At 36.5% G+C, this 72,089-nt stretch overlaps 3 protein-coding genes and 1 long non-coding RNA gene across 4 annotated transcripts; 1 reads left to right on the plus strand and 3 right to left on the minus strand.

Annotated features, from left to right (window-relative positions):
• Positions 1–5,005: 5,005 nt before the first annotated feature.
• LOC101246555 (uncharacterized) lies at positions 5,006–7,895 on the minus strand. Its single transcript, XR_182293.5, has 2 exons — positions 7,737–7,895; positions 5,006–5,297 (listed from the first exon to the last, which is right to left on the minus strand). It is a non-coding gene; the product is annotated as an uncharacterized lncRNA (long non-coding RNA).
• An 11,242-nt stretch (positions 7,896–19,137) lies between these two features.
• LOC101246078 (transmembrane emp24 domain-containing protein p24delta9) lies at positions 19,138–24,749 on the plus strand. Its single transcript, XM_004228324.5, has 4 exons — positions 19,138–19,556; positions 20,325–20,540; positions 24,295–24,371; positions 24,469–24,749. The coding sequence occupies exons 1-4, from the start codon at positions 19,344–19,346 to the stop codon at positions 24,611–24,613; spliced, it is 651 nt and encodes a 216-aa protein (XP_004228372.1). The 5' UTR covers positions 19,138–19,343; the 3' UTR covers positions 24,614–24,749.
• Positions 24,750–26,358: 1,609 nt separating this feature from the next.
• On the minus strand, positions 26,359–38,553 carry LOC101245786 (serine/threonine-protein kinase VIK). Its single transcript, XM_004228322.5, has 11 exons — positions 38,186–38,553; positions 32,677–32,751; positions 30,500–30,616; positions 29,667–29,761; positions 28,969–29,089; positions 28,802–28,881; positions 27,962–28,021; positions 27,689–27,810; positions 27,510–27,595; positions 27,313–27,428; positions 26,359–26,720 (listed from the first exon to the last, which is right to left on the minus strand). The coding sequence occupies exons 1-11, from the start codon at positions 38,480–38,482 to the stop codon at positions 26,597–26,599; spliced, it is 1,293 nt and encodes a 430-aa protein (XP_004228370.1). The 5' UTR covers positions 38,483–38,553; the 3' UTR covers positions 26,359–26,596.
• A 22,410-nt stretch (positions 38,554–60,963) lies between these two features.
• Positions 60,964–64,890, minus strand: LOC138340887 (uncharacterized). The gene is made up of 4 exons (XM_069293060.1): positions 64,540–64,890; positions 63,834–64,022; positions 62,667–63,458; positions 60,964–62,376 (listed from the first exon to the last, which is right to left on the minus strand). Exons 1-4 carry the CDS (start codon positions 64,888–64,890, stop codon positions 60,964–60,966), a joined length of 2,745 nt encoding a protein of 914 aa, XP_069149161.1.
• Positions 64,891–72,089: the final 7,199 nt, after the last annotated feature.

Below are 72,089 nucleotides of genomic sequence, written 5' to 3' on the forward strand. Positions count from 1 at the left end.
TACTTGCTTATACCAGAAATAGTAAAGCCCTAGGCAATTTGCCTTTATCTTCTAGATATTATTTTGTTTTCCTTCAAAACAGTTTTGATTTTTTTTTCAAGTTCTCCATCAAATGCAAGCCTCCATCTCTTCCCTTTTTTTCTTGCATTTTCATCACTGTTTCAGCATTTAGGACTTCAATAATTCTTTCAAGCTTTGTCCACTTGATCTTCCTCTTGTGGATCAATATCTGCCACAATTAATGTGTCCATTTATAGTGCAAAAAGAGATGTTTGACTGTCTCGACATGTTATTCACATAGATAGCATCTAGAACATTGATTGAATTCCTCTTGTTCAAGTTTTCATGTGTCAAGACTGACTCTTTCGCTAAGTGTCTTTGAAGTAATTCACCCTATGGGAAATTTCTTTTCTCCAAATCGTCTTCTAGGACCATCTTGCATACTGCACCTTAGTGGAACAAAAATCTTTATATGTTGATTTTACGTTTAATTTCCCCACCCCCTTTCTCCCTCCTTCCATACTACTCTATTTTCCTCTCTAGTTAGATTGGTAGTCACGTATTATGTCATGAAATTTTAGTATGATTTTCATTTTTCAATCATTAGGTTTCTTCTAATAAACAATTTCCACCCTTGTTTTGTCCATAATTATGTGGTTTTCACTTCTTGTGCTTGGCTTAGACTATGTAGTACAAGATAAAACATGTTTGAGTTCCATCCACACCTAATGTCATTTCAAAAAACTATTTTTTCTCAATTGCGCACTTTGCAACTTGTTCTCTTCTTGACAAGTTGAAATAGTTTTCTTAGTATCCTGATAAATATTAATACGCTACACTTGTAAGGGGTGGTCACTATCTTCTTCATTCGTTTGTCCTTCATGACATAGATTTTGATTTTTACTTACTTTCATAGAGATACTTTTTTTTCACGGCTATTTCTTCATCAAGCTCTTGTTTTTGGTAATCTCTCTCTAATATTGAGTCTACCCCTATCTTTTTTATCAGCAGTTCCTCCCCATTTGACCGAATGGCACTTTCTACTATCTTTGCTTTCTTACCATAAAAAGTTTCTTCTAATTGCATCTAGGGGTGGGCATAAACACCGGAAAACCGAAACACCGAACCGAACCGAATTTTTTTAAAATTTCGGTTTCGGTTTTTCGGTTTTCGGTTCGGTATTCGGTTTATTTTTTTGTATTTTCGGTATTTCGGTTCGGTTTTCGGTACGTATTAGTTTGAAATTCGGTATTTCGGTTTAAACCGAAATATTATTATTTTAATTTATAAATTATATTATATTTAATAATTATTAATATTAAATAATTTTTTTAAAAAAATAAAAAACTCTAAATCCCTAATACCCTAATCCTCTTCACTCTTCAACTTCATCCTCTCTCTTCAACTTCATCCTCTTCCTCTCTCTTCAACTTCATCCTCTCTCTTCAAGACTTCAACTTCATCCTCTTCCCCTCTCTTCAACTTCATCCTCTTTTCTTCACTCTTCAGCCGCCGTCCTCGTCGAGCAGCAGCCGCCAGCCAGCTGCAGCAGTAGCAGCCGTCGAGCAGCAGCCAGCAGCAGCAGTAGCAGCCAGCCGCAGCAGACAGCCGCAGCAGCCAGCCGCAGCAACCAGCCGTAGCAGCCAGCCGCAGCAACCAGCCGCAGCAACCAGCGCCCAGCAGGTCAGCAGTCAGCACTCAGCCGCAGCAGGTCAGTTTTTTTGATTTTTTTTTTTTTGATTTTTTTTATCTGATTTTGTTTTTATTACTAGTTAATAGTTATTGCCTATTGGGAATTTATTATGATTTTTTTATATATATAGATGGCTGAACAAACAGAATTAAATATGGGTGTAGCTGATCAAAGTCGAATAAGTATGGCTGATTCTACGGATAATACACCTACTAATAGCAATGATTTGTCGATTGGTACAGAAATAACAAAAAAAAGAAAAGAAATGGATCCTAGGTCTCTTGTTTGGCAACACTTTGAAAAGGTTTTTGAAAATGGTGTATTAGTTAAAGCAAAGTGCTTACATTGTAAACAATATTATGCTGCCAATACAACAAGAAATGGAACAAGTGGACTAAAACAACATTTGACTTATCGGTGTAAAGTGTATAAACCTCCGACTGTTGCATCCGGTATTCAAAAATTATTAAATATTCAAAATAACAATTTAGAGACTTGGAAATTTGAGCAAGAGGTATGTAGGAGAGCTTTAGTTGAGATGATTATTTTGGATGAACTACCTTTTAGTTTTGTTGAAAAAGAAGGCTTTAAGAAGTTTATGAGTAAAGTCCAGCCTTTGTTTCATATTCCTTCTCGTAGAACCATAACAAGGGATTGTTATGAAGTTTATGGTGAATTGAGAATAAATTTGAAACAATCTTTAAGAGAAATACAACCAAGAATTTGTCTCACAACAGACACATGGACTTCAGTGCAAAGAATCAATTATATGTGTTTGACTGCTCACTTTATTGATAGGGATTGGGTGCTTCATAAAAGAATATTGAATTTTTGTCCTATCACTAGTCATAAAGGTGAGCATTTGGCTGAGTCTATTAGTAATTGTTTACTTGATTGGAAGTTGGATAACGTTTTTACTGTTATGGTTGATAATGCTTCTTCAAATGATGTGGCAGTTTTAGAGTTGTCCAAAAAATTAGATATGTGGGGAACTAATTTGATGGAAGGTAAACATCTCCATGTGAGATGTATGGCTCACATACTTAATCTAATTGTGCAAGATGGTTTGAAAGAAATTGGTCCTTCTATCAAAAAGGTGAGACAAATGGTGAAATATGTTAGATCATCTTCTTCAAGGGCAAGAAATTTCTTGAAATGTGTTGAAATGCAAAAGATAGAATGTGATAAGATGTTGTCTTTAGATGTGCCTACTAGGTGGAATTCCACCTATTTGATGTTAGACACAGCAGAAAAGTTTGAGAAGGCTTTTGAGAGGTTTGATCTTTATGATGGTAATTTTCATTCTTTTCTTGCTACTGATGTTTGTGAAGATGGAAGTATCGCAGGGTCAATTCAATATGAAGATTGGGCTAATGTGAGGAATGTCACAAAGTTTCTTGAAAAATTTTATGAACTCACTTTGAAAGTTTCAGGTTCACGGTATGTTACTTGTAATGTTCATTTTGAAGATATATGTGAACTTGATGCTTATTTGAAATTATGTGTAGCAAGTGATGACCTCGATTTGAGTAAAATGGCTTTGGGAATGAAAGAAAAATTCAAGAAATATTGGGGGACTCCTGAAAAAATGAACAAAATGATTTTTATTGCTTCTGTTTTGGATCCTCGCAATAAATTTGTCTATGTTAGTTTTGCTCTTGAAGAATTACTTGGGGAAGAAACGGGAAATGTAGTGAATACGAAAGTAGAGGCTTACTTGAGGGATTTGTTTGCGATATATGTAAGTAAGTATGGAAAAGGTTCCAAAAGTCAACCATCTTCATCTGACTCATCTGATTCTTCTGGTAGTGATATTTCTCAAAATATGTCCAAAAATTCTTTGAGAACTAAGTTGCACATGAAGAAACAAAAGAATGATTCTGGAAGTTTAGGTGTGAAATCTGAGTTGGATAAATATCTTCTTGAAGACCAAGAACCTGAATATGAAGATTTTGATATTTTGAGTTGGTGGAAAGTTAATTCTCCTAGATTTCCAGTACTTTCACAGTTGGCTCGAGATGTATTGGCTATTCCTATGTCGAGTGTGGCATCGGAATGTGCATTTAGCACCGGTGGTCGAATTCTAGATCCCTTTAGAAGTTCATTGACTCCCAAATGTGTGCAATGTCTTATTTGTGTCCAAGATTGGCTTAGACAAGAAACCAAGCCTATTTGTGTTGAAGAAAGTTTGGAGTTTCTTGAAAAAATTGAACTTGGTAAGACTTTTTATTTTTTATTTATTTATGGAAAAAATAAAATACTTATTGTGTTGTATCTTGTATGACATGTTTCTTTTTATTAATTGTAGAGATGGCAAATAGTGGAAGAAGCTCTTCCATTGTTGATCTATGATTGACTTGCAAGCGGTGAGTTTAATACATCATTTATTTAATCATATCATTTTTTAATCTTAAAAGTAGTATTCTAAGTTTCTAATATTTGATTTTATCTTAAAAGGTCCAAGGGTCAAGAGAAATAATTTTGTTGGCACGTGACACTTGAAAGTTGAAAGCGATCTCATGGAAGAAAGTCAAGAAACTCATTATTGTTGTTTGTTATTGTTGAAAGTAATCTCATGAAAGTCAACATTGTTTGTTGCTTATTATTGTTTATTATGAGTTAATGAGAGACTTTATTGTTACTTGTTAGATTCTTAATATGTTGTATTTGTGAAGACATTAAGTTATTAACTACAAATCTACAAAGACTACAATGCAACTTTTGTTTTAGTGTCATTGTGAATTTAAAATTTGCGGTGTTAATGCCTAATGACATATTGAAGATTTGAATCATTGATAATTGATATATTGAAATTTGGTAGTAAATTAGTAATGCACTCCTTTGATTTATTGTCTATTTTTACTTTTTAGCCCATTAAGTTGAAAAATCAAACAAAAAATTGTAAAATTTAAAATTTTAAAAAGCCCACTAAACAGGCCCATTAAAAAACTGAAATAAAAAACCGAACCAAATTAATAAAAATCGAACCGAATTAACAAAAACCGAACCGAACCGAAATATTTTGGTTCGGTATTCGGTACGTAATTTTAAAAAACCGAAAACCGAAAAAAAAAAACCGAACCGAACCGAAATACCGAATGCCCACCCCTAATTGCATCCAATATTTTGGTTACCTTGGCTGATATAGTGAACAATGACATCATGTATGAGGAAAGCGCATCAAAGATACTATTTAGTGGAGTTAGTGTCACTATCGGAGAGCACCCCTTAGTCGTAACATGGCGTACTCGACCTCAAATAGGTCTTATACAAGCTTCACAGCATTCATAATGTTCGACCATAAGTAAAAAATGGCTAGGAATTAAAACTTTTCATTTAAAAACCCTTCACTTCAAGAACACGACATTCAAAATCATAGCGGAAGCCAACATCTCACATGGCCATCTAACCAAGACACGGAACCTAAAGATAGGGTCACGACCCTTCACAATCAAAAGACTTAAACAAAACTAGACATAACCTATTATGAATTAAATACAAGAAACTTCTAAATACTTGTCCCCGCATCATGAGGACATACACTTGGTCTTGGAGAACTCTTCCCAAGCCCTTGAATCTAGAGAACTCTATCTCTTGCCGAAATCTACACTTGTAGTAAAAAGTAGAAGAAATATGGGTTAGCATAATTAAGTACTAAGTATGATGACCATGCAAAAACATGCTTAGAAAGGGACATTTCGTTTGAAAGTCATGCATATGTCATTTTGGTAAAACTTCATAATTAAGAGCATATTAGGCATAATCTCTAAAACAAATCAACATACTAATCATATCTTCACATTAGGACATATTCAACATACAAGCTTTGGACAGTACATATTCATAAGAATAATAAGCATTACATTCTTCACATAAACACATTAAGACCATCCCCTAAGGACAATTCTAAATCATACTTGTGCAATGTATGAGTAGCATAACATAATACTACTCACTCTTAGTATTTCTTAAAGTCACCCTAGACTAGGCACGTTCATAATCATTAAGTATACACAAGGAAGTAACTCGTAATACAACCCAAGAAAGACATACATTATTACATAAATTACATAAGTCAACATTCTATATTAACTTTATTAAGAGTTCCATCATTCATTAGACATTATGTCAACATCCTTAATAGCATACTCATAAGACATAATAACAAAATCACATAAGTAATCCTAGATTGCACTTGTGCTATGTGTACATAAGGTCCTAAGTATCATCTTTGGACTACCATGATCATACCTATCATACACATTGTAAAGAGACATTCATAATCATGTTCATGTTCATAATTCATAAACATACTTCATCATATTCATAGGAGACATGCTTCATGTTCATAGCACATAACATAATGCATATTCATAGTGCATAAACATAATGCATATTCATAGTACATAACATAATGCATATTCATACTACATAAACATAAGAGGAACACACAATGACTACTCTCAAAGTTCACTTGTGCAATGTATGAATGACATCCCATACTACCAGTCATACCAAGTAAACCATTTGAGGAACCATAACATATAACTCACTTTCGCATTCATAATTCATATTCTTGTTCATTAGAGGGAATATAGTCTTAACCGACACAGACCATGTGCTACATGAAATCTGGTGTCATATGACCCCACACCAAAAAAAGGCATCCTACTTGCCTAAATTAGAACTAACATTTTTAGCTTTAGTATGGATTCACTAGCTAATACCTATGCGGACACATAGTTATGGGATAAGTAGATTTCTTTTAGAATCGCGACCTAATTACTAGCGGGAGAGTTTCCATCTCATGAGAGAATATGTAGAAGACCCAGCCTAACTAGTGGGAGAGTTTCTACGTCATTTGTCATATTCCCTCGCTGCTAAGCATTAATCCCGAACTTATACATTAGCAGTCTTTAGATTGTATCTACACGTGTAAAGGAATACTTTGGCCTTCATTCAATACAATTCATAACATAACTCGCTGATTCAATAAGGTGAGAACTACATTTCATCTTTAGAATTCTAATATACATGTGAGAAATCCTTTTACATACATTCATAGTGTTTTCATGAGAACTATCTTTCAATCAATACAATAGGATCATCATAGACATGTAAATTTCATATTTCATAATGCATAAAGGTGCATATGAGAACTGTACTTTCAATCGACACCATGAATACATCATAATTATATTTATACATGGAGTGTGTGTTTAAATATCCCTACTATGACAAAACAACAACAACATTATCATCGTAGACACTTCCCTCTCAAAGTGTTCATAAACATGTACATACTATCATAATTATGCATAATCTTCATATATTATTTATAGACCGTGCAACTCAACACATCCACATTCATTATACTAGAAATGTACATAATCGTAATTGAATCAGTTAATTCATTCATTGCATGTATATACTCATATAATCATATTGCAAATCATGTAGGTATAACCCTTCCGCGATAGCACTAGATACAATTCAACATATATCATAATGTAAGCTCATCCACCATAAGTGGATCTATCCATTCATATTCACTAACTAAACACCTCCACCATAAGTGGATCACACATCAATCTATCATAATTTTATATCATTAAAGATCAATCTCAACCCATAGATTCGAGATACTACAAGAGGCAAGACAATTGACATCATTCATCATCCACATAATCAATTCATCTCACCAATACATCAATAATTCACCACAATAAGATATAATTAATGTCATGACTTTATAAAGAACTTCATACAAGCAATTACTATCCATTATAAATCCATAACTAACCAATTTCCAAAATAAAAGAGTTTGGGAAAAATCATGGGTTCTTTAAGAAATTCAATATAAAAATCAACTTATAATTATCAATTAAACCTTAATTCATCAATATAAATGCTTTAAAAATGTTTTAGCATTGAACCCATGTTTAAATTAGAAAATCGGATTTTGATCTTTGAAAGATTTTGAAATTCTTTTTGATTGGACTCCTTGAAATAAAGATTGATCGAGGATGAAGGACCACCATACCTTTATTAAGAAACATTGAAGAAAATTGATGAAGAAACTCTTCTGAAATCCCCAAATCCAAGCTTCTATGACTTCTTCTTCTTTGAGTTTAGAGAGAGAAATATTGGAGGAAATGAACTTTTTGATTTGAAGTGGGTCTTTGTGAAAGTGATTTATTTTGGGAATATTTGAATATAAAATACCTTATATAGTTATTTATAAATACTATAAAATATACCCACATTTTAATTTAACTTAAAAATAATATTTACAAAAACGTCATTCCACGTATGGACTTAACCAAATTTTTTTGGATCTTTTTATATTTTCAATTTATATATAAACTTATAAAAGGTAAAAGGGACAAAATTGCCCTTGGACTATGCGAAATAGACCACTTATACCCTCAGTTAAATTTTAGGATAAAAATTGCCCCTACCGTTATTTTAATAGATCACAATTACCCTTAAGACTTAACAGAAGTGATTTGGCAAGCCACATGGCACTAATTTGCCACATATGCTTGCCAACTAGGATACTCACTAAATTTTTTGACCCAAATAATAATTTAACCCTACCCCATTTTTGCTAAACCCAACCCACTCAAATTAGGAGGAAACATCATCCTTTTCACCTCAATGTTTTCACTATTCAATTTACCACATGGAGAAGAATTTCTTGAAGAACGTCTTTGCATTCAAATAAACAGAAGTACTGCATTTTTGCCGCAAGAAATCGACCAAAATTTGATACATCTTTGCTGCAAGAATCTCAGGAGTATCGTAATAGTCAAGAATATCCAATTTTAAATTTGAGTTTGTTCATTTGTGACCCAAAATTGATACATATCCATGACTGTTGATGTCAAATATTTTACAGGTTTAGTGGCAGCAATTCACTCTGTTTTCAAGCATTCATCTTGCCCAAAAAAATATTTATTTTCATTTTTGTGGCTTCGGAGAATAAGGATTTTCAAGACCTGAGAAAGATGGTGAAGTTTATATTTCCATCTATGAATTTCAAAGTTTACAGCCTTAATGCATTTCAAGTGAAGAAATTGATATCATGCTTTTGATAATCCATTGAACTATGCTTAAACTTATTTAGTTGAGATCATCCAGTCCTGTGTTGAAAGTTGTAATTCATTTTGATTCTGATGTTGGTTTAGTTGATGACATCCAAAAGTTATGATCGATTTCTTTAACTGGTTTGAAAATTATTGGAGCTCCAGAGTACTGTCAAGCAAATTTCAGACAATGCCTAGTTTGAAAGCTAGGATGCAAAAATGTTCTTAAAAAAATTCTCTTATGTATGGTGAATTGAACAGTGAAAACAATTTAGGTAAGATGATGTCTCTCTATTAATTTGAGTGAACTGGGTTAGCAAAAATGGGTTAGGATTAACTATTAATTGGGTAAAATTTTTTAGTGGATATTTGGCAAGCCTATGTGGCGGAATTTGTGTCATGTGGCTTGTCATATCACTTCTTTTAAGTTTTAAGCATAATTGTGGTCTCATAAGATAACAGAAGGGGCATTTTTTATCCTAAAATGTAACTGAGGGTATAAGTGATTTATTTCGCATAGTTCAAGGGTAATTTCGACCCTTTTCTGCTTATAAAAATATATGTTAAGCTCTAGTTCAACCTATCATTTTTCGAATCGTTACAAGTAATCTGCCACTTGAAGATAAATACTGACACTTTCAGCTTGCAAGATTCTTTTCACACTTTTCAATTACTGCACTCCATTTTTTTAAAACTTGCTCTTAGCCGCTGAAGGCATATTCAAGTAAGTTGTTAGTGATGTACCCACTTTTCATCCTAGATTGTTAGCTTATAAGTCTTCGATATTTATCATTGAGTTGACTATATATATGACAATGTTGCTCCAGTAGATGCAGACTCGAAGAAATGTAGAACATATTAAAAATGACCCTCAAAATCAGCATTTGCTCCTCCACTGCATCGTAAAATACTATGAGTGTCATCTACATACTGTGTCGATGGGTAATGTAGATTGTTTCTTGTATTATTCCCCATTTGGGAACCTCTGATCCAACCCTTGACTTTTGCAGTCTCAAATAAGTTGTTTAGCCCTTCAATGGCAAAGATAAACAGAAAAAGCGATAAATGATGAGAATAAGCCACATGGGCTTCTATTGATTAGAATAGAGCATTTCAGTAAGCTTATGCATTGTCTAATCCATTTTAGCCATTTTGACCTAAATCTCATCCTCTACAACATATTTGTCATAAATTTCAATTGGAATAATCATATGCCTTCGGGATATCCAGTTTACATAAGATCCATGATTATTTATCTCTATCCCTGGAGTCAACACATTCATTAGCTATAAATATTGCATCCATGATCTACCTATTCTTGATAAATATTATTTGTTTTCCATCCGCTAGATTATGTATCACTTTCTTTTGTCGACTCGTTTTACAATTATCTTGTACACTCCTCGTACTAGGCTTATTGGTCTAAAGTCATCTAGTTCCATAACCCTTGTCTTATTGGGTATCAAAACCATAATGTAGAATTTATACTCTTCTCAACAACCCTTTTCTCAAAGAAGTTTTGAGTTGTTGCCACCACTTTTTTTTTGATGACTATCCAACACTAGCCAAAAAAGTCCATGGAGAAGCCATCTGGGCCAGCACATTTGTCCCCAGAATATGCTTTGATGCTTTTTTCTATGATTCCAAGGGGAACATCGGTTGGTTATTGTCATTTTTATCAATCAAAGGACAGTCTCTCATTTCTAAGTTTGGCCTCCAAACCTCATTTCAGCATATAACTTCTCAAAGTATTACTACAACAAATATGATATATAACTACGAGATTAATAGCTACGACATCAAATTCGTCACTAATTATTCGTTTTTAGTAACAAAATTTACTTTTCGTGCTTTAATATATGAGAACATACTTTTAGTGACAAAACAAAAGAATTTGTAGCAAATTTTTATCCACTAAAGTTTCCTAAAAAAAATTATTTGGCGCCATTTTGTTAAGTAGTGTTAGTCACGAATTTAAAATTATCGGTGACACATTATTTCGTCACTAATAGTGTATGTAATTCATGAGAAACTACGACATCAAATTCGTCACTAATTATTCGCTTTTAGTGACAAAATTTACTTTTCGTGCTTAAATATATGAGATACATACTTTAGTGACGAAACATAAAAAATATATAGTAAAGTTTTGTCCAATAAAGTTTCCCACCAAAAAATTAATTGGTGTCATTTGTTAAGTAGTGTTAGTCACAAATTTAAAGTTATCCGTAACACATTATTTGTCACTAATAATGTAGCTAATTCATGACAAAATATTTTTTGGCTTATAATTTATTAAATTCTGGACACAAGAAAATTTAATATAAAAAATATGTTGTTACAATATCGACAAATTAGAGTTCGTAACTAAATATTATAAATTTTAGCTATAAAAATTTATATTTAATTATGACATTGTATTTCGTCACTAATAATATAAATAAGTGGTGACAAATATTTTATTGTCTCTAATCAATCTATGATTTAGTGTCAACAAAAAGATTGTCACAAAATATGTAAGGTGTTAAATGGCGATAACTTAAAATTTGTAGTGAATAATTAAACTATTTGCTACGGAAAAAAATCATAGCTAAATACAATTCTTTTTGCTACAATTATTCATAATTACAAGTGACAACTTACAAAAAGAATAATACAAATGTTTCATAAGAAGTAGACAAAGTCCATCTGTTATAATTGACAAGTAAAAATATTAAAACCAATAAATTCGGTCGATTTTGTATAAACGAAAAAGTTCAATACATCAATTTTCTTAAATTACGCAATTATAAAATGCATCATTTAAAAAATACAATTCGAGTTATAAGTATTGTGATTGGGCACTGTTCTATCATTAAATCACTAATATTTGTTGGTTTAGCACTACTGTTTTTATTATTTGATACACTTTCATTGATAAACACGATAAAAAGAATAATTTGTCAAGTCTTTGTGCTAATTTTTGTGCATGTCTATTGATTTGTAATTGGTAAACTACATAGATTAAGTCGATCTATTTGCTTCTTTCTATAAATATGTCCATATTTAATATAATTCCACATACGTACGTAGAGTAACTATATAGAGATAAAATCGACTTATAAACTTAGACTTTTGCAAAGGTGCAATATATTTCATGAAAATCTATTAACTTTTCCCATCAATGTGAAAATTGAAATAAGCTAAAAAATAAAAACACAAATAAAAAAAATGAACTAACGAGGATTTCAAATATATTATGATGAAGTACTATAGTTATTGGTATCGATGTTGAACTTTAACCAATTAATCATTTTTTAATAAAATCAAATGTTTAATTTTAAATAAATTTATCATTGTACTGAATAATTTTTAAAATTTACAAAAATAAATAAATAAAATAAAAAAATCGTACTGAATATGTATTTAAAGATATTTAAAAAAATAGACAATTTAATAAAATATAATCTACATTTAAATGAATTGTGGGTGGTAAATTTCTTCATTTTTGTATGAGTATATATTCATATAATATATTGTTTCTACAAAAGTTAAATTTGAAAGAAGTGAATGAAATATAGAATAAAACAAAAATGAACGACAAGAGAGAGTTGGATGATAAACACTCTTCACTTCCAACCTTAAGGTTGTGTGTGTGTGTGAACCATTTTTATAATGATTAATTTTATTATATATAAATTTAAGAACAAAATAATTTTTTGTATATAAAATATTGTCATTAGTGACAAAATTAGATTTTGTTTAACTACGAAATACATACAACTTTAGAGACAATTGATTTCGTCATATATTGAAGTAAAATAATTAGCAACGATATAATTTTGTCGGTAGTAATAACCTTTTTAGTGACAAAGCTCACTATTAACTACAAAAAATATACTTTTTACGATAAATAAATTTGTCGCAAATGTTTAAGCATTTGGGGACGATTTCTCTTTTTGTAGTTAATATAATATTTTTAGTGGCGAAGCACTAAATCGTCTTTGAATACTTTTAGAGACACAAATTTAGTGACGACTGAGTGACAAATTATTTTTTGTCACACAAGATTTTTATTGACGAAATATGATTTATTAATGAAGAAATTATTTCTCCCTAATAATAGAATTTGTTGTAGTGGTACTCTATGATCTCCTATTATATTTAAGTAGGTTCAATCACTAACTCCTCCCTTACTTTAATCTTATAAATAGTGTTGACTCTTTTGTATGCATTTGTTATTTTGTGGAAGAAGCTTGTAATTTTTATTTCTGTGTTTAAGCCAAACTGCTCTAGATCTCTGTCTCCATGTTGTTTTCTCTTATTTACGGTTATAGCTTTCAATTTTTTTAAGACGAAATGGTCTAATTGACCCTTTTACTTAATCTTTTGCCAATTGAACTTGAACCCGTCAAATCTTAATATTTCAAACCCTTATTTTGACCTATCACCCATGTGACTTTTTGGTCCAAAGTGTTGTGATACACACATTTTACGCGCGTGCTGTTTTCAAACTAGACAACAAATGTCAATTTTACCTAATGAAAGTCTTCTTCCTCATTTATACATTCACCATTGTTGAACAAAAAGAAGTCTTTTTTGGGATATACGGTTTAGTCTTATTTCATTATTTTTGTTTTAAGTTAGCTTATAAATCATATTTGAGTCATTAGTTACCAATCAAATACTACATTATTCGTTAATTATGGTAAAAGTTTTGTTAACTACCTAAATTAAGATAGTATTGGTGCATCAAAATCTTTAAATTTTGAATTCTTCTCTAATACTCAGTAGACTCATCGATTAAATTATTTTTAGGTTCATATAGAATTATTCGTTTTGTGACAGAATGGGAGAGCAGGATTGGACGACGGACGGAAGGCTGAAGCTTTAATTAATGACAATTTGTTTTTGTTCTAAAGGAGGTTTCAACGGTGAAGAATTTTTTTTAAAATATATATTTAATCATATAAAAGAAAATTCAAAGAGTTAAATTAAATTAATTGAAAATTAATTATTGATTAATAATTAATCATAAGTTGATAAGTAAAAGAATAGAAAAAGAGAATGTGTGTGGTAGTTTAAAGGAGAAACGCTGCAAGGCTACCCTACAGTTGGAAAAAGTTAAAACAAAACGTTGCAGATGGAATCAATCTTGTGACCTAGACTTTGCAAAGTAGACAGTCTGCCACTGCACTAAAGAATACTTTAGTTCAATGGGTGGCACAGTTATTATTTACAAAGATGTTGTATAAAAATACTTATATACATATAAAGTTTTCGTTGAAGCTCGTGGGTGGCATGACACTCCCACGAGCCTTAATAGAATCGCCTATGGTTTGAATCTTTCAAGATTGATTGAGTTTCTAAAAAAAATAATCTATTCGAGCATTGAATTCTTCTTTTTTTTCAATTCTACTGGCTGGTTATAACTTCATGAGTTCTGTTGAATTGTTATTTTTAGATAATTGTCACTATGATTCTCTATTTTAGTATTGTTAGGTAACTCCTCTTGTTGCATCTCTAAATTAGGTAATGTGTTTTCTTTATTTTGTATTCATTATCACGATCTATTCATTTTCCAACATTGCATAATTTTAAACAAATCAAATTCAATGTTTTGTGAATTATCAATCAAGGTGAGAGTCCTTCCAAAACAAGGAGACACTTATAGCAAAGTATCGTGATCATTTACAATTCGAGTTTCTCTAATTATTGCATCCACCACATGATTGACGGGAATGTCCCAAAATATTTTCTAGTGTTATCCATTATCTCAATCAACCCTTGATTTCACAAATATAAAATTGTCAATAAAGAATAAGTAGAATTAAAATAATATCACAATCGCCTTAGCCTTAGGTGGGTGTCAATCTGATTGTCTTTATTTAAGTAGAATTGAATTTATTACATGATTTTAAAGGCATATGAATTGAGTTGATCTATTTTACAATAGAATGAACCAATGAATAGTAATATAGTAATATATCAAAAGTTATTAAATAAGAATATCAATAAATATATCCTGGATAACTTAAAACCAATGAGGTCTTTTGATAAAGACTTCTGCTAATTAGATTAGTACTTGAAAAACAATACAAGACTTGAGAATATAGTATATATCAAAAGTAATTAACTAAAAATATCAATAAATATAGCCTGAATTACTTGAATCCAATGACGTCTTTTGATAAAGACTTCTTGTAAGTAGAATAGTAATTGAAAAACAATACAAGACTCGAGAAAAAAAGTAAATAAGAATGTTAATGTTTGCTAATAACACGTAAACCAATGAAACCTTAGTATTGATGATATTTTTATCCTTTTCTAGCTTTAACGTGAGTGAGATTATTAGGTAAGAAATCAAACCTTCGGAACGTGAAAATTCAACACAACAACTAAAATTCATATAAAAGGAGTTTTAAGCGTACAACGACAAGGACACGTAACCTGATCACTTAGACATACCATTTTACTAATAGGGCCCGTTTGGCCATAAATTTTGCAAGTAAAACTTGGGGAAAAACTTGGCAAATTTTGTTTGTCCATACACTTTTTTATTATTTGGCAAATTTTCCAAATTCCCAAATACTAGAAAAAACTAGTATTTGGGCCAAATTTCATTATTTGGAAAGTTTTAGAAATTCAATTTTTACCCTTAACTTTTTATTTTACAAAAATTATATATTTATTGACACCAACCAATTCGATTAGCTCCCTTCTACATGCATTCTTTTGATTTCATACATTCCTTTGTTACAGTTAGTCTTAATGAACTAGCTACTAAATAAAACATGAATTGCATTTATTTTATTTTGGTAGATAAATATTACGTTGTTGATGTTGGTCTACGGAACACAAGAGGACTTTTAGCTTCATTCATTGGAATGCGCTATCATTTTCAGGACTACCGAGGAAGTGAAAGAGAGCCTAAGAATGGAAATGTAACGACCTGTTTAGCCAGTTCGAGCAGTAGAACTATTTTTGATAAAAACTGACTGGGTCGGCGGATCACACGACGGACCGTCATGGTCACGGCGGACCGTGATGGACTCCGTCGTCCCACACTTGTATAAATTCTTCTGCTGCTCTCCTCATTACCCTCGACGACAGGTAGGACGAGCCGTCATAGGCACGACGGTCCGTCAAGGGTCTTCGTTCCAAAACACTTCAACTCTGAAATCTGGGTACTGGGATCAACTCTTTGAACTTTGTGACGGACCTGCAGAACAGGCCGTCGTAGATACGATGGACCATCACAAGCTTCAGTACTGAATTTAACTCTCTGAACTTTGTGACGGACCTGCAGCTGCGTAACCCCGACTGGGTCAGATTTCTGCTAAAAGTTTTAAAGGGGTGTTTTGGACTATTCATGATTATAATTATGGAATTAGTGGGGCAAGTTTATTAATTTATTTACTTGGGGGTTAAAGAAGATAATAAGGGAATAAATAGTGGGTTACTTTTATCATCTTTTATAATTGATTATATGATAATTAGGGTAAAAGAAAAAGAATTCGGAGAAGAAAAATAAAAAGAACAGAGAGGGAGAACGAGCGAGAAAGAGAGAACGAAGAGGAAAGCAAAGGCATTGGGAAGGTAGCTTGCTTGATCACGATTCTTCGGTGAAGGTAGGTTATGGTTTTTATTTCTATGTGATAGATAAACTCTAAATAGCGATCGATATGTATTGGGTGGTATTGTAAAGTCTTCTATATGCTTGATTGTGTGTTTGTATGTTGTTATTGTGTAATTGTGGTGGTCAGAATGATGAGACTGTTGAATCTTCAATCTTAAATCCTCTCTATTAAGATGGCGCCTTGACATAAAGAAGGCTTGATGAACTAAGACAATGAGATAAATGGATCGGGTGTCACGTTCCGACACGGTAGTATTAGGGGATCGGGTGTCACGTTCCGACACGGTAGTATTAGGGGATCGGGTGTCACGTTCCGACACGGTAGTATTAGGGGATCAGGTGTCACATTTCGACACGGTAGTATTAGGGGATCGGGTGTCACGTTCCGACACGGTAGTAATAGGGGATCGGAGTGTCACGTTCCGACACGATAATGATAAAGAGAATGAATCTTGAATTATGTTAATATACTCAAACTCAAAGAACCTAATTCCCAAAATGAGTATGGTGTGGAGGCTTGAGTCCTCATAGGTGTACTTGGTGTTGTTGTCAATGGTTCTTATACTTGTTGATTGTCACCTGTTAAGTATTATGGTTGATTTTATATTATTATTCAGTATATATTGTTTTTTATTTTGAGTTGACCGATGATACCTACTCAGTACGTGTTCCTTGTACTGACCCTAACTTGTAATTTTCTTCCTTGTTATTTGTGGAGTGCAGCAAGCGTACCATCGACTTCGACTAGTCCTCAACTCTAGCCAGTCTTCAGCACATCAGATTTCAGGGTGAGCTATTATTCCTAGCTCGTGTTGGATTTCCTTCTTCACGTCGTGATGTCTTGAAGTTCCGACATGGACCATCTTTTTACTATTTTTAGCCTCTTAAATACTCTTAGATTTAGAAATTCGAGGATAGATGTTCTTGGTGTGATGACTTTCAGATTTTGGGAATAATAAGTATTAAGCTTTAGAAGTTTATTTAATTGTTTCCGTTAATGAGTTTTTGGAGCTTGCGCATTATTTATATTATTTATAGTTGAACTATTGGAATATGTTGGAGTTTAGATTTGTTGGTTCACTAACCTAGGAGAATAAGTGTGGGTGCCACTCACGGCTCGTTTTGGGTCGTGACAGGAAAAGAGCTATTTAACTATAGAAATGCTTCTCTGCGCAATGTAATTGAAAGAACTTTTGGTGCGTGGAAAAGTAGATTCAGAATACTAAGACAAGGCATGAACAACTATGAATGTGACATGCAAGTGAAAATAGTAATTGTTTGCGCTGTATTGCATAATTTTTTACGTGAACACCAAAGTAGTGATGGAATATTCAATGAATATGAAAATGATGATATGGTTGTTGATGAAAGTGACGAACTACTGGCTCAGGGTAACAACATCGCTTCATCTTCTCGATCGTCTGATTCGAAAATGCAAGCTCATTGAGAAGAGATTGTTCATAAAATATGGGAAGATTATATTAAAGAATAGGTTGAACTCTTTCAGATGAGAAAGTATAGGTTCTTTAGTGATTGCAATATTTATTTCCTTTTGTTTTCTTCTCTTTTTTTTCCCGAATTTATATTAGTTGTATTTTCATTGTCATGATTTGTACCAAGACCTTTTCACTATACGAATATTTGCTGTAATGATTCTTGTTGATTTGTTGCGAAAGTCATAAATCTTGTTACGTGAGATTTCTATTGTGCTATGTAATACAAATTTATGGTTAGTTTGATAGTTTTAAAAACTTATGGGTATAAATCATATTTCTTAAAAAAATGAAATATGTTTCTCAAATTCTATGACCAAACACATGGTAAAATTTCACCCAAATTTTCATCCAAATAATATTTGCCAAAAATATTTGAATGTCTATGGCCAAACGCTAGCATAATAAAGTATAATGCATATAGTACTTTTTCTTCTTATTATTCTATTTCTACTATTATAAAAGAGTGAGTTAAGTTTGTGGTATCAACATGTGTGCTTGGTATTATTTTTATTTTTAGGTAATGTTTTGTCATTTCATGATTAGTTATTACCATTTTTGTGCTTGTTATTATTTTTTATTTTTAGATAATATTTTGTCATTTCATGATTAGTATTTAGTATATATTTTTTTTATTCCACATGCATTATATTAGGAGATCCACCAAATCGTTTATGCACAATACATGGATCTAATTCATAAGTAAAAATAATACTTTTACTAATTTATTTTTAAGATTTTGTAATACTTTCATTTTTTTTACTTTTACTTATTCTATTTGAGTTTGATACATTTATTAAAAAAATAATGATTAACATAATTATTTAATTACCACACTATTTGTAATAATTGGTGTTTATTATTAAGTCTTGAAAAATAATTTGAGGAATAAGTAATTAATATTAAGTATGAAACATGAAAAAATTGTCTTTTCTTGATATTAACTGTTGAAATTCGAACCCTTCATGAAAGATCGAGAACTCATCAAATCGTTAGCCTGAACTCGGAATTATTGAACTACAATAAATCCTATTTGAATCAATTGAATTATAATTTTACAAATATTATTTAAATTAGTTAAATTATAATTCAACAAATTTTATTTAAATTAATCCAATTATAATTACTTTTATTAATTACTAAATCATCATCCTCTAGTATATGTATATTGAATAAAAATAAAATAAAAGTAGTTGTAGTCACATCATGTTATTACCACTTCTTAATTAAATAAGATTCAACTCTATTAAAAAGTGGAAAAATTGAAAATTGGGAAGTTTAGATCATAGAAATACAAAATCCCACTATTTTGACTTTCTTCTATATATCTTCCTCCTGTCTTCATCCCTAAAACAAAGCCCTCTTTCAACTTCAGCTCTCCTTCAATCTAGCAAATTTTTTTTCCCTAAATTTTGTCCTTTGTTCTTGTTTTGGTTCAATTCAACTGGAAAATGATGATTTGGAGAAGTAAAACCCTATTTCTTCTTGTAATTTTGGGATTTTTTTTGACCCAAATTGAATCTCTAAGATTTGAACTTGAATCTGGTCATACAAAATGCATAGCTGAAGAAATCAAGGGTCATTCCATGACTGTTGGCAAATATCACATCGTTAATACAAATGAAGGTTATCCTTTGCCTGATACACACAAAGTCACCGTCAGGGTAAAGCCACTTTTTTTTTGTTTTGCCCAGATTTATATGAGCTAGGTTACAAATGGGTTTATGTTTATTTTGCAAATTAGCAACTGGGTTTACTTAATTGAAGCTTTATACGTCAGTGGAAAAAACTAGTTCTTTTTATGGTGATCGTACGTCAGAACCCGGATTTGATGCTGATGGGTTCTGAATTTTTGTGTTTTTATTTTATTAGCTTTTAAGTTACATAAATATAGGGTTTGAAAAATGATAATAGTATTATTAGATTAAAGATTATAAAACAATATAAGAGATTTTAAGTTTTTTTTTTTTTTGTGTAGTTCTTGATATAAGAATCTCATTTTTAGACTAGTACAAGTTTTATACCTTTGGGTGATAGATGCATTGATGGGGATATGGTAGGTTTTGTTAAGCTTCATTTGGGTATTATGGTTGGACAAATATTCTGGAGTCAACTGCCAAAATCTTTAACCTGGTTGATTAAGTTCTGTTTGGTTTTTTGTTTTATGTATTTGTAATGTATCAACAGAGGAATGTTGATACTTTAGTTATTTGATCACTCTGTTAACTATGCTTCAATCCCAAGTTAGTTTGGATCTGCCATATGAATCCTGTATTAGTTCGGTTGAATTCAGATCGATCTTATGCCAATAATGTATTATTAGTCCTGGCGCAGTTGGTCTGATGGTTTCATATGCTCCAAGTTTGAAAATTTGTCTTGTTCTCCGATATATCTTTGATTATCTGGATTTCTTCTGGTGTTTTGTGCTTTAGGTAACGTCTGCACAAGGGAATAGCCATACCCATCACTACGCGGAGAATGTTCATGAGGGGCATTTTTCTTTTGAGACTGCCGAAGGTGCAGACTATCACACTTGCTTTACTGCTGCTGTTCACAAGCCTCCGGTTAAGTTGACTATTGATTTTGACTGGAAAAGTGGCGTTGCAGCTAAAGATTGGACAAATGTTGCCAAGAAAGCTTCTGTTGAGGTAAGCACTTACTTTTCTTTTAATATGCGTACCTGTGTAGCTCAATTCATATTTTTCAGGATCTGTCTATCTATTTTGTCTAGATAAATGATGGCAATTGACATCTGTTGACCCCTGTGGCATGTATTCATGTAAAATTTAGTTTTCTTGAATGTGTGTGCCTCCTTCTGGTTTTGAGAAAATTAATGACTATTTTATAGCATTTAGTGTTGCATGCATGATATATTTCATAATGTTGAATAAACTGTTAAGTGAAAATTTCTAAATCTTCCTGAACTTTTAACGTTGTCTTGTTTGATAGAAGCATCTTGTTTAGTTTGAGAAACGGTTAGGATTGCGTCTTTTAACGCACTTGATCCTTTGATACTTTCAACCTTTTGAGAGCCCATATTTTCAAAGAAGAAAAGAACAAAATGATTGGGTTAGAAGGTCTGGGTCCTTTCTTCTTTGATCAGTAAGGTATCAGATTTGGGGGCTGTTTTGTGCTGTTAAAAATTTGTGATTCTTTTCACGGAGAAGGGCCAAACGTTCATTTTCTTAACTGATTGCAGAATCCTAGTTAAAAGACAATTATATTGGAGGAATAGAAAGGAATCAGGGTGGGGGTTCATAATCGGATATTCAGATTTAATTATATGGGTGAGTCGGAGCAATTCATATGGGTTGGTTAATTTCAATGACATTGGATTAATACCTGGACGAATCATACTCTGCCACATCCCTGAGAATACTACTGCTAGTGACGTTGTGAGGCAGATGGGCGATATCTATGTGGTGTATTGTTGCTAATTTTCTTCTCTGCCAACAGAAAATAGGCTTAAAATATACTTTACAGAACTGTACAACATAGATATCAAGAATGTGATTGACCAAAGGTTTATTACTTCTCCATCCCAGTTTATGTGATGGTTTTGATTGGGCACGGATTTTAAGAATGAAAGGCTTGAATTTTGTGGTCTAAAACAAACTACAGATATTGTGTGGCTATAAATCATCTCATTGAGGTTAAAATGGAGGTTTTAAGTTGAATTGTTACTAAAAATATTGAAATGTGTCATTCTTTTGGGGAGTAATTAAAACTTTTTCACTAAAAAGAGGAAATGAGTTAAAAATATAGAGATCATCACCTAGAGATAGTTGGTGACCTAACAATTGTTATTTTAATAGCTGTATTCTTCCGTCAAAGAGATATACTTAGATTAGACCATGTCACGACCATTTACTTATCAGAAAACAAAACTGGGGTTGCCTGTTCTAATTTCTTAGTAAACTCAATTGAAGTTTCAAAGACATCAGTGTCCATGGGCTGTTGCTTAATTTAGTTCATCTCAGTATGTGAATTGTGTACTTCAAAACGCGAAGTACTTTCTTGTTCTTGGAAAATTTCCAATAATTCTGATAATGATAGCAAGTTCTATAAATAGAATTGACTGCACAAGTTGTGGTCAAGCCCAAAGTTACAAGATGGTTCCTGATACCTCTCTAAATGTAATCTAAAGTATCAAAAATATTTTGTCTCTGCTATATGTTCTAGTTTACACCAAAAATAAAGCAGGACTAGACAATTCATTTTAAACTTCTCGATGGAGCTTCCTTTATCTTCAAAGCATCTCTGATTTCTTTCTTTCCATATTGTCCACCAGATGCAAGCTGGGATAATCCTCCATTTCTCTTTGTCTTCCCTATTCTATCTGACTATAGATACAGTCTCTGGCATAGCCCATCAGATGCCCCTGAGGTTGAGCAAAATTTTCCACAGTTTGTCAGCCCATTTGTAGTGTAAAAAGAGATGGTGGATTGTCTTTGCTTGCTGCCACAAAGATAGCATCTTGAGCATAGTTGATAAACCCTTCTAGATAGATTCTCCTATGTTAGGATTGACTTTTTAACCAGTAACTAAACGAAGCAAAGCAGCATACTTTGTAAGGCATTCACTTTCCATATCAGCTTCCACAGCCAACAACCAACCTAATTCTTATTTTGATTGTCAGGGAACAACATCTCTATCTACCTCCCAAGGCAGGAATAAGGTTTGCATACACACTACTCTCCCCAAACCCCACCTGTGGGATACACTTGGTATGTTGTTGTTGTATCCTATAAGCTGACTCACTGAGAATTTCCCTTTGTTGCCTCTTGTCTAAACTCTAAAGCATGTTGTCTTCTTTTGAGGAAGTCCCATTACGCTGTACCACTGAACTAAAGAAAGCAGTGATGTTTTCCAGTTCCCAATCATTCAATAATCTCCTAAAAGTGAGGTTCCACCCTTGTTCTGTCCATGGCTCTCCCACAGTAGCCCTTCTGTTGTTGACACAGGTTGTAAATATTAGGAAAAAATTGTTTTAGGGGCTTATGGATTGTTCCTGCATCACTGTGAAAGGACACCTTCAGCCATTCTTACTTAAAATCTTTCCCCAATTTGTGTAGCCCAAAACCTTTTTCAAATAGAATAAGATAACCTTTAGCATTCTGACTTGTTCCTTTTCAGTTTCACAAAAAATCAATGTATCATCAGTATATTGGAGGTGGGGAATTTGCATACTGTCAGCAGAGCAGACTTAAAATTCACTTTGAAACCCCTTATCCATTCCTTGCTTGAAGCATACTTGAGATTAAAATTCTTAGCATTTCACTCATTCTTTATAGTTAGCATTCTTTGAGTTTTTAAGACCAAATATTAGAAGAAACTCAGAATTAGTATTTTCTTAAAATAAAAGAAATTGTACTCCATTTGTAATGCAGTGTATAAGATAGAGTGGATTGTCTAAAAGAGTTTGGTGTCTTTAAGGGGTATATTTGGTCCTTTAGTGCGTAGGGTAAAGTATTTTAGGAAAACAACTACAGCTTGCAACTTGTGCATCAACCTTTCATCAAGCAACTCTAAACTCTTATGCATCATTGAAGAAGTACTCCAAGCATACTCCATTGTTTAAGACTAGGCTTTCTTAAAATAACTCATTAACAGCAAATAGAAACAAAAGAAAAGGAACATCATTGTTCTCAAATTGAATTATTAACTTGGTACATTGTTCTTTTCTTTTGTTTTTTTTGGTTCATATGGCAAATTACATCCCTCCAAACATCCCGTCCAAGATCCAACACCTTCTTCAACTCTTTTCTCTTGCTGACTCGAACTTCCACAATCTTGGTTAGATATGCAGGGCCCTCTTTGCTAAGCTATTCCTTGCGTACCACTAGGTACCTAACTGTTTTATCATGCACAACGGGGCTATATCATTTTGCTTAGAGTTCTATGGCTCAGTGTGCAGTTAACTCCTGAATAGTGAGCTTTCTACCGGCTGGTGGAGTAATTGAAAAAAATCTTAAGCTCCTCAAACACAAGGTTCTGAAATCTATTGATTTTTTAGTTAGCAATACCAGTGCATAAAGTTATCTCTGTGTTTCAGGTGAAGTGTCATCATTCACTAAAAGCATTCTTTTGTTACTTTCTTCAACCTTTTTACGATTCAAGTATGTTGATAACTTCATTCCATCCATCTTTTCCCGAACAACTACAAATGAAAACTCAATTGAAGTCGTGCACGTGTCATCTCTTAAAGCTTGTTTTGTCGGTTTTCTTGCTTTTAGTTACGTTAATCCTCTATTATCAAAACATTGCTGGCAGAATTGTAATTTGTCATATTCCAAAATTTGAGTCGAGGCACATCAATCTTGTTACATGTAGTTTTTGATCATTGCATTACCTGAAGTTGATTTAGACTACGTAATGACTTTTCATCTCTGCTCTTACTAGGCAATGGAATTAGAACTAAAGCATATGCTTGAGATTGTTCAAGGCGTCCACGATGAGATGTTTTATCTCCGAGAAAGGTGTGTTAAAATCTCACCTATTTGTTATTCATCCAAAACTCATGAATCATCTACACTGTTATTATTTAATGAGTTTCAATACGTTGACGTGTCACAGGGAAGAAGAAATGCAAGAACTGAACAGAGATACCAGCTATAAATTGGCTTGGATGACTGGTCTATCAATTCTTATATGCTTGTCTGTGGCAGGTTTGCAAATGTGGCACTTGAAGACTTTCTTTGAAAAGAAGAAGCTTATATAAATTATTCTGATTTCAAAATTCACAGTTTCTCTGCTGTACAATTTTTTTTGGCATACACAACTTAGTCGAAAATTGACTCAAATGTGTAATATTTTTAGACTATTTATTTGTCAATGAAAACCCTATAGTTTTATTACTAGTCGCCCTCTCCCCCAACCACAAGAAATGAAGTGCACTATTTTTTTGGTCTTGTCAACACCATCCCTGTAGTACTATTATTGGATGTTTGGTACTACTCCCTCCGTCCACTATTAGTTGTCATGCTTTTCATTTTTAGAGTCAAATTATAAACTTTTAATTATATTATAATATGTTTTTTTCATCTCATTGATATGTAGAAAGTTGCAACGTATAGTATTTTCATATAGTTTTTAAATATAAAAAATTTTTGATTAAAAAATTGAATCAATGTAATTTAATTTGACTTTGAAAATAAGTCGTATTGAATTTTGAAAAATGAATATGGCAAATAGAAGTGGACGTTAGGAGTATTTTGTTAGAAAAATCGCTTTCTGTTTCAAAATAAGTGGTGTTATCAGTTTGGGTGGTACCCTTAAGAAAACTACGCACTCTTAGATAGTCCTAAAGGGTACCCCTAATTCATACTATTTGACCCCTATTCATTTGATACAGTCCATAAGAAAGTTTTAATTAGAGCTAATTTAGAGGTGTGTGTAATCAGCACAAAACAACTTGTAGCCTGCTTCATTCTTTAGTATCTGCCCAATCATGTGGGTTTGTTTGTGTTCCTAGAGGCATAAAAAACTGGATATGCTATACCAAAATGTATGGAAAGTTAGAAGCTATTTTCTGATGGATTAATTGTGTGGAGAGACTGAGACTTGGTGGAATTGAATTAAGAAATTTGAGTTCCATCATATTTTTCCAATCTCATCATACATTCAAAAGCATATCTTTGTATATGATTTCAGCCAAATTAATCGAAAAATTCTATAAAGGAGTTTTGTTGAAGAAGATGAAGAACAAGAATATCCAAATGGTAAAACATTCCATTCATAAAATCCTTGTGGTACAGCAAATGCTGTTAGTTGTTTAGATTCTTCTTCTAGTTTTAGGTGATAATATCCTGATTTACAGTCAAATTTACTAAAATAGTTATATCCTTGTATTTGTGTTATTTTTAGTATTTTATTTGATATTGGGTAATTGTATGTTTTAGTTTTGGCATTTAGATTACGAATTTCTGGAAAAAAAAATTCCTCTTCTTCTTTTGGAAATGTTTAAGAAAAGAGTTAGTTGACAGTTTTGATTGTCTTACTGTAACTTTCTCTTTTGATTTCGGTTGTGGGTAAACATTAAATTAAATTTGAGTAGATCATTAAAATTATGATACATGCCCCTACGTTTATTCTAGGGGCATGTGCATTCCAAAATATTGAAGGTTAAGGATATACTCCACCTAAAAGAATAATGAAGGATATTGATGTAGCATTTATGATAGCTCGGAGGTATATTTGAATAAGAAATGAGATTAAATGTTGTACAAAAGAACGTAAAATTATGTGGAGAGTAGTTTCTCCAGTGTAAGTCACCAAAGCTTAGTAGAGCCCAAGTGAATCCACTTTTTGATCAAATATCAATCAATCAACGATTCCTCTTTAGCTGGAATCAACAAGATGAAATATCCTGTGATGATTCCAGTAGAAACATCAAATAAACAGTCATAAGAAACGAAAGTTCGATAGTCCCCTAAACATCCAGTTAAAACATAATCACAGTGACGCTACCAAGAGAAGAACAATTAGAATAAAATGAACCCAGGGACCATGTTTCTATCTACAATATCAAATTGGACATAAAGAATTAGTTACAGAAGAAGTCCTTTCAGACAGCACCTGGTTGATCATATATACAAGCACATTAGAAAGGGAGATTCTTTTTTTTTGAGACAGTTAGGAAGGGAGATTCATGTACACAGAAAACGTCATTTTAAGGTCTGTTTGGTCCTTGTATTCCTGTCGTTTAGGTGAAGATGTTCCAATGATTATCTGAAGGTAACCCTAGTTTGATTTTTTCGAGTGTCTTTAGAATCTCTAAGAATGAAGGTCTCTTGTTCACATCTTTAGCCCAGCACTGCTCTACCAACCTGCATGGAATTGGTTGAAGTTAGCAAAAACAGAATCAAGTTCCAATTCAAACTCCATAAGAGTTGTGAGGTCTAACATGCTACATCTACAAACACTACGTAATTCTAAAACAATCAATTTTAGACATGTCTATGCTAGTTAGAGCTAAAACCCTTTAGAAGTAATTAAACAACAAAGGTGGTTGCCAATAGACTGACTAGGTGATGCATCATATTTTTTGGATGCCACCCTCTTTTCCGATGTCATCAGAACAATTTTTTCTTTCTTGTCTCTTGAAGCAAATTGTTCCCTATTTGGGGAAGTTCTATGGGCTTACGCCCCAATGAACGTCTGGAAGGTTGGGACTTATGCCCAAGCAAATGCCCAAAAAGTTGGGAATTACGCCCCCACAAAATCCTTGCAGCCTCCTTTCTGAATGCATTTTAGCCCGCTCGGCGCCCAGAAACCACCTTTCAAAATGTTGCATAAGACTGGTGAATTCAAAGTATAATTGGGTAACCTTTTCCTTTTTGGCATTAGAGGTCAAGTATCAAGTTCCAAACTCTAAAAAAACTTGAATGATGAACATATCAATCTCCAATGTTTACTTACTCTTTCAATTCTGGGGTCCAACCTTTTGCCCTGAACATCGGCCTGTGTCCGTCAGCCACATATTTTGCTGCTTCATATGGTTCATAGTGCGACAGTGGTGGATCACCCTCTAGCATCTGCACCATTGTTCATTATTCATTTATTAGTTCTATTTCGCTCTTCCATTCTTCTAGAAAGCCAGCAAGGATTAATATTACCTCATAAAAGATCATTGCAAAAGAGAAGACATCAACCTTCTTGTCATATTTCCGGTGTTTGAAAACTTCAGGAGCCATATATCGGTCTATGGGTTGATAATATGGAAATATATAAGAAAAAAATAACACCATTGATAAAAACGTCAATGAATGAAAGGAGGTAAAACAACTGCACTCACAGCTCCCAGTCTCGCCAGTCATTTTATAAACATCATGGGAATTTTGAACCCTTATTAGCTTGCTCAATCCAAAATCTCCAACTTTCAAATGGTCAGCACTGGAGTTGACAAGGAGAACATTCCTGGAAACATTACCATATTCAGCGCAATAGCTAATGGATCGTAAAGTCTAAAATAGCATCATGTTATCAGCATCAGATAAGAGTTTCTCCATACACAAATGCATAGATCGACCAATAACAGTACAGAGTCGTGCAGAGAAGATTAACGGACCTGGGCTTCAAATCTCTGTGGATTACAACATTTGGTTCATTGTGAAGATAAGCCAAGCCTCTGCCCACATAAACATATAGCCTTACGTGAGCAAACTAAATATGAAATGCAAAGTGATTTGTATAAAATGCAAGATGGCAACAGTGGTTTCCTTATAAAATGGCATGACAGGATACTTCATCAGATAACCTTATCATGTCAGAATGAGCTACTCATGATAATGACACTTCTTTTTTCATGCATTCTTAGCCCCCTCCCCCGTAAAAGCAAAGTAAAAAGCCAGCTAACTAACTATAAACAAGGCTTGGAGACAGAAGCTAAATTGCCAAACATTCAATTTTTTCTACCTCTTGCGTGATTCCTTAACAGTTGCAAAAAAAAAGTAAAGTTGAATATCCGCCAATAAAATGTAAATACTAGCAGAATGCTATCACATGGAAAAGATAGAAGCACCAAAAAATTGTTTCTGGTCAGGTTAGTTTCTGAATGAAATTTTTTGTAAGTATTGAGTATATTGATATATGCCAATTGCCAGCATTAATTTCCAAAATAAATTACCCATCATTTATTTTTAACAAGTACCAAATTTTATTGACAGTGGGCAAGAAATACCCATAAGGAGTATACCAAAAAGTAGAAAACCTTACAAAAGGATATGGTTTTCTATAAATAACACCCAATCTTCTATCCCTACAGGAACTTCATGGGTGCACAAAAACAAACTGTCCATCATATGACCAAGGCATCAGATATACCACTGTCACAAAAGCAGATAGGAAGCTGGAATGATCTGGAGGTCAAGTAAATTAACACTGAAATTTTATAATTCATCAAGATTACCTTGCTATATCCAAAGCAAAATTAACTGCTGTAGATGGACTAAGAGCACCTTTCCCCTTGAGGTACTGATGAAGGTCACCCTAACAACATAATAAATGCATGAAACTTCACTAGTTAGAGAGAAGAATTCAATATCCATTTTACAGAAAGAAAGAACAATCACTTACCCCTCTCAAGTATTCAGTTATTAGCATCAAGGGCTTCTTCTCAGTAACAGCTCCAAGAAATTGCACTACATTTGGATGACGAAGCTTCACCAGCAAATTTACCTCATGTCTGAAATCCTGACTGTATCAAAAGTAAAGCAATATTATGTTTCAATCCAAAAAGGAATTAAATCAGGTACCAATTGAAAGGAATTAGCATGTACCAACGATGAATTTTATAAGGGGGTCTAATTGCCTACAAAATTACAGCGGTCTGAATCTGTGTTAACTGTCTAACCTTAATAGAGAAAAACATTGCATAGATTAAGAAGGTTCACACCCTATGGTAATAACATATGTAGTACTTCTTGCTCACTTTATTTCGAAGTCCTCATGGAAAATAACAGATTTAGGTTAAACTTATTGTTCCAAAGCAACACTATTATTGATTGACCATTATTGATGCCACCTTATTGCAAAAGCCACCAATGTCCTAGGTGCAGAAAGTTCCAGTTGTTACTATCTTTTTACTTTTCTGATCAATTGCCTAAGAAAGCTTAAAAAATCAAACATAATGAAAGAAAACTGTATAGGCCTCCATCCCAATCCCAGAAACAAACCAAAATACAAGACTTGAAACCTCCACAAACAACCAAGATGGACTTCATACCAGAAAACACCAACATAACATTGTAATGATAAATCCACTAGATACTTACATCACCAATTGATCATCTGAAAGGTTTGGGAGAATGCGTTTAACAGCTACAGGTGTTCCACGCCAACAAGCTTTTATTATTTCACCAAAAGACCCCTATCAATGTTAGCTCTCATTAGCAATGATGAATATTAGATATATAGAACCGTATTCTCATAGTAAGAAGAAACTTGACTCAGAAACAACGTAAGTAACTAGAAAGCAAATATAGAAATGAAAGAAAATGGTTGAGGCAGCACTGGGCAACCAATTGTGAAGATAACCCTGGTGTCTGTGTGTTCTGAGGTGATGATATCAAAATCACAGTTACAACGGGGAATGCAACAAACAGAAAACACCTTGAATGCAGCCCCAAGTAAAAAAAGTACTGTCTTTCCCTATTTAGGCAAAAGTTCCTAACGGACACATAAAATGCTCGCTATACTTCAAAACCGGAAAACACTATTTGCTATATTTAACCAAAGGGCAGAAAAAAGAACCAAATAATATTCCATACAATTCTCAGAATTTTCCAGAATTCAAAAGCTTCATCATATGCAAAGTATTTTGAAGCAACTAGGCTGCAAGAAGTTAGCTTATACATCATAATATAAGATACAGCTGCAATATTCTGTGGACAAACAACTTTACCAAAAGAACAAATGGATATATTCGGTAAAAATTGTCATTTAAATGAGACACGATAAATTGTATAAGATTAACCATCATTATGAGAAAATAACTATTTTAATTGACAAGATACTCGGCCGATGGAAGCTATACGAAATCGAACAATATGACTTTGATTCAACCTATAATAAGTTTATTTACAATCACTATTAATACAACAAGTACCTTCCCAATAATTGCTGAGTTAGAGAAATCCAGCTCAGTAGGATCAATTTCCCAGTCACACTTCTTTGGCAAAGGAGGTGGAACAGCCTTTGGTTCAAAATGGCTTCCATCTTGCCCCTACATCATTTCCACAAATAATTATATCCAGCTGAAAAACATATCCGCAGATGTCAAAGAATGAGTTTGCAGTTTTGAGAGGATGGGAAAGCGATTTCCAACATTAAGAGATGAATTCTTTAAAGTGCTGGAAGATGAGATAATGTACAGAAAATAAGCACGCACGTGCACAGACACACACACACATATATGAATGTCAAATCTAGCTTCAAAGTAATCCAAGTAAAACAAATCATTTATTTCCTAAATGTGGGTATTCTTTCATAAACATAGCAAATATCCAGCATATCATACCATGCATATACTTATTCGCTGGCTCATCAAGTAACCTTCACTTTCGTACCATGAGATAAATATGACTAATGGTCATACTTGTGCATGATATGTAGGCTCTTGCTAACCAACTACATGAAGGTAGTAGGTTAATATTGTCACCATTTTCATTTCACTAAAATGTCCTTACTATTTTGCCAACTCATTAAAAATAGGGGCCTTTGCCATTGCAGTACCAAATTATAAATCCCCCAAAAATTCATTATTCTCACCCCAGCATCACCCAGAACATCATTGCCTCTTTTTTTGCTTTCCTTGTCATCGTCAATGGTGAAATCACAGCAACAAACATTTGTCTACTGATTTCATCACCAAACCCAGAAAAGGGGAGGGGGGGGGGGGGTAACAACAAACCAAGTGAAATCCACTAAGTGGACTCAAGTGCATCAAACTCAAGTACAAGAAGCAGAAAACAAAGAAGAAGCACAGCAATTAGGAACAAAAGAAGTGTAGAAGTCTACAAGAAAGATCAGTAACATCAATAAATAGAATGTAAAAGAAATAAATCAAAAAAGTATAATGATGCAAGGAAAAAAAGGTTTCTAATCAGAAAAATTACATGAAGAAGTTTGGTTGGTTGTATACTTGTATTCACAATGAGAGAGAGAAACACAGAAGGGAGAGGCCAAATTGAGATGGAAGAGAGTGGGAGTGAACAGAAGCAGATTTTTTAGCTAATCTGGTCAAAAGACAAGGACCCCTCTCACTAATAAAGTTATTATATTCTATTAAGGGCAATTAAGGAAAACGAAAAATGGGGACATTGTAGCCGACTAACTTCATGTTGTAATATCAAAACCAAACCAACAACTTACACAGTGTAGCCCCACAAAGTAGGTCTGGGAAGGGTAGAGATGGCCTTCATTTGTTTGTTAGCATATATATTTATGTGTGTGTGTGTATTAGAAACAATCTCTCTACCTCATAAAGGTAAGGGTAAGGTCTGTCTGAGTACATGCTACCCTCCCCAAACCCCACAAGTGGGATTACACTGGGTATGTTGTTGTGTGTTGTCAGATACTCGGATCCAGCTTCCAGGATACCCAAGTCTCACAAATCACTTATGTCCTAACTGTTGGTGTTCTTTCACAAACATCCAAATATCCAGCATATCATGCCCCATCTACATACTTAATGGCTGGGTCACTATGTAGCCTTCTTTCCTATTATGGTCATTAATAATATGACAGGTAAAAGAATGCAGAATATACCATGTGTCACAGAAAATTATCAATCATGAAGTTAGGAGAACAAATAAAACTATGTAAAAGAATCATTACAAGTTTAATTAGTTCATATAGTTTTTGTTAGATGAGCACCTAGACCTTGATGGGAATAGAGGTAGCAGCCAGATAAATGTCATCTCGGACTGCACCCAAGGGTGTGGCCTAGTGGTCAACGAAGTGGTTGAGAAACCTGAGGTCTCATGTTCGAAACTCAGTGGAGACAAGAAAACACAAGGTGGATCTTCCCATATGTCCTAGTCTTGGTGGGCGAAGTTACCTGGTACCTGTTTCTAGTGGGAGGTAGCAGGTACCCCGTGGAGTTAGTCTAGGTGCACGAAAAGCTGACCCGGACACTACGGTCATAAAAAAAAGGCATTTCTGACCCTAACACAAGTTGAGAGTTTAGGTATTGAAAAATCATAGAACTCCCAAATAGCATATATATTGATGAGACATCAAATCTATCAAATTTAGCTGAACAAGATAAGCCAAAGAACTTACATAAGATAGGCCACCATATGACTTCAACAACTCGATCATACCATGTTTCTTAGCTCCTTCTGCATCAGCTAAAGGCTGTAATCAATAATAGCATACCCAGAGAGTGAATCTATTATAGGACCAACAACTTCAAGAAAGATCAAGGTCAATATATTCATCCACATACACACAAACACATATCTCACAAGAACAGAGAAGTAGGGGAGGGAATTGAATTTATCAAGGAGCTGGACAACAAAGCAATATCAAGTTTAACTTTTCTCACAAACAAACAATGTGTTTCGCATCATGGAAATAATTTTGTCAAAGCTCAACAACCAAGACTAGTAATTTTTGTGTCACACGGAGCATATTAATATAATATCTTTTTGAGAAGTTTACATAAATATTATTTAGTTCATCCAAAAGTAAAACTCAAATTCTTGTAGCTAACCTTTAATAGCTCCATTGTATTATAGGATGACGAACTACAGAAAGTTTATATCATCTTCAGCAACAACAAACAAAACAGAAGCTTTCTGCTAGAGATTGACCCTCTAAGTTATTCTTTTTATCAAATTTTCCAAGTAAGAGAAGGAGAACGTTTGACTAGTGACTTTCAGTGACTGAATTGAAAATACAAAAGAACAAGAACGTCTATGTTAGAATCTCTTAGAATCACGAGCTTTTTCTCTCCACATTCCAAAATAAAGATACATGCCACTTCATCTTTCTTATTTCTCACTTGTTCGTGTAGTTCGTTGATAAGCCTTTTCCGATAAGAACGTCATCTTTCTTCTACTTCACTCATTCTAGTTTTGATTAAACGTTTATTTGTGCTGATCTTTTGCTTAACTCCCTACTAGACATTAAGAATCGGTTTAACAATTTAAAAATCCAGGCTTGCGCACAAGCCATCATTTTTATTCTTCTGCTTAGTTGCATTTACAACAAAAATATTTTACTATATTTTAACGAATATCTTATGCACACTTGGTAATAGCCTATATTCAATGCTATAATTAAAGGGTGATCATAAAGATTGCATATTTATCCTTTATCCTTCCCATTGATGGGAAACTCGAAATGGCAAAATCCAATACACAACCATGAAATGATACCTTCTCAAAAAAAAAAAAAAGCCAAGAATCACAAAAATGTTGTTCACGAATGGAAAATCAAAGAATCAAGGATTCCAAAGACTAACAATAAGAATCAAGACAATTGTATAGAGGATGTGAGTTTTGATTATGAGTTTTTTTTTGATGACTGTGATGCCCAGACTAGCTTTCGTGTACCTCAACTAATTCCACGAAATGCCTACCACCTCCCAACAACAAAAGGTACCAAATAACTTTGTCCACCAAGGATAGGACAGATGAAAAGAATCACCTAGTGTTTTTTATCTCCGCCGGGGATTGAACCCGAGACCTCATGATTCTCAACCACTTCATTTTCCCTTTTTACTGTCAAATTTATTATAAGGACAAAAAGAGTCAAGCCATTATTTTTTTTAAAGATAAAGACAATGTGTTTTTAATTTTTTTTTGTTCTTGCGATAAATTTGACAATGAAAAGAAAAATGTATATTAATCTAGCAATCCAACTGCCCAATCAGACTTTGAGCAGTAAGAAATACAAAATGCGGAGGAGAGTAAGGTTGTAAGGGTCAAAGAAGAAATGTAATATAATTTAGTTTGAGCTATCTCAATTTAGTATAAGCAATCTTTTATTATTATTTTTTTATGACAAGGGAAACCCGTAGCGACTACCCTTTGGATACACACAGGGTTTACCCCGCTCCTATGCAATAGCTCACAAACCACATAGGAGAGATAACCCGCACTAGGCAAGTCCGGTGCCACGAGCTTGCTTTTGCTGGCAAGGGGATTCGAACTTAGACCTCCAACAGGAAGTCCCAAGCCCAAACCACTGGGCCACCCCCGAAGGGTAGCAATCTTTAATTATTGTTGGCTACCTGTTTTTTTGTATCTAAGAGATTTTGTATTTTTATCAATAGAATATTGTTTTACACCATAAGACCTCCTATATTATTGAATTATTGATTTCAAGAATGTTATAGATAATGGTAATATGTCGATAGGTGATGGAAATTTCTTAGAAGTCCTCAAGAATGTTATAGATTCAAAACAAGATCTAACTAAAATGAATAATGACGTTGATGTTGGATACTCTCTTGAGTTGAAGGAGCAATGTTACAAGTTCAGTTGCTTTCACGAAGGGTTATATCATTATTTTGTTTCCAAGACAAATCGAAAAAAGAAATAAAAGACGAGTTCCGATTTTTTGGTTGGAAATAAGTATATTCAGTTTGGACTTACAAGGCAAAGTGAGTCGTAAAGATTGCTAAGGGAGATGAACCAGAGAGGACCCTGGTAAAATACATAGTAGATGGCTTATCAGATGTATTTGGGAGACTTGTATCTTGGTCTTTTCACGCTTATTTAATTTTAGCTACTAATTATGAGAACTTGGTAATGATTGGTGTCTTTCTGCTTGAAGATATGGCATCTTAGACAATTGACTTACATGGGAAGAACCCTTGGTGTGAGACCAGCCGAGCATCCAAGTGTCATTACTAGAATTTTGAGATGGCATTGGAGTGTTTTGATTAAGGCGAAGAACAAGGATGGGAATAAGAATTGCACATCAGAAAAATAAGGTAAAAATTTGTTTAAACTCTGCCTAATTTGCCTGATCCAAAATACAATTAATTGTTACACTAATCCTTGTGTTAACAGCTTATTACTTTGTTTGGTCATTGTAGTTATCATGTGTGCGCATCTTGCCTATAAATTTTGTTTATTCGCATCTTTTTCTTGTATTGGTATTTATAAATTGCTTAACACTTTCAAAATGTTTTTCCATGGATTATCTTACTCGACGATCTTTGCGGTTCACTCAAAAACTTTGGCTCGTAAGTCCAATCAAATAGGTTTTTTGCTGACCAAAAATCAAGCTCATTCTTGTTTTTTGGTTCAATTTGTCTAAGTAACATGTAATGCATAACCTCCACGAGAGCAACTACACCACCAATATCGCTCTTCGAACTCTAAGAAATCTCCAAAACCAGCTTCATTAATTATTTAGTTAACTCTTGTTTTACATCATCTATAATACCTTTGAAGTCTAACAAATTTCCAACTCCACATCTAATAGCCATCATATCAATATATTGATGATATCATTAATCAATGTATGAAACCAACAATTCAACAAAATATGAGATCATTATGGTCTAAAACAATATCATGTTCAATAGATCGCCTACCATAATTAAACATAGTTTATCCTAAATTGAGATTGCTCAAATTAAAATTTTTATTACATATCTCTTCTTCGACTCTATTAACCTAATTTTCTCCACATTTTGTACGCTTTGAGCTCAAAGCCTGATACTTCAATTGAATAGCTTGGATTAAGTACATTCTTCACCTTGATTATCAAATTTTATTATTTTGGATGAAATTTTTTAACACTCATTATCAAAAACTCACATAGCTTAATACCATTATTTTATTGTTGTTATTCACCGCTCAAATCTCTAATTCTCTGAATTCTTCATCACGAACAACTTTATAACCAATTTTCTCTATTTCATTGAATCTTAGATGCTCAATTCAACTCTGCGATTTATGGTTGTCTTCATTAGATTCTACCACTTTGAACTTTCTATTAATGGAAAAAATAAAAAGGAAGGGATCTTTATGATTGCCTTTTCCCTATAACATTAAGTATAGGCAGGGGCAGATCTACGTATAAGATTGGGGGTGCCACGACATCCAGTGCCTCGATGGAACGGTGTCTATATGTATAATAAAACTTATATATATAAATCCTCCCACCCTGAGGAACAAAATAACGAAAGGTGCTAGTGGCAACAATGCAATGTACAATCCAGGCGATGAGGGTTCGAATCTGAAGTGCAACACTATTATTTTTGGCTTCCTTTGGTTGATGTGATTCGCGAAGAAGAGCTTCAACTCTCTTTTTTCCCCAATAATTCTTCTAATACTTCTATTCTTTATTAATTAAAATTGCTTCTTTTTTATTTTAATTAATCCTTGACCTTTTTAACTTTCACTTTCACTAAGTATTAATCTCTTTGATAGAAGTGTCGCGTGCGTATCTCATATCAATAGATACTATATTTAAAATGTCACATAGTATTATGTAGAATTTTTAAAAATTAAAGGTTATTTTGATCTTTTATCAATGTGAAGATGACTAGATTGAAGCTATAATTCTTAATCTTTCTCAACAATATATCTGCAACACCACATAGAAATTAAAATATGAATATAACTATATTAGATGGTTTATACAAGTTAATTTTTTTAACATGAAATTTTTATCCCTACAAAAATTTTTCTTGGACAACTTAAATATCTTTAATCTCAGAATATCTAGAAAAAAAATTACTAAATATATTTGATCAATCTGTCTATACAAATCAACCACGATAAATAACCCAAATCGTAAACCAAAATTGAAGAAATTGACCTGTTTATTCAATTTGGACAGAGTGGCACTTACAACCTCCTAATGTTGGGCCTCTTGGTATAGGCAATCACCAAATGCACATAGGCGATCCCCGAAATATAACATAGGCCATTTCATTAGAAGATAGTGAAAACAAAATTTTCTATAAATGAAGCCAAATGGGGGCTTATGCACAAGAACTGGTCTTTTTATAGCGTGAAAACATATTTTTGAAGCCTTGTAGGGATTAAGCCAAAGATCAGTTCAAGTAAGCCTTCAATAGTTAATTAATTAAAACTAAAATGGGTGGAGCAAAATAAGAAATATGAAATGCACCCAAGGGTGTGGCTTAGAGGTCAAGGAAGTGATTTAGAACCCTTAGGTCTCGGGTTCAAAACTCAGCGGAGACAATTCTTTCCAACTGTCTTAATCTTGGTGGACAGAGTTACCTGGTACATATTGTTGTTGCTGGTGGAAGGTGGCAGGTATCTTATGAAATTAGTCGAGATGACGAAAGCTGGCCCGTACACCACAGTAACCAAAACAAAAAGAAAGAAAATCTTACACAGAAAGGATCGTCAATGGACCGCACGATACACAGTAAACAATAAGAAGCAGAAAGATGAATTAGCATGTATTGGTCTGTGATAGTTAGGTGAAAAGGTGTTTGACTGCAAAAGATTCTATTTAGGTGTTCTTATTCTTTTGTATTTTTTATTACCTCTCAAACATCTTCTCTTTCTTACTTGGAATATGGAAAAGTTCAATTCAAAAATAAATTAAAGGACTTCTATTCATTTCTTATATAGAAGTCTTTATCAAAAACTGGATTCAGAATCTTAAACAGAGACAAATGAATAGAAACTTTATCAACATTCATGCACAGCAACAACCCCAAATTATAAACCCTAAGCCAACAAAAGTTTTTCCAACTAGAATTTCGAAAAAAAAAATTCTTACTTCTCATCATCATTTCAAACACAAAAAAAATACAATTTTCATACAAATGTGAAGCGGGTGATCGTACCGTATTCCTCCATCGATCCTGAGAATTAACATCGGCGCCATACTCGATCAAGCATTTAGCGATATCGATCCAACCATGAAGGGCGGCAACGTGAAGTGGAGTGCGGTTATCGTAATCCCTAGCTTGAACAAGCGTAGGATCTTCTTCTAGAAGTTTCCGGACGGCAGACTTATCGTTTTGGTGAGTCTTCCATAGAATTAGCGATGTTCGACTCACTCTCGCTTTCTCTTTCTTCTTCTTCTCCGTCGATGATGTCGCCGGTTCTCCGCCGCCGGAACTACCTTCGCTTCCGCTCATTTGTTTTTCTGACCTCTCTGTGAAATGTGAACACGTAATTCTTTTTTAAAAGATTTATTTATTTATTTAGTAAATTATGAACCATAATTTAATGGACTCCAATAAATCATTTGTTTTGATTATTTTTAAATTTATATTATTTAAAACTATCTTAAAAATTTATAACTACAGGTTTTATGTATCATTAATGGATAAAATTTTAAGTTGTAATTGTTAGTTTTTTCGACTTCTACTGGATGATTAGGGTAAAATTTAAATATAATGTCAAATGCAACTAACAAAAATAATAAAAATTCATTAAATGAGATTTCAAAAAGGTAGAGTTATATAAATATTACAGTAATGAGGTGATACAGTAATTTTTTTTAAGATACAAGAATTATTTTTTCAAGGCCACTAAAATCACTTTAGTAAGTTTACTAATCGTACTAAAAATGGAGAAATCTAATATTTTCATGATAGCAATAAATAATTTCACAAAGAAATGCGAAAATTAATTTTATTGTAAGTATATTTTCAGTTAGATACTTGCAATTTTTACTTTAATTATCTAATAAGTGGAACAAGCTAAATTAGCATCAACTTGTTATCTATCACAAACAAGATAAAGAACAAGTAATGCTAATTTTGTCTTATGCACGAAAACTTTAAATTATTACTTTTGTTAAATTTTTTAGAAGTAGGTTATGAGGAAAATACGTTTTCCTCTATGGAGAATGGATGAAAGATTATTAACACTTTGTTTGGATGAATGTTATGTATTATTTTATATTTGTTGATTAAAAAAGATTTTAATAATTGGTAAATAAAAAAAAAAGATGAAATATTTGTTATCGACATGTTCTTATTAGTTCGAGTCCGATTGAAATTAGGAAAAGGTCAACCATGAAATAAAAATTATTAGGCGATAGATGAGTTGTATTTTAACACAAGAATCTACTTGCATAAAGTTTCCTTTCATAAAAGTTCCTACATGGATAGTATTTTCAAGTCAAAGCCATAAACAGAATCTCATAAGGAAAAAATAATCATTAGAAGGACCAATTTTGCTTCCAAGAAGGAAAAGTCGTTAGGTTTTCACAAATAACTTTATGCACTTAAACAAAAAGTTTACAAGCAGAACATAGTCAAATAGAGGAGTTCATATTTGAGAAAGTTTTGACAGAAGATTCAAAGTGTAGCCAACACAAGGAAATAAGATTAAAAAACCTGATGCATAGGCTTACACTTTAAAGTTCCTTAGTCAAGTTTGTTTGTATTACATTTTATCGAGTTGTATTTTTAATACTTTTTAGATCTAGTGAGGTATAAACTAGAGTAAGAGCATAGTCTTCAAGTTGGAACGAAGACTTGGAACATAAACATTGGGAGGTTTGTGTTGATGTTTAGGAATTAAAATTAGTTCTTAGGATTGCAAGAGTTGTAGTCTGAATTCATAATTTGAAGTGGGATCGACGATCTACTTAATTATTTACGTTAAAAATTAGAGTTTACAATTCCTTAGGTTACATAGGTAACTGTTGAGACGCAAAGTTTAGTGAAGTTGAATTTTATCCTATAGAAATGTAGGTCGTAATCTTTTTCCTTTTTGAGTTGGAGGTTTTCATGATAAAGTATCGTATTATTACTTTACTTATTTTACTTAATGCAATGTCAGTACTTGTCAAAGGAACATATAGAATAACTTGTTACTTAGACAAATTAGGAGTTTGGTATTCCAACAATAAATGCATCGTGTTATATTATATTGTATTTATTGTATCATATCATAACATTGTTTTCATAAATATAATGCCTGAATACATTATATCATTCTCAGTCATTAAATTCATAATTTGAATGATAAATCTATAAGAAAAATAGGGTATGAGGTAGAGCTAACATGAATAGATAGAATAAAAGATGAATTTTTAAAGTAATATTTTCATTTTTTTAAATAATTTTTAAATAATATATAGGTTTTATATAATTTCTATATAATTAGTATATATTATGAATATTCGAAAGTTCTCTCAATTTTTTTTGTTATATTTAGTTAAGTAGTTAAGTAAATCAATAGTTTGTATTTTGAGTTAATTATTTTATATTTAAATTAATTATTTTATTTTATTAATGCTAAAAAACTTGTTAATTAATTTATCTTGATTTGTTAGATTAATTTTTTAGACGAATTCACCTGAGTACATTCAATTTTGGTAAATTCTTAATTCACTTGGTCAAATTTGGTCTCCACTTTTTGACTCTTCCGTCCAATTTTTGAGACCATAAATAGGTCATTCTCTTACAGTATTCCAATTCCTACCCTAGACTAGAGACATCTCCTCATTCGAGTATCGTGAGAAGAAAATTAAACATAATTTTTTTTGAATGAAATAAATTTCTCTAGAATATTCTAGTATAGGAACATAAATAATTATCTTAAAACAATAATTAGTTGTTTGAGAGAAGTTATTTTGAAGAAATATCTAGATATTTTAAAGAAATTGCTAGAAGATAAGTCAATTAGAACTTTCTTATACATAATCGAGAGAAAAATATTTTTGTAAATGTAAGAACAATCTAGAGCTTGTAATATCTAGAATCATCCTCACATAAGTATAAATAAGAAAGGTCTTATTCATTTGTAACCAACCAGAATTAAAAAAAAATGAAATTAAAGAGTCTTCTTCCATCACAAAGTTCTTCTCTCCAAATATATACTTCGAGGTATAAAGTCAAGAGAATATTGTTGATATCTTAACCAAGTCACTTTCAAAAGCTTCATTTGATTTCTTTTGCGACTATATTAGGATAGTTTTGAAAAATCATTTTAAAAGGAGAGTGAAAAAGTTAAAGATGATATTTTTGAATGACATAGATTTCTCTAGAATGTACTAGTATAGAAACTTATAAAATTATCTTGAAGAAATATCTAGATATTTCAGAGAAATTGCTAAAAAAATAAGTTCATTAGAACTTTCTTGTATATATTCTAAAAAAAGTATTTTTGCAATAAATAAAAGAATAATCTAAAACTTGTAATATCTACAACCATCCTAACACAAGTATAAATAGGGGAGACCTTATTCATTTGTAACCAACCAAAATTAAAAAAAAACAAATCCAATTTAAGAGTCTTCTTCTATTACAAAGTTCTTCTTTCGAAATTCTTCCTTTTAACTTTCTGGCTTCCTCTTCTTTAGTTGAATCTTTCGATCTTAGTTAAACATTTGGTCTAGCAGAAGGTCTCATCGAGTATACTTTTCTTCTGTTATTCTCCTTATGCTCCTTGAATTACACGTCTGTCCTTATCAATTTGTTTTGAATTTATTGTAGATTGTGAATAATTTGAGGCATATTTTGTATCATCAAGAGAAATTCAAAATTTGAAATTCGTCCTAGCCCTTGTTCGTCCTCCGACTCCCCCCCCCCCCCCCTTTTTCCCTTATTTGGACCATCATTTTATTCGAGAAAAAAAATTGTTAGATGGAATTATATATACTTTGAAGGTACGAAGTCAGGAGAATATTATTGATATCTTCACCAAGTCACTTTCAAAAGCTTCATTTGATTTCTTTTGCGAATAGATTGGGACAGTTCTAAAAAAACACTTTAAAGGGGAGTGTGAAAAAAGTTAAAAGATGATTTTTTGAATGACATAGATTTCTCTAGAATGTACTAGTATAGAAACTTTGAAAATTTATCTTGACGAATATTTTTCTTTTGCTATTCTCCTCATGCTCCTCGAAACTTTCATTCGTAAGAGGTGAAGTCATCTTCAACTTAGTTGTCTCAGCGTCGTTGATTATTTGTTTGATAGTTTTCAGTAAAGGATGGGATTTTGTGTTTGTTCTTGAACATGATTTTAATTTAGATTTTTTTTTGAATGTTTAAATGGAATGTCATGAATAGTGTGAGTTTGGTCCTTAGCACTTCTCCTATGAATGGATTGATTAAAGTTGTTAAGTCTTTGTGAAGTTACTGCCAAGATTGATAAACTATGAGCATAGTTCGTATGCTTACAAATGTTGTTATATTTAATTTATGAGAGGATTGTTTGGATTATGCGAGTATATATTGTAAAGTGACGTTAATCTTTTCTTCCTCTGTTTGGTTTATTTCACCAAGTCTACCTCAACTTCCACACTTGGCATCGTCTATTTTTTTGGTGTGAATTTGATTATGTTTGAGCTTTTTTTTATTCGGTGTTCGGAGCCTACATTAGACCTCCGATTAAATTCTGCAGCCCCATTCAAGGGGCGCTCCCAACAAGAATTTTTCTATATCCAATGCTCGAATTCGAAACCTCTGATAAAGGGTGAAGCAGTACCAACACCGCACCACAATCTATTTTTTAAATGTGTTTTTTCCCCTAAAATTATTGAAAGAATTTTTCCTTGCACTAATGTGTTTCCTAGGTTTCTTTGTCATGTGAATCCCTTTTTGGGTCCACTAGACTCTATGTTGCATTTCCTAATGGGGGCCATGAAGGCCCAAAAATCTTTTCCTTCGAGTCTATCTCATCTCATGGGAAGCAAGTATGCAGAGTTTGAAAATGAAAGCTAATATACAGGATTTGCAGGTTGAAGATGGGTTGTATACAACCAATATATAGCTTATATGCAGAGATAATGGGAAAAATGAGGTATATACAATCTATATATAGCTTATATACAAAGATACCAGGAGAGTATATAGCCAATATGCACTGATATATAATGTTGATATACAATTGATATATTTTAGGAAAAATAACTTAAATACACAACTTTAAGTTTCTAATTCTCTAATTTTTCCAATTTTTTTAAAATTACTTAAACCCTTTTTTATTTTGTAATTATAATCTTGTAGATACATATCACTCTCTTTCATCTACACATGTTTCACTCATCCATATGTCACGCCTTTTTTTTTCTCCACAACTAAACTCAATCATCTGACACCTTTTTCTCCATAACTACAATCAATAAATCTTTTCAGTTACTGTCACGACCCAAATCGGGCCGTGAGTGGCAACCACATTTATCCCCCTATGTGAGCGAACCAACCAGTCTAAACCCCATCATTTCAAACATAAGGAACTAAATACCTTGCGGAAGACTTAAAAACTCATTAACAAAATAAATCAAATAACTTCTAAAATTCAAACATTTATTATTATCCCCAAAATCTGGAAGTCATCATCACAAGAACATCTATCCTCAAATTACTAATCTAAGAGTATCGAAGAAGCTAAAATAAGTAAAAATCTAGTCCATACCGGAAGTTCAAGGCATCGAGACATGAAGAAGAAGATCCAGTCCAAGCTAGAAGCGTTAGCTCACACTGAAATCCGGTGTAATGGAGACTGGCTAGAGTTGCGGTTGAGTTGAAGACGACGACACGTTTGCTGCACTCCACAAATAACAAGAAAAGAAACATACAAGTAGGGGTCAGTACAAAACACGGGTACTTAGATATCATCGGCCAACTCAAAATAGAAAACAATATATATCAGATCATATCATAAATCAACTACAATACTCAATCTGTAGCAACAACATGTACAAGAATCTTTGATAAATAACGTCAAATACACTCATGAGGACTCGAGCCTCAATACCATACTCATTTGGGAATTAGGTTTTATTCATTCGAATTTATTACCATAATTTCAAGATTCATTATCTTTATTCCTCTTGTGTCGGCACGTGACACTCCGCTCCCCTACTACTATGTGTCGGAACGTGACACTTCGATCCCCTAATTCTACGTGTCGGTTCGTGACACCCGATCCCCTAATTCTACGTGTCGGTTCGTGACACCCGATCCCCTAATTCTACGTGTCGATTCGTGACACTCGATCCCCTAATTCTACGTGTCGGTTCGTGACACCCGATCCCCTAATTCTACGTGTCGGTTCGTGACACTCGATCCTTTAATTCTACGTGTCGGTTTGTGACACCCGATCCCCTAATTCTACGTGTTGGTTTGTGACACCCGATCCCCTAATTCTACGTGTCGGTTCGTGACACCTGATCCCCTAATTCTACGTGTCGGTTCGTGACACCCGATCCCCTAATTCTACGTGTCGGTTCGTGACACCCGCTCCACTAATCTCATTTTGTTAATTCATCAATCCTTCTTTTATACAAAGGCATCACCATTCTCATTATTTTAGTTCATCAAGCCTTCTTCTATACCAAGGCATCATCATTAACAAGGGGTTTTCAAGATTTGGGATTCAATAGCTTCATCATGCTTATTTCATCACAATTATATAATCACATTCATGCAAGCATACAATTAAGCATATAGAAGACTTTACAATACAACCCAACACATATCATTCGCTATTAAGAGTTAACTACGAATAGTATAAAAACCATAACCTACCTCTACCGAAGAATTTTGATCAAGCAAGCCAATTCCCCAAGATTTTGTTTTTCCTCTTCGTTCGTCTCTCTCTAGCAATCGTTTTTCCCTCTCTTGTTCTTTCTATTTTTCTTATTCAAACCCTCTTTCTTTTACCCTAATTAGCATATAATTAAGTATAAAAGATGGCAATAATAACCCACTAATTAACTCAAGGTTACCTCTTTTAACCCCCAAGTAGTTAGACTTATTAACATTAACCCACTAACTTTATAATTGAAGCAGGAATAGTCCAAACGCCCCCTTAAATTACTTAACAGAAATCCGACCCAGCCTGGGATTACGCAGCCTGTGACGGGCCGTCGTGCCTGCGACGGTCCGTCCTGCTGCTCCGTCACAGAGTTCAGAGACTCCATTCCATTAAAGGGTCTGTGACGGTCCGTCGTGCCCACGATGGTCCGTCCTACCATTCCGTTACGAAGTTCAGAGAGTCGATTTCAGTACCCAATTTTCAGAATTCTAAGTATTTTGGAACGAGACACCCTCAACGGTCCATCGTGGGTTCCGTCATCTCAGCCAGTTTTTCCAGAAATAAAATTTGCTGCTCAAAACGACTAAACAGGTCGTTACAATAGATACCAATTTACCCATCGTTCGTCTCCGAACGATCGTAAGAAGAAAAACAAGGGCGAAAGAAGTACTTGAATCTGTAAACAAGTGTTGGTATCTTTCTTGCATTTCCGCCTCTTTCTCCCAAGTGGCTTCTTCAATGGGTCGATTCTTCCATTGAGCTCTGATGAATGCAATCTGCCTTGATCTCAACTTGCGAATTTCTCTATCTAGAATGGCAACAGGTTCCTCCTCATAAGACAAATTCTCATCAAGCAAAACGGAATCCCAACGGATAATGTAGTTTCCATCCCCATGGTATCTTTTCAACATAGATACATAAAATACCGGATGCACTCCTGACAGTCCTGGAGGCAAGACTAATTCATAAGCCACCTTCCCTACCCGCTTAAGTACTTCAAATGGTCCAATATACCTTGGGCTTAGTTTACCTCTTTTAACAAACCGCATCACCCCTTTCATGGGCGAAACCTTCAGCAAGACTTGCTCACCCTCCATAAACTCCAAGTCTCTAACCTTCCGATCCGCATATTGTTTCTGTCTACTTTGGGCCGCTAAAAGCTTTTCTTGAATGCGTTTCACTTTATCTAATGAATCCCTCAAAAGATCAGTACCCCAAGGTCTAACCTCAAATGCATCAAACCAACCAATGGGAGACCTACATCTTCTCCCATACAATGCCTCGAATAGAGACATATCAATACTTGAGTGATAGCTATTGTTGTATGAGAACTCTACTAAGGGTAAGAAGTTATCCCAATGACCTCCAAATTCTATCACACATGCACGAAGCATATCCTCCAACACTTGAATTGTTCGCTCAGACTGACCATCGGTCTGAGGGTGAAATGCAGTACTAAGGTCCAACCTAGTACCTAATTCAGCATGCAATGTTCTCCAAAACTTAGAAGTAAACTGCGTACCTCTATCTGATATGATGGAGAGTGGAACTCCATGCAATCGAACAATTTCTGAGATGTAAATTTTGGCTAACTTCTCTACATTATAAGTCACCTTGACCGGAATGAAATGAGCAGACTTAGTTAATCTGTTCACAATTACCCAAATACAGTCAAACTTACCCAATGTCATTGGAAGACCAACCACGAAGTCCATTGCAATTCTCTCCCACTTCCATTCAGGAATGGGCATTCTCTGAAGTGTTCCTCCAGGCCTCTGGTGTTCATACTTTACTTGCTGACAATTTGGACATTTGGCAACAAACTCCACAATGTCACGCTTCATTCTACTCCACCAAAAATGTTGCTTTAGGTCACGGTACATCTTGGTTGCACCAGGATGTATAGAATATCCGGAACTATGAGCCTTTGTAAGAATAGTGTGGATCAAATCATCAACACGGGGCACACATACCCTTCCCTTAATTCTCAAAACACCTTCCTCATCCATTATTGCTTCTTTAGCCTCTCCTCGCAACACCATATCCCGAATTCGGCTTAGTTTCTCATCATCAAACTGTTTTCCCTTGATCTTGTCAAGAAAAGAAGATCTCGCCTCCACACAAGCCAACAATCCTCCCTTCTCATTTACTTCTAACCTCATAAAGTCATTAGCCAGAGTCTGAACCTCTCTAGCCAATGGGTGTCTAGAAACTTGTAAGTAAGCTAGACTTCCCATGCTCCCTGCCTTTCTACTTAAGGCGTCTGCCACAACATTAGCCTTTCCCGGATGATACAAGATAGTGATATCGTAGTCCTTCAGTAGTTCCATCCATCTCCTCTGTCTCAAATTCAAATCTTTTTGAGTAAAGACATACTGTAGGCTACGATGATCCGTGTATACTTCACACGTAACTCCATATAGATAGTGTCTTCATTGCTTTAAGGCAAACACTACCGCAGCCAATTCCAAACCATGGGTCGGATAATTACGTTCGTGCACCTTTAATTGCCTTGAAGCATAAGCAATTACGTTCTTCTCTTGCATTAGCACTGCACCCAAACCCGAATAGGATGCATCACAATAGACAATGAAATTCTTACCTTCCACTGGCAAGGTAAGGATAGGTGCAGTAGTCAGCAAGGTCTTGAGTTTCTGAAAGCTTTCTTCACATTCATCCGACCATACGAATGGAACATTCTGCTTAGTCAAGTTCGTCAATTGGGAAGCAATAGAAGAGAATCCCTTGACAAATCGACGGTAGTAACTGGCTAAACCAACAAAGCTCCTTATTTCTGACACATTAGTAGGTCTTACCCAATTTCTCACTGTTTCAATCTTAGAAGGATCCACCATCACTCCATCCTTAGAAACTACGTGCCCCAAGAAGGACACTGAATCTAGCCAAAACTCACACTTAGAGAATTTGGCGTAAAGCTTTTTCTCCCTCAACATTTCCAACACAATTCTCAAGTGATCCTCATGTTCTTTCTTGCTCTTTGAGTATACCAGTATATCATCAATGAATACAATGACAAAGAGATCTAGATATGGCTTAAAAATCCCATTCATCAGGTTCATGAAAGCAGTAGGGGCATTCGTAAGCCCAAAAGACATTACTAAGAACTCATAATGCCCATACCTGGTCCGAAAAGCAGTCTTGGCACATCTGCTGCCCATATTTTCAATTGATGATAACCAGATCTCAAGTCGATTTTTGAGAAGGTACAAGCGTCTTGTAACTGATCAACAAATCATCAATGTGAGGAAGAGGATACTTGTTCTTAATCGTTACCTTATTCAGTTGTCTGTAGTCTATGCACATCCGAAAGCTTCCATCCTTCTTCTTCACAAACAAAACAGGAGCACCCCAAGGGGATGCACTTGGTCTAATGAAGCCTTTGCTCAACAACTCTTGAAGTTAGGGCTTTTATTCCCTTAACTCAGCAGGAGCCATTCTATAAGGGGGTATAGAAATGGGGCGAGTACCCGGTTCAAGATCAATGCAGAAGTCAATATCTCTATCCGGTGGCATACCCGGAAGGTCTGCGGAAAACACATCCAAAAACTCGCGGACTATCGAAACCGACTCAATTGAAGGTACTTGGGTAGTATCATCCCTGAGATGTGCCAAGAATGCTAAAAAACCCTTACTAACCATTTTCTTAGCACAAAGAAAGGAGATGATACGAACCGGATTGGAAGTGTAGTCACCCTCCCACACTAACGGATCTTTCCCAGGCTTGGCTAACGTCACAGTTTTAGCATTACAATCCAAGATCGCAAAATTCGGAGAAAGACAAGTCATACCCAGAATCACATCAAAATCAACCATTTCTAAGATAACCAAGTCTACATAAGTGTTGCTCCCCACAAAAGTCACCAAACAAGTCCTATACACTTTTTCAACTATCACAGACTCACCCACCGGGGTAGAAACACGAATAGGTATGTCAAGCAATTCACAATGTAAATTAAGACCATTAGCAAATGCGGAAGATACATATGAAAATGTAGAGCTAGGGTCAAATAATACAGAAGCCATACAATCACAAACCAAAAGATTACCTATGATAACAACATCTGATGTCTCCGCTTCCGATCGCCCAGGGAAAGCGTAACAATGAGCCCTATCACCTGTTTGCCCGTTGCCCCTACCATGTTGCGCTGCAGTAGTTCCATTTGTCCGTCACCCCGGCCGTTTTGATGACCACTATTACCTCGGCCACCACGTCCTCCAGAATAACGGCCTCTACCATGACCACCTCTACCTCTAGCTATTGGGGGTCTATAACTCTGTTTTGGACAATTCCTCCTAATATGTCTGTTTTATCGAAAAAATGTGATTTTCGAAAAGAGTTTGTTTTATTTTCGACTTTTAGGAGTCGCCACTTAATTTTTAAAGAAAAATCAAGAAAACTAGTTTCTAAACAACTTAAACAGAAAAAATTGTTTTGAAACATTTTAAGGGTTCGGGATTCTTATTAGTTTCTTAGGAAGGTGTAAGGCACCTAAGACACTCCGCTAACTTACGATTTTCCGGCGATTAACTTATTTGACTATTTTATTAACTTTAAGTTTGCGAATCTTTGAACTTTTTTAAGATTTCTATTTAAACAAACTTTAGAAGTCTTGACATATTCATCATGTTGAGATTCCATTAAAGTTAAAACTTTTAGACTTAACTCTAGGCGATTTTCAAATTCAAACATCTTTAAAGCTTCAATTTTTAGTTTCGAGTTTGATAAAGCGAAAGGCATTTGATGGGGTTGGAGTTTCTAACTCTAAAACTAACGAAATTTGAGCAAATACGTAAGCAAATAGTAAAGAGAGAGAGAGGGAGGGAGAGGGAGAGAGAGATTTGGGTCCAGATTCGGGTTCTGTTCGCCTTGACCGAATCTTGGACCCAGCTGCCTTTGGGTATTTGACCCATTTCTGTACCTGTCCTAATCTAAACATACAAAATAATCACGAGAGAAATAAAAAGGACAAGGGCTTATGCCCGAAATGAATACAACATAATAACGAATAAATAATCTTCTAATCAGCCTTCTTCAAGTTTTTCAATCTTCAAGGCATTTGCTTGGCATGTCTATCTTGATGGCTTGACTCGAATAAAGAGAGTTTCGAGCCTTTATGGCTCTTCCGAATGCATAGAGAAAGAATGGAGTCCTGCAATAGACTCGAGAGGAGTTTTTACATGCCACAAAAACAAATGAAATGAGAATTGACATTAAAAATAATAACTAAAATAAACAAATTCACAAACACAACAAGGGCTTCTTTAACATCAAATATTCACAAGATTAGCAAAACCAACCAAAACTATATTCCATTTCTTTTTTTTTTAATTTCAAAATAACAACTCATTTCCAAGCTTTGTTAAAACCAGCAACTATAACAAAATGAATAAACCTAATGATAACAATAGTAATGAAATAAAATGCACAATACGTAACAACAATAACCCTAAAAGCAAACAACTAATTGGACATCAGCTAGTGATGTTAACAAACCACGAAGACAGCTAAATCGACCATGTGTATTCACATTTTCGAGCGTTTCAAAGATTTTGACCATAAACGAAACAAAGACCAGCAAGGTGATGAGCAACACCACATTTATCGAGCTATGGTCTTCAGATACGAAACAAAATGAGACCAACACGATAAAATTAGTTGTATGGACGCCTTGACGAAACAAGAGAAACAGAGGATAGCATACATAAACGAATATAACGAGACAATCTACGACATACGACACGGCTTGAGCTCAAACTAAACCCAACACTCACAACATCTTGCAGTTACAGTAGACAAACCATGTACTTAACATTCACATGTTCAACAGGTTTGAACCCGAAACGAGACGAAAGAACAGCAATATGAACAGCAGCAACGAGATTTTCTATTCTCTTTTTTTTTTATAGCAGTAGAGGAACAAATCAACAACTAAAGAAGACCAACAACGAATATCATTTCTCATGTGATATCGAAACCAGACGCGACTTAGACAACAACAATAGACGAAGCATAACAACACATATAGACGAGCCAGACTATACTAGATGAAAATCGATAGACGCAGCCAAACCCATTGCATCACAGCAACAAAGACGAAATAAATTCGAAGGATAGATCGTACCTCTTTCCGGGCAGCGACAGGGACGGCGAGCAGCGATGAGCGACGACTTCCACCACGAACCTAGTATTTTGAGCAAGCGCGTAAAGGGCTGGCGTCGCTGGATTGAGATGACGATATCGCGATCAAGACTGAAAGGCAAGCCCTGTTTCGGACACCTTCAGCTGACAGTTCCAAAGAAGAAATGAAGAAGAAAACAAAACTTTCGACTTCGACTTTCGAGGCTCTCAAACGAAAATGATAATCCCCTTTCGTAGTTTCAAAGAAGAAATGAAGAAGAAAATGAAACTTTCGACTTCGACTTTCGAGGATCTCAAACGAAAATGATAATCCCCCTTTCGTAGTTTCAACTCGACTTTCCCTTATACTCCTTCCGACCCTCAAAATCCAACTAAATTTTTCCAGTTCACACAACAACAAACAGAAAAAAAAACAAAGAACTTCAACTTACGATTTCTCAATTTTTCAACCCTTAAAATCTCTCCAATACTCAAAGCTCTAACGATTTCAACTCCGAAAAGTTCCCAATGCTCAAAGTTCTAACCAAAACGTCCAACAACCGACGGAAGAAGAAGCAGAGTCTTTCGAAAATTCTCTCAACCAAAAATTGCTAACCCCTTTTTCGGATTAGGGGTGGGGTTTATATAGAAGGGGAAAAGGGTTTCAGAAGAGAGAGGGCGGGAACGTGACTATTGATTTCAAAATTTGAAATCCCTTCCATTAATGGAGCAACACCTTTTTCTCTGAAAAATTGCCCTTTGCGGAAATAGAAAAGGGGAGAGGATGGCTAGGATCGCTCCAATCGTCCTTGAGGGGAGACGTGGATTGATCTCGAGCCCTTAAGGACGAAAGCGCGTCTGCCAAAGCGGCGAACGCAGGTCTGCACCCACCGAAAGCAACTGTACGCGGTACGCTGGGTGAAGAAGGAGACGTTGGGGGGAGGGGGAAGCATTTCCATTTTTTCGGGGTGCTGTCGCGTCTGCATTTTCTGCTTCTGGGGATTTTTGACGTTTCTTCTGTTCTGGGAATTGCATCTGTTTTGCTGGTGAGGGGAAAGAGATAAGATGGGGTCTAGGTCGGGTGTTGGCGGGTTTGGATCGGGGGTTAAATGGGTTGGGTCGGAGCGGGTAAGGGAGAGATGGGCTGGATTTTTATTAAAATACAAGGGAAGGGTTGGACGGGATTTTGGGCTGGGATCGGTGGAATTGGGTATAGGGAATGGGCTTGGGATTGGGCTTGGGGCGGCTGGAAAGGAGAGGGGAGTGGGCCGCCTGAATATTGGATAGAGAGGGGTGAATTGATTTGGGTTGGGTTGAGGAGGATGGGCCGGACTGAGGGGTAATTGGGCCTGGGGAGAGTAAAACAAAGGAAACAAGGGGTTGGGAAGGAAGTGGAGTGGGCTGGGATTGTTTGGGCCTACAAATTGGACATGGGAAATTGATTTGGGGTTGAGGGGGATAGGCTGAAATTGAAATGAATTGTTAAAATGTAAAGGGAATTGAATTTAAATAATAGCCAATTGAGTTAAACGAAAATGAATTTGGTGTAAATTTATTAACGAGCTTATTTATTTAGTAACATAACTATTTAAATTGTAAAAATAATGATTCAAAATATAGTCGTGATTTAAAGTAAACTAGTTTAATAGAATACCTTCTAAACTTAAGATATACATATACATATATATATATATATATATGTATATGTACATATATATATATATATATATATATATATATATATATATATATATATATATATATATATATATATATATATATATATATATATTTTTTCGCAAAAATTTATAAAACTAACTAACTTAAATAATTTGAAAACTCAAGAAGCTCGATAATTAATTTATACCGACGTGGGTCAAAAATTGGGTGTCAACAACTGTCCCTCATTTTACTCGGATTGATGCAAACAATTCGAGGAAAATGAAATTGACCAAACCAATTTTGACCAACCTCATTCGTTTTAAAGGAAGGATTCAACAAAGGGTTTAGGAATTATGGCCGAACCCTTGCAACGAGTTTCCTACATATCTCAGGCTATATGAGAATTCAGGCCACTTGTAGTTCGTTAAGCTTGATTTATCGCATGATTTTGGGAGAATCAAAAGCCACATCGACACTGAATTATGAAGGCGCCAAAATGCTCGAGAATAGAATTCGAGAGCGAATATTGGGATACAACCGAGTTTCAGCATTGAATCCGCCTACATATCCCTAAACCTTTGGAATCAGGCTGTGTGTAGTTCGACTCGATCGGTAGAAAAAGAATTCTATTATGCTAGATAACCTTTGGTTTTGGAAAAGTGACATTTCAACGAGTATGAAAAGGACGCTTGTAACCTCTTAGCCATGAATGTGGAGCTCTTCACATCCATAGGTAAGAACTCACACGGACATAATTTCCAAGGCTCTTGGCGCATTGTCACTCAGATTGGAAACTGACTTCTGATAAGACAAAACTTCCGGATGCAAGATTTAAATTGACAGACCTAAAGGAAGACCCGCATGCCTCGAGAGGGGTGGTTCGATTGTGGTGGAATTCGCTCCTCTGCTCGCGTCCTAAGAGTTTGACACTCCTCTTCGGACTGTGTCCCAGTTCGCTGCTAAGAAAAAGTTCCACGTTGTGCTGCATCCTTTTTGATGTCGTCCACACCTGTGGTTTTTTGAGAATTCATCCTTTCGGATGCTCTCGACAAAACTAAGATAAAACTCGTTAGCTTAAAAATGCAATTAGGATGAGAGACAGTGTCTTTTTACCATGTCGACACTTCCTTGTTCTCCTCAATATTCGACGTCGACTCGATCGGTCTGACATCTAGCAAATAAAGCTTATGCCTTGTGCTTTGTAAATAAAATCTTTAGGGTACTCTTCATTTGATGCTAAAATAAACAAATAAATGTTGATGCGATATTGATGTCTCTTTTGTTGCTATCTTCGATGCTCTTCTTGATGTTTTCTTTTATAAAAATAAGGAATGTGGTTGAGGCCGATGGATAAATATTGCTCTTTCTTTATCCGTGTATGTCCTCTTGCGGGGCATAAATATCTTACCGCAATACGTAAATTCCCGCGAGATATGAATCTTCTCGCGATGCATAACTTTCAGCGAGGGATAAAATCTTCTCGCGATGTGCAAATTTAATGACTCGCGATGCATGATTTCCGCGATGCATGATTTTCGCTATGCATGAATTCCAGCGAGGCATAAATTCTTCTCGCGATGTATAAATTTTGACGAGGCATGAATCTTCTCGTCGTACATAATTGTCAGCGAGGCATAAATATCTTCTCGCGATGTATAAATTTTGACGAGGCATAAAATCTTCTCGTCGTGCATAATTAATGACTCGCGATGCATGATTTTCGCTATGCATGAATTCCAGCGAGGCATAAATTCTTCTCGCGATGTATAAATTTTGACGAGGCATGAAATCTTCTCGTCGTACATAATTGTCAGCGAGGCACAAAGTCTTCTCGTGATGCATAAATTTTGACGAGACATAAAATCTTCTCGTCGTGCATAATTAATGACTCGCGATGCATGATTTTCGCTATGCATGATTTTCAGCGAGGCATAAATTCTTCTCGCGATGTATAAATTTTGACGAGGCATGAAATCTTCTCGTCATGCATAATTATTGACTCGCGATGCATGATTTCTGCGATGCATGATTCCGCGATGCATGATTTTCAGCGAGGCATAAATTCTTCTCGCGATGTATAAATTTTGACGAGGCATGAAATCTTCTCGTCATGCATAATTATTGACTCGCGATGCATGATTTCCGCGATGCATGATTCCGCGATGCATGATTTTCAGCGAGGCATAAATTCTTCTCGCGATATATAAATTTTGACGAGGCATGAAATCTTCTCGTCATGCATAATTATTGACTCACGATGCATGATTTCCGCGATGCATGATTCCGCGATGCATGATTTTCAGCGAGGCATAAATTCTTCTCGCGATGTATAAATTTTGACGAGGCATGAAATCTTCTCGTCATGCATAATTATTGACTCGCGATGCATGATTTCCGCGATGCATGATTCCGCGATGCATGATTTTCAGCGAGGCATAAATTCTTCTCGCTATGTATAAATTTTGACGAGCCATGAAATCTTCTCGTCATGCATAATTATTAACTCGCGATGCATGATTTCCGCGATGCATGATTTTCAGCGAGGCATAAATTCTTCTCGCGATGTATAAATTTTGACGAGGCATGAAATCTTCTCGTCATGCATAATTATTGACTCGCGATGCATGATTTCCGCGATGCATGATTCCGCGATGCATGATTCCGCGATGCATGATTCTGCTATGCATGATTCCGCGATGCATGATTCCGCGATGCATGATTTTTCAGTGTATAAATTTCGCGATGCATGAATATTTATATCACCCCCGTGGATAGTAACGGCAAGACGACCTCCAAATAATATATCGACTTGATCGATAATGATAAAAATAATACTTGCATAGCTGTCTCTTCTGAGGTAATGCATTGTCTTGATCAACAATAATCATCTTACTTTGATAACGAAATGCAAATAGCGTCTTCTATAGAAATCGTGAAATCTTCGCTGAGATTCCTTTTTGATTCACCTTTGAATCTGGCCAGGCACTTTGTAAATTTCATGTATTGGGGAATGACTTGAAATAAACAAACACATTCACAAGCATGTTGGCATAAACGATATGAAATGCTTCTTGCTTTCAATAAAATCACTGGCTTTGGAGATAGTTTTCTCCTTCTCCGTATTCATCAGTCGGAAGAATTCGGTCGATTTCGAAGCGAAGCTATAAACCTGCATCCACAGAAAAATTGTTAGTTTTAAACATACTGATCTGTGTCGATCCTTTCGGTTGTTTGCTCCTTGTCTTGACGTCTCCGGTTGATTTCCCGATTTCCCGACTCTTGATAGATAAGAAAATATCTTATGCCAAAACAGATGAAATATAAAAGGGAAATTTTTAAGAGAAACAAGAAATTTTTAAGAAATAGTATCTCGAAAAAGTCACTGCCAAGTCATGTCATGTCAGGCTTAACGAGCTTCTTTGAGTCCGACGCTTGTTGAATGAATTTCAGAGGCAATCTGGACTTGTAGGGAAGTCCCATGACGAAATTTTGAGGCCATCCTCAAAATTTCTGTCCCAGTTTAGTATCTTGCTCATCTTTCCATTGTAACCGAATAGATCGCGGAAATTTTGAGATCTTCCCAAAATTCTGTCCCAGTCGCAAATTCGAAATGTCTTTTGTCTGGTTTGCTGAAGAGGAGGCTTCTTCTGGAGAATTTTTGAGTTCCTCTCAAAAATTCTGTCCCTATTCTACTGTAAAGGGGAATAGAAATCTTACGATAGATATGACTGAGCCCTTGTGGCGCCTACGTATCCCGTTGAGGCAGGAATCAGGTCAAACGTAGTTCCCCTTAAAGGTTAACAAGAATAAAATTTACAAAGAAACCGACCGAGGCCGACAAAGGCCGCCTACGTATCTCATTCTTGAGAATTCAGGTCGAACGTAGTTCACACCCGAGGAAAATAATTAAAGGGGGTAAATGGGGTGACCGAAGCCGACATAGGCCGCCTACGTATCTCGTTCTCGAGAATTCAGGCCAGACATAGTTCGTTACAAGTGGGATAAGAGTTCAAATTGAACAAATACAAGCAAACAAAACAATTACAAGTAAATGAAAGAAAATTGTAAAGCGAAACTTCACACGTAGTATCTCTTGACAGCATCTGAGTTGATAGGTTTGGGCCATACAGCGCCATCCATCTCTGATAAAACTAAAGCACCTCCAGATAGTACTTTGCGAACCATGTAAGGACCTTGCCAGTTTGGTGCGAACTTTCCTTTGTGCTCGTCTTGATGAGGAAAAATACGCTTAAGAACCAACTGACCAACTTCAAAATTTCTGGCTCTTACTCTTTTGTGAAAAGCGCGAGTCATTCTTTGTCTATACAATTGGCCATGGCAAACAGCGACCATCCTCTTCTCATCAATCAAAGTTAGCTGATCAATCCGTTTGCTAACCCACTCAGTATTTATTAGCTCAGCTTCTTGGATGATCCTCAGTGACGGTATCTCGACTTCAACAGGTACGACTGCTTCTGTTCCGTATATTAGCAAGTATGGAGTAGCCCCAGTTGATGTTCTGACCGTTGTTCGATAACCTAGTAGAGCATATGGCAATATTTCATGCCAACCTCGCTGCTTGTCGATCATTTTCCTCAGAATCTTTTTGATATTCTTGTTGGCGGCCTCTACAGCTCCGTTCATTTGCGGGCGATAAACAGTTGACCTTCGATGAATAATCTTGAATTGTTCACATATCTCTTTCATCAGATGGCTGTTGAGATTTGCACCGTTATCAGTGATGATGGATTCTGGAACTCCAAATCTGCATATCAAATTGTTGCGGACAAAGTCGGCCACCACTTTCTTGGTTATCGATTTGTAAGAAGCTGCCTCCACCCACTTGGTGAAATAATCGATGGCAACCAAAATGAATCTGTGTCCATTAGAAGCGGCCGGCTCTATAGGACCGATGACATCCATTCCCCAAGCTACAAATGGCCAAGGTGAACTCATAACATTGAGTTCGTGAGGTGGCACCCTTATCAGATCGCCGTGTACTTGACATTTGTGGCATTTTTGCACGAATTTGCAACAGTCATGCTCCATAGTCATCCAGAAATAACCGGCTCGAAGGACTTTTCTTGCCAAGGTAAGCCCGTTCATATGTGTACCACAAACTCCAGCATGTATCTGTTCAATAAGCCTCACGGCTTCAGCAGCATCCACGCATCTCAAAAGACCCAAATCTGGAGTCCTCCTGTAAAGGACTTCTCCATTCAAAAAGAAATTAAGAGCCATACGACTTATCAACTTCTTTTGATTAGATGTGGCATCTTCTTGATATTTCCCAGACTCCAAGTACCTCTTTATGTCGAAATACCAAGGCAAACCATCTGGTTCTGATTCAACATATGAACAATGGACTGGATGTTCCTTCAGGTCTATATCCAACGGGTCGATGTAATCAGTATCTGGATGTTTGATCATTGAAGCGATGGTGGAAAGAGCATCAGCTAATTCATTCTGTATTCTGGGAGTATGTCTGAACTCGATCTTGCGAAACTTTTTACACAGATTTTGTACATATTGTACGTAAGGTACAATCTTCGGGTTCTTCACAGCCCATTCTCCTGGAACCTGACGAATCAAGAGGTCTGAATCTCCAATAACCAGTAACTCGTAAACATTCATGTCAACGACCATTTTCAAACCGAGAATGCAAGCTTCATACTCAGCCATGTTGTTCGTGCAGTTGAATCGTAGCTTAGCCGCCATAGGATAGTGCTGACCAGATTCTGATACCAGGACCGCTCCAACACCTTTACCCTGGTGATTCACCGCTCCATCGAAGAATAATCTCCAACCTGGAAAAGCCTCAGAGATATCCTCACCCACAAATGACACTTCTTCATCGTGAAAATATGTCTTGAGAGGTTCATACTCTTCATCAACGGGATTTTCCGCAAGATGATCAGCCAAAGCTTGTGCCTTTATTGCCTTCTGAGTCACGTACACGATGTCAAACTCACTCAACAGCATTTGCCATTTAGCTAGCTTCCCGGTCGGCATCGCTTTCTGGAAAATATACTTCAACGGATCCATCCTGGAGATAAGATATGTAGTATACGACGACAGATAGCGTCTCAGCTTCTGGGCAAGCCACGTTAGAGCACAGCATGTTCTCTCCAGCAAAGTGTAGCGAGACTCGTACGGAGTAAATTTCTTGCTGATGTAGTAGATAGCCCTTTCCTTCTTCCCTGTCTCGTCGTGTTGACCAAGTACACATCCAAAGGCGTTATCTGAAACAGACAAATATAGCAACAAAGGACTCCCTTCTCGCGGAGGAACCAATACTGGTGGGTTAGACAAGTAGCTCTTGATAGCGTCGAAAGCGGTCTGGCACTCCTCAGTCCACTTAGTTGGGGCATCTTTCTTCAGCAACTTGAAGATACGCTCACATACCACCGTCGATTGTGCTATAAACCGGCTGATATAGTTCAACCTCCCTAAGAAACTCATCACCTCTCTTCTCATTTTCGGCGGAGGTAACTCTTGAATCGCTTTGATCTTGGAAGGGTCGAGCTCAATACCTCTTCTGCTGACTATAAATCCCAACAACTTCCCAGCTGGGACTCCAAAAGCACACTTGGCGGGATTTAGCTTCAAGTTGTACCTATGCAAACGTTCAAAGAATTTTCGCAGGTGTGTCAAATGATCCGAACTCTCGCGGGATTTAATTATGACGTCGTCCACGTACACTTCAATTTCCTTGTGAATCATGTCGTGGAAGATAGTCATCATGGCTCTCATGTAAGTGGCACCGACGTTTTTGAGCCCAAACGGCATCACCCTGTAGTGATATACCCCCCAAGGTATGATGAAGGCCGTTTTCTCCGCGTCTTCTTCATCCATCAGAATCTGGTGATAACCTGCGTAGCAATCCACAAATGACTGCATTTCATGTTTGGCACAGTTGTCAATCAGAATATGGATATTTGGCAACTGGAAATTATCCTTTGGACTAGCCTTGTTGAGATCTTTGTAATCAACACAAATCCTGATTTTTCCATCTTTCTTGGCGACCGGAACAACATTCGCCAACCAGGTGGGATATTGCGTTACTTCTACCAACCGAGACTCTATCTGCTTGGTGATTTCCTCCTTAATCTTCAAACTCAATTCAGGCTTGAATTTCTGAGTCTTTTGCTTCACCAGCTCGAACCCTGGGTTGATAGGCAGCTTATGAGCTACAACATCAGTACTCAGCCCCTGCATGTCACCGACCTCCCAAACAAACACATCGCTGTATTCGGCAAGCAAATGAACCAGGCTCTCCTTCTGAGTTTCATTCAGGTGAGTGCTGATCTTAACCTCTTTGACACATTCTGAATCTCCCAAATTTACCGTCTCTGTTTCCTCCAGATTCGGTTTATGTTGATTCTCGAACTGTCGAAACTCTTCTACCACATAGTCTGGTTCCCCACTTTCTTCGTCGTAGTCGTCAGCCTCGTCGTCATTTGCCTCATTTTGCTCGTTTAGCTCATGACATGACATGACATTGGCAGGTTTGTAACTTACGTTACTGAAATCATAAACAGACAAAATTAGAAAAGTAAAATATAACAAGCAATCGAATAAACAAAGTCAAAATAAGGAGGCTTTCATTTAAATTGAATCAAAAATGCAAATTTGGGTCATGGCACAAGGTCGTGTCGCCCTTTAAACAATCATAACAAAATTCAAAATCAAGAAAATGCAGAAATGGTGGGTCTCGGGCCTCTTCCGAACGACCACCGATTTTGGCATGCACAAAATAACTCCATTCTACCACAGAGTTCGGGGCATCAGGATCGGCGTGGACGTCCAATTTTGCAGCATCTCCCCTGGTTCAGCATCACGAATGCCTGCTGGCTCAGCCTCCTCCTCGATGACGGCGTTGATCTCCCTTAACCGGTCACAGATTCCTTCCCCATCGTCTGCAGGCTCGGCATGCTCCCGGACTGGAAAGGAGTGATAGAGATGTGGGATCGGCTTAGTCAACCCTTGATCCTTTCTCCTCTTCATCTTCAAATCATCATTTGTGGGGATGTACCCCAAACCATACTTTGATCCTTTAGCAAGGACCGGAATTGGCTCGATGATCCCTTGTGCATTCCTTCCTAATCCGAAACCTGGTTTGAATCCGCTCTGCAGCATCACCGTGGCGATCATTCTATACACGGACGACATGGGAGTCTGTGAGGCCAAGCCCTCATCGGTGGCATTTACCAACTCCACCGTGTAAAAATCCAAGCTTTGTGGCGTCTCGTCCAAGACCGGCATCTGCTTGCCTGAGTGGCCCTTTTCACCCCTAATAACCAGTTCTTCATTCTTCTACACCAGTTTTATCATTTGGTGGAGAGTGGAGGGGACGGCTCCAGCCGTGTGAATGAATGGCCTGCCCAAAAGGAGGTTGTAGCTGGTGTCGATATCCAACACCTTGAACTTTTCCTCGAACTCTGCAGGGCCCATTTGGATGGTCAAATTCACCGCTCCTAACGTCTCTATCTGCACACCATCGAATGCTCTCACATTGACCTGGTTTTTCTCCAACTTTCCGAGGTCAAACCTCAGCTGCTTCAGCGTAGACAAGGGGCATATGTTTAGGCCAGATCCGTCGTCCACCAAAACACGGTTGACGATCTTTCCGCGGCATACCACGGTGATGTGTAGAGCTTTGTTGTGGGCCCTCCCTTCAGCCGGCAGTTCATCATCGCAGAAGCTGATGCGGTGTCCCTGAATGACTCGGTGAATCATAGCAGCTACATTGTCGCTGCTCATACCTGAGGGCACGTATGTATCATCAAGAGCTTTCATTAAGGCCTGCCTGTGGGACTGAGAGCTCATCAGCAGGGCCCACACAGATATCTGAGCCGGAGTCTTCTCTAAATGTTTGACGATGGAATAGTCCTTCGGTTGCATCCTTCTCCAGAACTCTTCTGCTTCCCCCTCGCTTATCGGCCTCTTAGCATGGTCCTTCTTCTGTCCTCCGAGAGCAAGCTCATCAGGAGTGTAACACCTTCCGGACCTAGTCATGCCTTGAGCCACGACCGTTTCTATCACAAACTTAGGTTTGGGGAGAGTCTTTGAGGGCACCAAGGCAACAGCCTTTGCAGGTGTCAGAATAACAAACTCCCTCCTTTCCTTGACGCTTAAAGAAGCGACAGCCCTTTCCAAGTCTTCCTGAACAACAGGAGTAATTCTCTTGGCTTCAAGCTCATCTTCGTCAGTTTCTATCATGTTGATGTTTCCACCCCCATGATTTGGCAACGGATTCGTGTTGACGTTTGGCGCCGCCGGTTGAAGAAAAACTACCTCCTGATCGATCAGTTCTTGGATTTTGCGCTTAAGGTTGATGCAATCTTCCATGTCATATCCAACACTGTTGGAATGATAAGCACACCTTTGATCTGGCCTGTAGAACTTTGAATTGACATCCACGGGTTTAGGCCCCACAGGGTGGATGTATCCATCTGCGACTAGCCTCTCAAATAGTTTGGTCCAGCTTTCAGCAAGTGTGGTAAATTTCCTTGAAGGCCTTTTTTCAAATCTCGGACGGGGAGGATCATAACCGCTTTGCTGAGGGGGAGGGACTTGTTGGTAATTGTGGGCATTTGGTCGTGGAGCTTGGGCTCTGGGATGGGGATTTATTTGGTAGTTTGGCATTGGGGCTTGGTAATTTGGATGGGGGTTTTGATATGCTGGGGTTTGTATTTGATATGCGGGGAACGGCGCTTGATAGCTTGGCTGTACATTAGCGCAGCTGGGAGCGACATTCTGGTAGTGGGGAGGGACTTGATAGGCTTGGGGGTAGTTTGGAAAATTTTGGGAATCAGGGGTGGATTCTGATACGACACAATATGGACTTCTGGATAAGTGGGTCCGGCATTGTAGTGGCTGGAATGATTTGAGTTTGGACGGTAGGCTTGATGAGGCTTTGATGGAGGGTAGGAGAGGCCTTGGGGACGTGGTAAGTTTCTGGGGGCCTTTCTTTCCCCGTGTGAGATAGCGTTAACCTCATCTCTTTTCTTCCTTACCAGTCCAGAGGATCCAGGCGATGCAGACACTCGGGCTATCTTCCCCGACTTCAGGCCATCTTCAATAGTCTCACCCACTTTGACTATTTCGGCGAATTTGGCGCCGATTAACAAGATGATCCTGTCATAATACTCGGGCTCCTGCACCCGCACGAAAACCTCCACAATCTCTTTTTCTGTCATCGGAGGCCTCACCCTTGCCGCCTCTTTCCTCCACCTGTACGCGAATTCTCGATAGCTTTCTGTGGGCTTCTGCTTCATCTTCTCCAAGGAGTACCGATCAGGAACTATCTCGACGTTGTATGCGAATCTGTCGATGAAATCCTTAGCTAGTGCACTCCAACTGGGCCATTGTCGAGTCTCATGTGACGTGAACCACTCTAGGGCTTCACCGCACAGGCTCCGGCTGAATAACCTCATCAGCAAGGCTTCATCTTTACCAACTCCCACGAGTTGGTCACAATACGCTCTGAGGTGTGCCATGGGGTTGCCTATCCCGCCGAAGGTATCAAACTTCGGGATCTTGAACCCTTCAGGCAGGTTCAAGTCTGGGTGGATGCATAGTTCTGCGTAGCTTAACCCGGCGACGTCTGGAGTACATTGCAATTCCCTCATTGCCCTCCTGATCTCCTCCTTTATGTCTACCTTCGCTTCTTCCCTCGCCCTCCACTCTCTTTCTTGCTCCTCGTAGTGGTCCAACTCGGAGCCGTGCACCTCATGCTCGACTGGGACAGGGATTTGAAAAGTGGTTCTTTTGGGGAGGGGTGGAGCTAAGGAAGGGCTTGGGACGTTCTGTGCGGTTTGATAGTTTTGCAGATAATTTTGGGGATTGGTATTTTGGGTTAAGTGAGGATGCGGTGTTTGGAAATTGAAGGCGGTGGGATTTTGGGCTTGATTTTGGGGTAGTGTGGCTGTTTGAGTATTTTGGGGGTGTGGGGGTATTTGTGGTGGATTGTTTGGGAGTGGTGAGGGAGTTTGATAGGAGACTGACGTGTATTGGGGATTTTGGGTTGTCATGTCTACCCCAGACGGGTTCTGTACGGGTGTCGATGGACGCTGCTGAGTAGGATCCGAGCTGGACGAGGGGAAGTATGTAGGAGGTCTTGCGTCAAGAAAGTTGGGGCCGAATCCGGGCGGAGGAGTGTCTTGCCTCCATTACATCTCTACCCTCATGTCAGCTATTTGCTGCATCAGCTGCGCAATAAGCTTATTTTGCTCTGCCACGGTGGGCTGAGCCACCACGACATCTGTGAGGCTGATTTGTTCATTGTTGTCGCCCATGTCTGTATTTGCGTTTGATCCGGGGAAGGAATCTGCGCGACCTTTTGATCTGGTAAAGTAGTGGTGATCTGCTAGCTTTATAGACACAGATCAGTAAGAGGTACCTGAGAGGTAAAAATAACTCAAAGGCAAATTTGTTACACATATTTGAGTACAAAATACATAATATTGCACAGCAAACAGATTAAACACACAAGTCGCTTTGTTTGAGGATATCTTAACCCACGAATAAGGACGGATATATATTTTGAACAAACAGGAATTTGTTTGTTTGGCGCTATCTTGGGAAATCTGAATCATGTTGAGCTATGGTCTTCTTGCAGCTGCTTTGCGACGTCCGTTGATCTTATCTTCGTATCTCCGAAACATGAAGGAGAATGAAAATTTTCTGTGATAGGGGCCGGGCCGGGAAGGCTGCCTACGTATCTCACAAGGAGAATTAGGCCCAACGTAGTTCGGATTTTAGGATGAAAATTTTCCATTCATTCTTTTGTTGTGATTACAAGGGAATTGAAAAACAACATTGAAATCTTTAGAAGACAACATTAGCTATTTCTTGTCTTGTGGCTGCGTCATTCCTTTCCTTTCAGACAGTCGGAAATGGAGGCTTGTAGACGATTTTTTCTTCATCGTCCTCCTCAATTACTTCACAGCCGGGGCCACTGTGATTTGCTCCTTGATCACGGGCGAGGTATTTTCCGCCCTTTAGGTTGCCATGGGTCGCCAATTCCTCGTCGAGTGCCGCACTTCTGGCCGACAACACGACAGTCTCAATATCTATCTTCGCTTCTCTCGCCTTTCCTTCGTGTATCTCCAAACGAAGCAAATTCAACCTTTTCCTTAGGCTCTCAGTTTCCATCTCGACCTCCTTCTTTCTTTTTATCTGCGACGCTAGATCTTCATCCAAGGTCGTGACCGCAGCTTTGTAGATCAGCGTGGTCATGTCTACTTTGAGCCCTTCCTTCTTAACCTTCTGAATCTCTCGAGTGACCCGCTCGATCTTTCTTCACAATTTCTCCCCAGTGAGCTCCGTCTGGACGTTCTTGCCTTTGTCCATAGCGGTGATTCAACTTTCCTGAGATGATAGAGCGATATTTAGGATTTATGGTATGGATTTTTGTGTGAGAAACTTGAGACTCGGGAATTTTGGTCGGACATTTGTAATGTTGGCTTCTGTATACTCCTTAGGATTTTGGCTAGTAGTGGGTTTACGATATCCTTAATCAAAGCAACATAACACATAAACATTTCAACAAATATATCGTGTCCTAAACATGCATGTGACCCTTTTGTGCCAAGGGTAGGCCTAGCGATCTGAAGGATGTATTGCGGCATTTAAATAAGTAATTGTACCCCGAAACAAATTTCACTAGATGTCATAGCGTTCATTACACAATCAAAATCAAACGGGATATATCTTGGGAAGGGGATGTAGTGCAAATACACATATAAAATCAATCCCACGCAGGAGAGTTAAAGGGTCGATGATCCAGCTCCTCTTCTGGCCTTCTCCACTTCTTCTCGGATAATGCACTTGCTGGTGAACACGTATGGCTCAACGAACGCAACTTTGGAAGATGTTGGTACGGCTTGTAAGGTGTTCATCTGCTCATCCAGAATAGTGTCCAAACGTATTAGACAAGTCCTTATGTCGGCTAATTCTTGTGACGTCACGGCCAAAAGTCTCTAATTTTCTAATTCCCGGAGTTGGTACGCTTGCTCCTTTTGTTGAAATTCCTGTTCTTTCTTATGGAATTCCTGCTCCCTTCGGTCCCACTCTTGCTGAAAATGGTATGCGTGAATCTGAAGCCTTGTCTCCACGTCTTCAATTTTCTGACTCGTGCGTGGTGTTGGATCCACTACACCACGCAAATCATTGTGCAACCATGTCTTGTATTCGCCGACATACCCAGCTCCATACCTGTTTTTTTTGACCTCCCACTTCATGTTGACACGTCCGGCCCATTCCTGGAGGATAATTTTAGCGAAAGGTATTTTGTCCTTCTCGTTGTAATCAACAATGAAAGAGCTGACATCTCCTTGGACGGGTATGATTTGAACTTTCCCAAATTGTCGCATCACTCTCGTCGGGTTGTAAGGATGCAGCCCTCTGATGCCGGGAAGGACTAAGAATGGCAGTCTAGCCCCTTGGGCTGCTATCATCTGGGACCTAAAGCTCGGTAACACCCACTGTATGTCTCCTTCTTTCAAATCATAAAACACCTTTGCCCACGCATCCCTGGTGGTGTGAATTGGAAATTTACGGATGCTCAAGTAGAACTCGTAATTATCAAGAGGACTTGTTTGACTAGGTTCGGCCGACTCTCGTGGCTGGGGGTTGTCTCTTTTGCATAGATGTTCCGTCAACCACCATTGGAGTAAGATGTTGCAACCTTGGAAAAACGGGAAACCATTCTTGCACAGGCTCAAAGATCGGTAAATGTCGGATAAGATGACTGGGGCCAAACAACAATATTTCTTTTCTTCAGATTTTCTACCGACTCCTCTGAACATGGCATTCACTACCATTATTACCCGGGTGTCGATATTTTTACCTTCGTCTTTAGGGAACACCATAGTTCCCAAGAGGCATGCGGAGAAAGCGATAGCTTGAGTTTGCCTCCAAGTACTGTAATCATGGAATTCATCTGGGAACAGTCGAAAATAATTGTCGTGCCCCCACCTCTCGAAGAACCTCATTAGTGGAATGTCGTTGGTCTCTAACCAATCTGCATTCACTAGGAATAACATGTCTCTCAATTCGTTCTTGGTTGGCCTATTTGGTAGGAGAATGTGATGATCGGGACGTTTTTTCCTTTTGCCACACGTCCCAATCGAGTCAAGGCAATCTTTGATCTCTTCTAGTGTGGGCGTTATTTCGACGTCTCCAAATCGAAAGACCATTTTTTCATCGTCCCAAAATCGGGTGATGACCTCGATAAACGTGGGCCATACCTTGAAGTTCATTATCGAAGGTAGGTGACCCAAGTAAATCGAGATTTCTCTCTTCTGACACTCCTTAAGATTGCCCCACCATACTCGAAGAATGTCGGGTGTCTGGGTGACCATTTTGAAGTGTAGGAATTGATTTGACATCTACAAAAACATACAATTAGTTAATTTCAATCCCCCCGATATAATAACTAGTTAAACACGCAATACATCCTTAAAAAGCAACAAACATGAGCGTCCTATCGAGCCGTAGGCTCTTTGGACTCAAGGTGGATTTTTCTAATGGGCCCGACACTCCTTGGGTGTCGGGTCATCTTAGGCCAATGCGCTATTTTTCGGGATTTGGTTTCGCTCTACCCTAGTTTGACTAAGAGTGGGTTGTATTTAGAGTGGAATGGGTAACCCAAGCGGACTACTTGAGCTGGGACAATTAACGATCGTTGACTATCAAGTAGTCAACTACACTCGTCAGGGAACCCCGAGAAGATTTTTGGTTAACGAACGACTGCGAACCCGCATAATCGTCCTTTAGTGGAAATGTAAAAAAGTGTCGTTCGACGGAAGTATGTATGTTATGCATGCAACAGTTAAAATCTGAATAATCTAAACACTTAAACAATAAATCTCAAATAATCAAACAATGGTAATCTTAAGGTTAGAATCCTCCAAAGTCCCCAGCGGAGTCGCCATTTCTGTTTTATCGAAAAAATGTGATTTTCGAAAAGAGTTTGTTTTATTTTCGACTTTTAGGAGTCGCCACTTAATTTTTTAAGAAAAGTCAAGAAAACTAGTTTCTAAACAACTTAAACAGAAAAAATTGTTTTGAAACATTTTAAGGGTTCGGGATTCTTATTAGTTTCTTAGGAAGGTGTAAGGCACCTAAGACACTCCGCTAACTTACGGTTTTCCGGCGATTAACTTATTTGACTATTTTATTAACTTTAAGTTTGCGAATCTTTGAACTTTTTTAAGATTTCTATTTAAACAAACTTTAGAAGTCTTGACATATTCATCATGTTGAGATTCCATTAAAGTTAAAACTTTTAGACTTAACTCTAGGCGATTTTCAAATTCAAACATCTTTAAAGCTTCAATTTTTAGTTTCGAGTTTGATAAAGCGAAAGGCATTTGATGGGGTTGGAGTTTCTAACTCTAAAACTAACGAAATTTGAGCAAATACGTAAGCAAATAGTAAAGAGAGAGAGAGGGAGGGAGAGGGAGAGAGAGATTTGGGTCCAGATTCGGGTTCTGTTCGCCTTGACCGAATCTTGGACCCAGCTGCCTTTGGGTATTTGACCCATTTCTGTACCTGTCCTAATCTAAACATACAAAATAATCACGAGAGAAATAAAAAGGACAAGGGCTTATGCCCGAAATGAATACAACATAATAACGAATAAATAATCTTCTAATCAGCCTTCTTCAAGTTTTTCAATCTTCAAGGCATTTGCTTGGCATGTCTATCTTGATGGCTTGACTCGAATAAAGAGAGTTTCGAGCCTTTATGGCTCTTCCGAATGCATAGAGAAAGAATGGAGTCCTGCAATAGACTCGAGAGGAGTTTTTACATGCCACAAAAACAAATGAAATGAGAATTGACATTAAAAATAATAACTAAAATAAACAAATTCACAAACACAACAAGGGCTTCTTTAACATCAAATATTCACAAGATTAGCAAAACCAACCAAAACTATATTCCATTTCTTTTTTTTTTAATTTCAAAATAACAACTCATTTCCAAGCTTTGTTAAAACCAGCAACTATAACAAAATGAATAAACCTAATGATAACAATAGTAATGAAATAAAATGCACAATACGTAACAACAATAACCCTAAAAGCAAACAACTAATTGGACATCAGCTAGTGATGTTAACAAACCACGAAGACAGCTAAATCGACCATGTGTATTCACATTTTCGAGCGTTTCAAAGATTTTGACCATAAACGAAACAAAGACCAGCAAGGTGATGAGCAACACCACATTTATCGAGCTATGGTCTTCAGATACGAAACAAAATGAGACCAACACGATAAAATTAGTTGTATGGACGCCTTGACGAAACAAGAGAAACAGAGGATAGCATACATAAACGAATATAACGAGACAATCTACGACATACGACACGGCTTGAGCTCAAACTAAACCCAACACTCACAACATCTTGCAGTTACAGTAGACAAACCATGTACTTAACATTCACATGTTCAACAGGTTTGAACCCGAAACGAGACGAAAGAACAGCAATATGAACAGCAGCAACGAGATTTTCTATTCTCTTTTTTTTTTATAGCAGTAGAGGAACAAATCAACAACTAAAGAAGACCAACAACGAATATCATTTCTCATGTGATATCGAAACCAGACGCGACTTAGACAACAACAATAGACGAAGCATAGCAACACATATAGACGAGCCAGACTATACTAGATGAAAATCGATAGACGCAGCCAAACCCATTGCATCACAGCAACAAAGACGAAATAAATTCGAAGGATAGATCGTACCTCTTTCCGGGCAGCGACAGGGACGGCGAGCAGCGATGAGCGACGACTTCCACCACGAACCTAGTATTTTGAGCAAGCGCGTAAAGGGCTGGCGTCGCTGGATTGAGATGACGATATCGCGATCAAGACTGAAAGGCAAGCCCTGTTTCGGACACCTTCAGCTGACAGTTCCAAAGAAGAAATGAAGAAGAAAACAAAACTTTCGACTTCGACTTTCGAGGCTCTCAAACGAAAATGATAATCCCCTTTCGTAGTTTCAAAGAAGAAATGAAGAAGAAAATGAAACTTTCGACTTCGACTTTCGAGGATCTCAAACGAAAATGATAATCCCCCTTTCGTAGTTTCAACTCGACTTTCCCTTATACTCCTTCCGACCCTCAAAATCCAACTAAATTTTTCCAGTTCACACAACAACAAACAGAAAAAAAAACAAAGAACTTCAACTTACGATTTCTCAATTTTTCAACCCTTAAAATCTCTCCAATACTCAAAGCTCTAACGATTTCAACTCCGAAAAGTTCCCAATGCTCAAAGTTCTAACCAAAACGTCCAACAACCGACGGAAGAAGAAGCAGAGTCTTTCGAAAATTCTCTCAACCAAAAATTGCTAACCCCTTTTTCGGATTAGGGGTGGGGTTTATATAGAAGGGGAAAAGGGTTTCAGAAGAGAGAGGGCGGGAACGTGACTATTGATTTCAAAATTTGAAATCCCTTCCATTAATGGAGCAACACCTTTTTCTCTGAAAAATTGCCCTTTGCGGAAATAGAAAAGGGGAGAGGATGGCTAGGATCGCTCCAATCGTCCTTGAGGGGAGACGTGGATTGATCTCGAGCCCTTAAGGACGAAAGCGCGTCTGCCAAAGCGGCGAACGCAGGTCTGCACCCACCGAAAGCAACTGTACGCGGTACGCTGGGTGAAGAAGGAGACGTTGGGGGGAGGGGGAAGCATTTCCATTTTTTCGGGGTGCTGTCGCGTCTGCATTTTCTGCTTCTGGGGATTTTTGACGTTTCTTCTGTTCTGGGAATTGCATCTGTTTTGCTGGTGAGGGGAAAGAGATAAGATGGGGTCTAGGTCGGGTGTTGGCGGGTTTGGATCGGGGGTTAAATGGGTTGGGTCGGAGCGGGTAAGGGAGAGATGGGCTGGATTTTTATTAAAATACAAGGGAAGGGTTGGACGGGATTTTGGGCTGGGATCGGTGGAATTGGGTATAGGGAATGGGCTTGGGATTGGGCTTGGGGCGGCTGGAAAGGAGAGGGGAGTGGGCCGCCTGAATATTGGATAGAGAGGGGTGAATTGATTTGGGTTGGGTTGAGGAGGATGGGCCGGACTGAGGGGTAATTGGGCCTGGGGAGAGTAAAACAAAGGAAACAAGGGGTTGGGAAGGAAGTGGAGTGGGCTGGGATTGTTTGGGCCTACAAATTGGACATGGGAAATTGATTTGGGGTTGAGGGGGATAGGCTGAAATTGAAATGAATTGTTAAAATGTAAAGGGAATTGAATTTAAATAATAGCCAATTGAGTTAAACGAAAATGAATTTGGTGTAAATTTATTAACGAGCTTATTTATTTAGTAACATAACTATTTAAATTGTAAAAATAATGATTCAAAATATAGTCGTGATTTAAAGTAAACTAGTTTAATAGAATACCTTCTAAACTTAAGATATACATATACATATATATATATATATATATGTATATGTACATATATATATATATATATATTTTTCGCAAAAATTTATAAAACTAACTAACTTAAATAATTTGAAAACTCAAGAAGCTCGATAATTAATTTATACCGACGTGGGTCAAAAATTGGGTGTCAACAACTGTCCCTCATTTTACTCGGATTGATGCAAACAATTCGAGGAAAATGAAATTGACCAAACCAATTTTGACCAACCTCATTCGTTTTAAAGGAAGGATTCGACAAAGGGTTTAGGAATTATGGCCGAACCCTTGCAACGAGTTTCCTACATATCTCAGGCTATATGAGAATTCAGGCCACTTGTAGTTCGTTAAGCTTGATTTATCGCATGATTTTGGGAGAATCAAAAGCCACATCGACACTGAATTATGAAGGCGCCAAAATGCTCGAGAATAGAATTCGAGAGCGAATATTGGGATACAACCGAGTTTCAGCATTGAATCCGCCTACATATCCCTAAACCTTTGGAATCAGGCTGTGTGTAGTTCGACTCGATCGGTAGAAAAAGAATTCTATTATGCTAGATAACCTTTGGTTTTGGAAAAGTGACATTTCAACGAGTATGAAAAGGACGCTTGTAACCTCTTAGCCATGAATGTGGAGCTCTTCACATCCATAGGTAAGAACTCACACGGACATAATTTCCAAGGCTCTTGGCGCATTGTCACTCAGATTGGAAACTGACTTCTGATAAGACAAAACTTCCGGATGCAAGATTTAAATTGACAGACCTAAAGGAAGACCCGCATGCCTCGAGAGGGGTGGTTCGATTGTGGTGGAATTCGCTCCTCTGCTCGCGTCCTAAGAGTTTGACACTCCTCTTCGGACTGTGTCCCAGTTCGCTGCTAAGAAAAAGTTCCACGTTGTGCTGCATCCTTTTTGATGTCGTCCACACCTGTGGTTTTTTGAGAATTCATCCTTTCGGATGCTCTCGACAAAACTAAGATAAAACTCGTTAGCTTAAAAATG

Source organism: Solanum lycopersicum, chromosome 1, assembly GCF_036512215.1.
Source record: "Solanum lycopersicum chromosome 1, SLM_r2.1".
In the NCBI taxonomy this organism is placed as follows: Eukaryota; Viridiplantae; Streptophyta; class Magnoliopsida; order Solanales; family Solanaceae; genus Solanum; species Solanum lycopersicum.

Coding starts and splice junctions, on each gene's coding strand:
- LOC101246078 (XM_004228324.5), top strand. CDS start 19,344: ATGATGATTTGGAGAAGTAAAACCCTATTTCTTCTTGTAATTTTGGGA. Junction 19,557..20,324: donor CACACAAAGTCACCGTCAGG/GTAAAGCCACTT, acceptor TTTGTGCTTTAG/GTAACGTCTGCACAAGGGAA. Junction 20,541..24,294: donor CCAAGAAAGCTTCTGTTGAG/GTAAGCACTTAC, acceptor TGCTCTTACTAG/GCAATGGAATTAGAACTAAA.
- LOC101245786 (XM_004228322.5), bottom strand. CDS start 38,482: ATGAGCGGAAGCGAAGGTAGTTCCGGCGGCGGAGAACCGGCGACATCA. Junction 28,022..28,801: donor TTTGCTTTGGATATAGCAAG/GTAATCTTGATG, acceptor TTATGTGGGCAG/AGGCTTGGCTTATCTTCACA. Junction 27,596..27,688: donor GACTGGCGAGACTGGGAGCT/GTGAGTGCAGTT, acceptor ATCAACCCATAG/ACCGATATATGGCTCCTGAA.
- LOC138340887 (XM_069293060.1), bottom strand. CDS start 64,890: ATGACCACGCTGATCTACAAAGCTGCGGTCACGACCTTGGATGAAGAT. Junction 64,023..64,539: donor ACAAGCCTCCATTTCCGACT/GTCTGAAAGGAA, acceptor GTGTCTATAAAG/CTAGCAGATCACCACTACTT. Junction 62,377..62,666: donor CGCCTGGATCCTCTGGACTG/GTAAGGAAGAAA, acceptor GCTAATGTACAG/CCAAGCTATCAAGCGCCGTT.